General features: G+C 57.7%; 1 protein-coding gene across 1 annotated transcript; it reads left to right on the forward strand.

The window, feature by feature from the left end:
• The first annotated feature begins 7,834 nt into the window (after positions 1 to 7,834).
• GPAT3 (glycerol-3-phosphate acyltransferase 3) lies at positions 7,835 to 41,993 on the forward strand. Its single transcript, XM_054392336.1, has 12 exons — positions 7,835 to 7,978; positions 21,592 to 21,664; positions 28,777 to 29,047; positions 29,860 to 29,934; positions 31,301 to 31,390; positions 31,485 to 31,578; positions 33,288 to 33,403; positions 34,805 to 34,860; positions 35,857 to 35,942; positions 37,138 to 37,266; positions 39,236 to 39,315; positions 41,867 to 41,993. Exons 1-12 carry the CDS (start codon positions 7,835 to 7,837, stop codon positions 41,991 to 41,993), a joined length of 1,341 nt encoding a protein of 446 aa, XP_054248311.1.
• Positions 41,994 to 68,167: the final 26,174 nt, after the last annotated feature.

Raw genomic sequence — 68,167 nt, forward strand, 5'->3', positions numbered from 1 at the left:
CACTGCTGCCCTTGGGAAATGATTCCAGTCTCTGACTGTGCTCATGGGCAAACATTTTCTTCTGGAGCCCAATGGGAATGTCCCAAGCAGGACCTTGTCCCCATCCTCCCTTGTCTTCTCCATGGAACTCCTTGTCCACAGGGAGTCTCCATCCTGCTGGCAGCCACCCTCCATGTGCTGCTCCATGCTGAGAAGGTCTCCCCTCAGCCTTCTCTCCTCCACGCTGCCCAACCCCAGCTCTCTCAGCCTCTCCTCACAGGGGAGGGCTGCCAGGCCTCTGAGCATGCTCCTGCCCCATCCCTGCACACTTCCCAGCCTGTCCACATCTCTTTTTTCTGTTGGTACAGGAGGGACATTCCACAGCTGTGCAGATCAAGGCAGTGAAGCATTCTTCCTGCAGCCATCAGGATACATCACTGTGTGGTTCAGGGAACAACAATGAAAGACCTTTGGTCATTTCTCACAAAGATAAAGCACAAACCAGACCTTTTGGGGTCACAGATTCACAGATTGCATTGGGTTGGAAGGGACCCTCCAAGGGCATCTTGTCCCACCCCCTGCAGCCAGAAGGGACACCTCCAGCTAGAACAGGCTGCCCAGGGACACATCAGCTCTGACCTTCAATGTCTCCAGGGATGGAGCCCAACTACCTCCCTGGGCAACCTGTGCCACTTTCTCCCCACCCTCATTCTCAACAATTTCTTCCTCATCTCCACTCTCACTCTCCCCTCTCCCAGCTCAAAGCCATTGTCCCTCAGCCTGTCCCTCCCAGCCCTTATCCAAAGTCCCTCCCCAACTCTCCTGGAGCTCCTTCAGCTACTGGAAGCCTGCTCTGAGGTCTCCCTGGAGCCTTCTCTCCAGGCTGAACAGCCCTAACTCTCTCAGCCTGTCCCCACAGAAGAGCTTCTCCAGCCTCTGATCATCTTCATGGCCTCCCCTCTAGACCCTTTCCAGCAGCTCCAGGTCCTTCCTGTGCTGGGGGCTCCAGAGCTGCCCCAGCACTGCAGGTGAGGTCTCAGCAGAGCAGAGCAGAGGGGCAGAATCCCCTCCCTGCCCCTGCTGCCCACCCTGCTGGGGCTCAGCCCAGCACAGGGTTGCTTCCTGGGCTGCCAGAGCACATTGCTGGTTCCTGCTGAGCTGCTCCTCACCCAGCACCCCCAGGCCCTTCTCCTCAGCACTGCTCTCTGCCCATTCCCCACCCAGCCTGGATTGGTGCTTGGGATTGCCCTGCCCAAGGTGCAATGATAGCAGCTGATGAGTTGGTATCAGACAGCTACTGAACCCTGCTTTGTGAGGACATTGAACTGAACAGCCCCAACTATCCCAACCTGTCCCCACTGCAGAGCTTCTCCACCCTCTGATCATCTTTATGGCCTCCTCTGGAACCTCTCCAACAGCTCCAGGTCCTTCCTGTGCTGGGGGCTCCAGAGCTGGCCCTAGCACTGCAGGTGAGGGCTCCACAGCTCCCTTAGGAGCAGCTGCTTTACATTTCAGCTCAAGCTTCTTCCCCCCCTCCCCCCCCCCCCCCCCAACATAGACTGTGAAAGAAACTGAAGAATAGGGATGTATGAAAATGCTTCCTCCCCAGTTCATCAGCTCTGCTGATCCATGGGATGGCTCCTGCTCATGGTTAGCACTTTTAGCTGGGAAACTCTGCAGAAAAGCAGGACCAGGTGTAGCCTTTGTACATAAAATAGGCCTTCAGACTAGGGAAGCCTTGGACACAGTCAGGTAAAGCCTTTGGCACTACCTGACACATCATTCTGCTGGAGGAGCTGGGGGTTCATGGCTTAGGTTAAAAAATGGCTGGAGGGATGAGCCCAGAGAGTGCTGGGGGATGGAGCTAGGTCCAGTTGGCTGCTGGTCACCAGTGGTGTTCCCCAGGGCTGGGTCTGGTTCTCATTGAAATCTTTGTCAGTGAGCAGGATGAGAGGATCCAGACACCCTCAGGCACTTTGCAGATGACACCAAATTGGATGGAAGAGTTCAGCTGCTGGGGGGGAGGAAGGCTCTGCAGAGGGACCTGGCCAGGCTGCAGCCATGGCTGAGCTCAGCTGCAGGAGGCTCAACAAGGCCAAGGGCTGGGTCCTGAGCTTGGGACACAACAAGCCCAGGAAGGCTCCAGGCTGGGGGCAGAGTGGCTGGAAAGTGCCCAGCAGGGAAAGGCCTGGGGGGCTGGGTGGCAGCAGCTGGAGAGGAGCCAGGGGGTGGCCAGGGGGGCAAGAAGGGCAGCAGCAGCCTGGGCTGGAGCAGCAATGGTGTGGGCAGCAGGAGCAGGGCAGGGATTGTCCCCCTGGGCTCAGCACTGGGGAGGCCACAGCTTGAGTGCTGGCTTCAGTTTTGGGGCCCTGAGTGCAAGAAGGACCTTGAGGAGCTGGAGCAGGGCCAGAGAAGGGCAAGAAAGGTGGGGAAGGGTGTGGAGAAGAGGGCTGGGGAGGAGCAGCTGAGGGAGCTGGGGGTGTTTGGTGTGGAGAAGAGGAGGCTGAGCTCAGGGAGACCTCATTGCTCTCTGCAGCTCCTGAGAGGAGGCTGCAGCCAGGTGGGGCTTGGGCTCTTTTCCCTAGTCTCAGGTGAGAGAAGGAGAGGAATTGTCCTGAAATTGTGCCAGGGGAGGGTTAGTTTGGAGCTGAGGAAGAATTTCTTTGCTGCCAGAGTGGTCAGGGATTGGCAGAGGCTGCCCAGGGAGGTGGTGGAGTCCCCATGACTGGAGGTGTTCCAGAACCCTGTGGACACTCTGGGCCATGGTCTGGTGGCCATGGAGGTGCTGGGTAGGAGGTTGGCCTTAGAGACCTTTTCCAACCTCTGTGACTCCATGATCCCACCAGCTGCATGCCCTCAGCAAAGCCATGCTCTTACCCACCTGAAAGTGCAGCTGTGGTGCCTGAGAGGCAGTGAGGTGCCCAGGCTGGGTGGCAGCAGTGGGGTTAAGAGGCTGTTTGTCCTGACAGGCCAGAGAGCAAACAAACAAAAGATAATGCTGGCAGCAATCTGTTTATCAGCCTGTTTATCAGCAGGCAAGGGGGCAGAGCTCTATCTTCTGAGAAGACAAAGGCCACCTGGCACAGGCAGGGAGATGTGGGGTTCTGTAAGTCAAGAGTTTGTGCAGATAAGAGCCAGCTGGGCTCTGGGAGTGCAAGGTGCCTGCAAGGGATGAACTTCAGCACAGTCCCCAGGGGACTTTGCCAGCAGCTCTGTCACCAGCAGGAGGCTGGCAGGGCAGCAGTCACCTTTCCTCCCAGCTGGAAGCAGGCAGAGGGAGGCCTTCCAGCAACTCAAAAGCAGAGCTGAGGTTTTCTTCCATGTCAACATCAAAGGCTCTGTGCATCAGGGAGGCAGGGGTGGAGGTGAAACCTGCAGGCTCTGGTCACCTGTGAGTCTGTCCTCCTGCTGTTCAGCTCCTTCTGCCCCAAGCTGGCTCCTGCCAAAGTGCCTTCTCCACTGCTGACAGGCACAGGGCAGGGAGCCTGCAAACCACCCAGCAGGGAAAGCCCTGGGGGTGCTGGGTGACAGCAGCTGAAGGTGAGCCAGGGGGTGCCCAGGTGGGCAAGAAACAGGACCACAAAGTTGTCAGGGCTGGAAGGGACCTCAAGGATCATCTAGTTCTAGGGGTTTGGAACTGGATGGTCTTTAAGGTCCCTTCCAACCCAAAGCAGTCAATAAATGCTACAAGTCTGCGGAATTTTCTTTCCATACTCCAGGGCCACTGAATTTCAGCCCTCTGAGGTTTAGGAATTTGCCACATAGAATCACAGAACTGTCAGGGTTGGAAGTGAGCTCAAGGCTCAGCCAGTCCCAACTCCCTGCCATGGGCAGGGACACCTCACACCACAGCAGGTTGCTCACAGCCACATCCAGCCTGGCTGCAAAAACCTCCAGGGATGAGGCTTCCACCACCTCCCTGGGCAACCTCTGCCAGGCTCTCACCACCCTCCTGCCCAACAACTTCTTCCTCACATCCAATCTCAATCTCCTTACTTCTACTTTTGCTCCATCCCCCCCACTCCTATCACTCCCTGACACCCTAAATGCCACCAAACTGCACAGCACTGTGCTGAGCCAAGTCTTGTGTGTGCTCTGCTGAAGCAGAGGTGAAGCAGCCCTTGGACTACGGCAGACAACTCCACTCCCAGTTTTCCAGGGTCAGTCACCAGCTGTGCCAGGCTCTGGCTGTGCCACGCTCTGGCTGTCCCAGCACTGCCTGTGCTGCAGGTCTGGCTTCAGCTGGCAGCTTTGGAGGGCAGGGTCTAGAGGAACAACCTGAAATGCAAAGGAGAAGGAAAGCTGCACTGCCTGCTGCTGTGAGTCATGGCATCATAGAATGGCTCAGGGGCCTTAGAGGTCATCAACTCCAACCCCCCTGCTGTCTTCAGCAGCTACCCAGTGTCCACTCTTGCTGCCTGGGCCACATCCACCCTTTGGATGGAGACTTCTTCTCCTTGATGCCAGGGGAAACCAACAAACTACCCAAGCTCTGAGCCTCTGCCATTGGCACCAGAGATGCAAGCTCCTGAGGAAGCACTGAATGCCCTCTGGCACTTTCTCCTGGTGAAGCACCAGGCAGAAATCTGATCTACAGCTGCTCACAGGGGGTGGTTGTGAGGACTGCTCTGGTTGGAAAGTGAAGGTCTCCTGGTGTGTTCCTCTGCCAGATTTTGGGCACTGTTAATTGTCATAGCAGGCTGCCCAGGGGGGTGATGGAGTCCCCACCCCTGGAGGTGTTCCAGCAAGGTGTGGCTAGCACCTGGGGCCATGGTTTGGTGGCCATGGTGGGGTTGGGTTGTTGGTTGGACCTGAGCTTGGAGGTCTCATCCAAACAAAACAGTTCTGTGATTCTAAGACAGAGATCCATACACAGAGACAGAATGGTAGGGTGGGAAGGGAGCACTGGGGATCATCCAGCCCAACCCCCTGCCAGAGCAGGGCAGGTCTCACAGGAACACATCCAGGTGGGGTTTGAACATCTCCAGAGCAGGAGACTCCACAACCTCTCTGGGCAGCCTGCTCCAGGGCTCTGCACCCTCCCAGGGACAAAATTTTCCCTTCTCTTCTCCTGGCACCTCCCCTGCTCCAGCTTGGCCCCAGTGCCCCTTGTGCTGTCCTTGGCCATCCCTGAGCAGAGTCTGGCTCCAGCCCTGCACAGCTTTATCCCCAGCAATGAGGGCAGCCCTCAGGCTGCTCTGCTCCCAGCTCCAAGCCCTCAGCCTGGCCTCACAGGAGATGTTCCACTGCCTGCAGCAGCTCTGGGGCTCTGGCCTGGACTCTCTCAAGCAGTTCCCTGAGGTCCTTCTGGAGCTGAGGGGCCCAGAACTGGACACAAGATTCCAGCTGTGGCCTCAGCAGGACAGAGCAGATATGATGTTTGAAAACCACTCATGGTACAACTCCTTGGAGTGGAAATTCTTGTATCAATGTGTGTATGGCACTGCCTGCAGCCATACCTGGGCCTTTGGGCATGATCACAACTGAGCCCTGAGAGAGATGAGAACATTGAGCTGCTGGCTGCCAATCTCAGATGGAGCTGCAGTGTTATCTGAGTGGGTCCATCAGAGATCATCTTGGAGAAAGTCTGTAACCAGATGAGTCCAAGAGTGGAAGCAGAGATGAGACACTGAAAACAAAGAAGAGAGATTCAAAACAGGTGATTCTGCCACTTTGTTCTGCTCTAGGGAGACCTCACCTGCAGTGCTGGGGCCAGCTCTGGGACCCTCAACATAGGAAGGAGCTGGACCTGATGGAGAGGGTCCAGAGGAGGACACTAAAATGCTCAGGGGGTTGGAGCAGTTCTGCTATGAGGACAGGCTGAGGGAGCGGGGGGTGTTCAGCCTGGAGAAGAGAAGGCTGCAGGCAGAGCTCAGAGCAGCCTTGCAGTAGCTGAAGGGGCTCCAAGGAGGCTGCAGAGGGACTGTTGCCAAAGGCCTGCAGGGACAGCCCCAGGGGCAATGGTTTGAAATGAGAGCAGAGCAGATTGAGCTTGGATGTGAGGAACAAGTTCTGCCCCAGGAGGCTGCTGCAACACTGCAAGAGGTTGCCCAGGGAGGTGGTTGAGGCTCCATGGCTGGAGATCTTCCAGGTGAGGCTGGAGAGGGCTGTGGGCAACCTGATCTAGTGGAGGATGTCCCTGCTGAGTGCAGGGGGTTGGACTGGATGAGCTTTGGAGCTCCCTTCCAGCCCAGCCCCTTCTGTGATTCTATAAGAGGACTCAGGGCCAGAGCTGCAAGTAGGAGCCAGAATCCAATGCCCTGTTCCTGGAAATAGTTCCTGAAGCCCTGGAGTCCAATTCAGGTTTTTCCAGCTCTTGGCTCTGAGCTGCATTTCTGACCTCTCAAACAAGAGAAGAAAATCAGAAGTGCCTGTCCTAGGAGATGCCTGTGAAGGTGGTGTGCAGACCTTTTTCCTGCAGGAAAATGTTCTTTGCTTCTCCCAGGATGCTTCAGCACCTCTGCCATCCCTCCCCTGCTTCAGCCTCTTCCTCCTGGCACCCCTGTGGTGGTGTTCATTGTGCCATGCCAAGTGCCACACGACCGCCATGTGCAGGCCCAGGCAGACAAACCTCAGCTCCCTCTGCTCAAGAGGGACAGGGAACTGCTTGAGAGCATCCAACACAGAGCCACAGAGCTGCTGAATCATAGAATCACAGAACTGTCAGGGTTGGAAGGGAGCTCAAGGCTCAGCCAGTCCCAACCCCCTGCCATGGGCAGGGACACCTCACACCACAGCAGGTTGCTCACAGCCACATCCAGCCTGGCTGCAAAAATCTCCAGGGATGAGGCTTCCACCACCTCCCTGGACAACCTCTGCCAGGCTCTCACCACCCTCCTGCCCAACAACTTCTTCCTCACATCCAATCTCAATCTCCTTACTTCTACTTTTGCTCCATCCCCCCAAGTCCTATCCCTCCCTCATACCCTCCAAAGTCCCTCCCCAGCTTTCTTGGAGCCCCCTTCAGATGCTGCAAGGCCACCAGAAGGTCTCCTGGGAGCCTTCTCCTGTCCGTATCCAGTTCTGGGCTCCTCAATTCAAGAGAGATGTTGACCTACTGGAATGTGTCCAGAGAATGGCAACAAAGCTGGGGAGGGGTCAGGAACACAAACCCTGTGAGGAGAGGCTGAGGGAGCTGGGGTGTTCAGCCTGGAGAAGAGGAGGCTCAGGGCAGACCTCATTGCTCTCTACAACTACCTGCAGGGAGGTTGTAGCCAGGTGGGGGTTGGGCTCTGCTCCCAGGCACCCAGCAGCAGAACAAGAGGACACAGTCTCAAGCTGTGCCAGGGGAGGCATAGGCTGGGGGTTAGGAGAAAGTTCTTCACAGAGGGAGAGATTTGCCCTTGGGATGTGCTGCCCAGGGAGGTGGTGGAGTCCCCATCCCTGGAGGTGTTCAAGAGAAGCCAAGATGAGGCACTTGGTGCCATGGTCTGGTTGGTTGCTTAGGGGTGGGTGCTAGGTTGGACGGGATGAGCTTGGAGGTCTCTTCCAACCTGGTTGATTCTGTGATTCTAACCCTCCCCTAGCACAATTTCAACCATTCTCCAGCCCTCTCCAGACTGCACCCCTCCAGACGCTCTCAGCCTGTGCCTCTTTGTTCTATGACTCCCTGTTCTACGATTCCATGTTCCGCGTTCCCCTGTGCCCCTGGCAGGACCCCGCCTAGGTCTCCAGGTGCCCTCCCCTGTCCCTTTAACTCCGGGGAGCACCGGGGTGGTGCTGCCACCCCCGCCGCTGCCGTGGCCCGGCCCCGGGGCGGGTCGGTGGCTGCCGCGGGGTTTTAGGGCGGCGTGTGGCGGCCGCCGGCCCCTGGGTGCTGGCGGCCGCCGTGGTGTCGGTGAGGGCTGTGCCCGCCATGGAGGAGTGGGGGTGGGCGACGGTGCGGCTGGGCGCCGTGTGGCTGGCGCTGGTGTTCGCCCTCGTCGTGCTGCCCTCGGCGCTGGACATCTCGCTGGGCATCTCCGAGGCCTACATGCGGCTGCTGGTGAGGACGCTGGAGGTGAGTGCGAGCCGCCGGACCCCTCCGTGAGGGTCGCGGTCCGCGGGGGGCTCCAAAATGGCGCCCCCGGGGTGGGGGGTGGGGATTCGCCTGGGGCCGGGCCTGAGCCTTGGGGGCTGCCCCACAGGGGCTGCGCCCGGCTGCCCTACCTCGGCCCCAGCCGCTGCTCTCCGCTGGTGCCTCTCGCACAGAGGCTGCGCTGGGCCGAGCTCGGCGCCCTCCGGCCGGGGAATACGGGGTCTCTCCGCCGAGCCCGCGGGCAGGTGTGCGGGAGGGGCATCCTGCCAGGGAGGCCCTTCCCAGGGCTGGGCAGTCCAGAGAAGCCTTTGTCCCCCTCCCCAGATGGGGAGCCAGGCGGGGAGGTGGTGTCCTGCCTGCCCTCACAGAGGCACAGCGTGGTAGCGGTCATGGAATCACAGAATGTAGGTGTTGGAAGTGACCTCTGGAGATCATCCAGACCAAGCCCCCTGCCAGAGCAGCATCATCCAGGGCAGGGCACACAGGAACACAGCCAGGTGGGTCTTAGAAGCCTCTGGAGAAGGAGACTGGGCTGCAGCAAGAGAAGTGTGGCCAGCAGGGCCAGGGAGGGGATTCTCCCCGTCTGTTCTGCTCAGACCCCACCTGGAGTACTACATCCAGTTCTGGAGCCTCTGTTACAAGAGGGCTATGGACATGCTGGAGGGTGTCCAGAGAAGGACCACCAGGATGGAGCTGCTCTGCTCTGAGGACAGCCTGAGAGAGTTGGGGTTGTGCAGGCTGGAGAGGAGAAGGCTGCCAGGAGACCTTCTGGTGGCCTTGCAGCATCTGAAGGGGGCTCCAAGAAAGCTGGGGAGGGACTTTGGAGGGTGTGAGGGAGGGATAGGAGTGGGGGGAATGGAGCAAAAGTAGAAGTGGAGAGCTTGAGATTGGATGTGAGGAAGAAGTTTTTGGGCAGGAGGGTGGTGAGAGCCTGGCAGAGGTTGCCCAGGGAGGTGGTGGAAGCCTCATCCCTGGAGATTTTTGCAGCCAGGCTGGATGTGGCTGTGAGCAACCTGCTGTGGTGTGAGGTGTCCCTGCCCATGGCAGGGGTTTGGGACTGGTTGAGCCTTGTGGTTGCATTGGAGAGACTGAGAGAGTTGGGGTTGCTCAGTCTGGAGAGGAGAAGGCTCCCAGGAGACCTTCTGGTGGCCTTCCAGGATCTGAAGGGGGCTCCAAGAAAGCTGGGGAGGGACTTTTTAGGCTATCAGGTAGTGACAGGACTGGTGGGAATGGAATAAAGCTGCAAGTGGAGAGATTCAGACTGGATGTGAGGAAGAAGTTCTTCCCCATGAGAGGGGTGAGAGTCTGGAATGTGTTGCCCAGGGAGGTGGTTGAGGTCCCATCCCTGGAGGTGTTTAAGGCCAGGCTGGATGAGGCTCTGGCCAGCCTGATGTAGTGTGATGTGTCCCTGCCCATGGCAGGGGGATTGGAACTGGATGAGCCTTGTGGTCCCTTCCAACCCTGACTGATTCTATGATATCTCCCATAAAGTTGGGTTCCCAAAACAATTTCTGTTCTGTTCTTCTCTTCTTGCTTCTTCCCTGGGAAGATACTGATAGGCTTTGCTGACCTTGACTGCACTGTTTTGGCTGGTATTAACCTATCCTGCTTCTTTCTCTCTTCCCTTTATATGAGGCAGGAAAGGAGAAGCTGTTACAGTTTCTTCCCTGGTCTTTTGGCCAGGGTGGTCCTTGTGCTGGTAATTGTAAATAGCTGTAGGTATTGTAAATCCTGTATAGGTGTACACATTCACTGCATTTCACTGTAGCTTGTAGTTTTGCCTGTAAATACAACTTCCATTTGCTTCCACTGAGTCAGTCTGGCAAAAATTAATCTTGGGGGGTGGGAGGGATTTCAACTCACCACAGAGCCTCCACAACTACTCTGAGAATTCTCTCCTCACTTGGGGACATTTTTTTAGTGGCCACGGTGGTGTTGGGTTGATTTTAGAGGTCTTTTCCCACTTCAGTGATGCTGTGAATCCCAAGTTTTTTGTTAATTACTCAGAGGTCGCACCTCTTACCATGGTAGCTTTATGGAACCTGAGTGTTCCTAGACTGGTTTGGGTTGGAAAAGACATTTAAGACATTTGGAAAAGACATTAAGACCATGCTCTAACTCTGCCAAGAATGGGACTAAACCACATCCCTTAGCACCTCTCCAGGGCTGGGCAGTCCAGAGGAGCCTTTGTCCCCCTACCCACTTTGGGAGTGAGGGGGTAGGTGGTGTCCTGCCTTCCGTCAGACGGGGACCTCTGGAGATCATTGAGCCAAGCCAGGGCCACTGCTGTGCATTGGTCACTTTGGAGCTGAAGCCCTTAGGCAGCAGCCTAAATCCATGGGGATTCAGTGGTTGTGCAGACTCGAGTCTGCTCCTGGGGAACCCCCAGGAGTGAGAGGTAGAAGTTTGGCTCCCCAGGCTGTGCTGGGCACAGCTGGCTCGGTGTCAGTGCTTCCCTGCGGGCAGGAGCGGGGCTGGGACAGCTTCCTGAGGGCATCAGCGTCTGGCAGCCTGCCTGAAGCCTGTGACAGCAGTGCCAGGAGTGCTGCTGCTCCCAGATGTGGCTGAGGCTGAGCTGAACCTGTCCCACACCTCAGCTGCCCTCTTCATGGAGTCACAGAATGCTCTGGGCTGGAAGGGAGCTCCAAAGCTCATCCAGGCCAACCCCCTGCACTCAGCAGGGACATCCTCCACTAGATCAGGTTGCCCACAGCCCTCTCCAGCCTCACCTGGAAGATCTCCAGCCACGGAGCCTCAACAACCTCCCTGGGCAACCTCTTGCAGTGTTGCAGCAGCCTCCTGGGGCAGAACTTGTTCCTCACATCCAATCTCAATCTGCTCTGCTCTCATTTCAAGCCATTGCCCCTGGGGCTGTCCCTGCAGGCCTTTGGCAACAGTCCCTCTGCAGCCTTCTTGGAGCCCCTTCAGCTACTGCAAGGCTGCTCTGAGCTCTGCCTGCAGCCTTCTCTTCTCCAGGCTGAACCCCCCCAGCTCCCTCAGCCTGTCTCCATAGCAGAGCTGCTCCAACCCCCTGCTCATTTTCCTGGCCTCCTCTGGACCCTCTCCATCAGGTCCATGTCCCTCCTGTGTTGAGGGCTCCAGACCTGTACACAGTGCTCCATGTGAGGTCTCCCCAGAGCAGAGCAGAGGGGCAGGATCCTCTCTCTCCATCTCTGGCCATACTGCTCTGGATGCTCTGAGGTCTACCTGGAGCCTTCTCTTCTCCAGGCTGAACACCCCCAGCTCCCTCAGCCTGCCTCCCCCCTGCAAATGCTCTGGGAAATCAAATGCCATGCAAAGGAGCTGCTTTGTGTGTGGGACATAGGTCACTTGTGACTCAAAATGGAGCTCAGAGTGGTCATGAGGAGGAGCTGATTACAGTGGGTGGTGGAGGTGAGTTGCTGTAAATCATTGTTGTGCTTTTTTCCCAGAAGGAGGGGAGCCCAAAGCAGCAAAAGGGTTGTGGGGAGGGGGAAAAGTACATTGCTAGAAGGCTATGCCAGATCCACCAGCCTGTGGCTGGGGAAAGTTGGTTTTGGCTAATTTCACCTTGTTCTAGGAGATTTTTCATTCTAAACTTTGCTCATGTACATCACTGCCTTCAAAATCCTTGCTGCTTGCCTGTAAAACAGAACCATTGAATTAATTTGGGTTGGAAAAATCCCTTTAAGATTGAGCCCAACACCACCATGGCCACTAAACCATGGCCACAGGTTTCTTGATCACCTCCAGGCATGGGGACTCCACCACCAACCTGGGCAAGAAAAATCCCATCAACCAGCTAATAAAAATGGTATCTGTCAGATGCACCTTGAGTGCAAATGGTTTAAGGCTCTTGGTGAGGCTGAACCTGCTCTGAGTACACCCTGGCTGTGGCAAGTGTTAGGCAGAGAAGATGCTGCCACTACTGGAAAACAGCAGGAGCTGAGGAGGTGAAGGGTCAGGCTGCCCTGAAGGAGCCTTCCAGATGGCCTAGTGAGATAGTTTTGTTTGGCTGGTGTGCCTTCACCTGTGGTTAACCCCAATTTCCATGGCCCCTTTCTACACCATTAATCATTGTTGCTTAGTGTCAACAAGAGCTGACTCAGAATGCCCTGGGCAGCAGAATGGAGAAGCAGCTGGTGGCATATTGCTGGTGGTGACTGGAAAGGGCTCCTCTGATGAGCTGCTTTGAGTTATTATTATGCTGCTTCTGAGAAGGAGGTGTTCAGGACCAGCTTGGATGAGGCCTTGAGCAAGCTGGGCTGGTGGGAGGTGTCCCTGCCTGTGGCAGGGGGTTGGAACTGGATGATCTCTGAGGTCCCTTCCAACCTGACCTCTGGGATGTGGTGGCCATTTGTGCAGCCCAGCTGAATGCCAAACTGTTCTCTGGTGTTGGCAGAGTGGGAGGGCTCTGTCAGGTGCCTGGTGAGAGCTGATCTGTGGTGGGAATCAAAGTCTGGCAAGCTGAGCACCAGAGTCCAGGGACTGGATAAATGGAGTGTCTGTGGTTAGCTGTGGTCTGTCTGCTGGCCCAGTGTCATGTCAGGTGAAAAAAGGCACCTGAGAATGAGTCTGGGGGGGGTTCAGTTGTCATCTAGAATCACAGGATGGTTTTGGGTGGAGAAGCCCTTTGAGCTCAGCCACTCCAACCCTTCTCTGCCTCTGCCCAGGCTGGGGCTGAGCCATGGCCCTCAGCACCACAGCTCTGCCTCTTGCAAACACCTCCCTGGGCAGCCTGGACCAGGCTTTGAGAATCCTTTCAGGGAAGAATTTTCTTCTCCTGTCCAACCTAAACCTCGCTTGGGGCAACCTGAAGCCTTTTCTGCTCCTTCCTGTCACTTGTTCCTAGGGAGCAGAGCCCAAGCCCCACCTGGCTGCAGCCTCCTCTCAGGGAGCTGCAGAGAGCAATGAGGTCTCCCTGAGCTCAGCCTCCTCTTCTCCACACCAAACACCCCCAGCTCCCTCAGCTGCTCCTCCCCTGCCCTCTTCTCCACACCCTTCCCCACCTTTCTTGCCCTTCTCTGGCCCTGCTCCAGCTCCTCAAGGTTCTTCTTGCACTCAGGGCCCCAAAACTGAAGCCAGCACTCAAGCTGTGGCCTCCCCAGTGCTGAGCCCAGGGGGACAATCCCTGCCCTGCTCCTGCTGCCCACACCATTGCTGCTCCAGCCCAGGCTGCTGCTGCCCTTCTTGGTCACAACTCTAAGGAAGTATGGAGCAAGCTGAAGATGATGCTGGACTTGTGCCTGGGTTTTTTTCCTGCCAATAAATCGGCCTCCTTGTTTCAGCAGGGCAGAAAGTTTTTTCCCAGTGCTGCAAGTGTGGTCCAGGAAAAGGGAGGGAGAAGAACTCATTTTAGGAACAAAGTGTTTGGACTATCTGAGGATGCTGCCAAGGGACATCAGTTGATGCACAAGAGCCTTTTGTGTCTGCTGGGCTGCCTCAGGCACATGCTTCTGAGTGCAGGCAGCAGTGCTGAGGATGCTCTTTTGTTGGGTTGTGGTTGCTTCAGACCCTGAGCTGTGTGCTGGAGGTGAGCAGCAGCTGTGGAGTACTTGTTCCTATGTGGTAAGGGCAGAAAGAGCAGAGGAGCAGCAGCTGTGCTGGTGCCAGAGGAATGCAACAGAGCAGGCAGGCTTCAGGTATGGTCATTAACACTGCTGGGTCATTAAGGGTCTATAAAAAGGCCATGAAGATGATCAGAGGATGGAGCACCTCTGCTGTGGGGACAGGCTGAGGGAGCTGGGGCTACTGGAGGAGAGAAGGGATTCTGCCCCTCTGCTCTGCTGAGGCCTCACCTGCAGTGCTGGGGCAGCTCTGGAGCCCCCAGCACAAGAAGGAGCTGGAGCTGTTGGAGAGGGTCCAGAGGAGGCCACCAAGACGATTAGAGGCTGGAGAAGCTCTGCTATGGGGCCAAGGTGGGAGAGTTGGAGCTGTTCAGCCTGAAAAAGAGACCTCAGAGCAGCCTTCCAGTAGCTCAAGGGGTTCCAGGAGAGCTGGGCAGGGACTTTGGACAAGGGCTGGGAGTGCCAGGATGTGGGGTGATGGCTTTGAGCTGGAAGAAGCTGCCTGCCTCCCACCTCAGTCTTCTCTGGAGGCTCTTGGGTGCTGGTTGCAGTTAGCAAGGAAAGCATTTCTTGGGGGCTGCTTTTGCTGGGTGCAGAACAGATGCAGTCATAGGTGTTTGGAATCATGGAATCATACAACTGGTTTGGTTGGAAAAGACCTCTAGTATCATCAAGGCCCACCACCATGGCCACCAAACCATGGCCCCAACTGCCATGGCCCCAGGTTTCTGGAACACCTCCAGGGCTGGGGACTCCACCACCTCCCTGGGCAGCCTTGTGCCAACCCCTGACCACTCTGGCAGTGAAGACATTTTCCTGTGACACATCCCTCTGGGGTCAGTAGCAGTCCCTGCAGAATCCCATAGCTGTGGGGGGAGGAGGCTCTTTTGGTGTCTGTGGTCAAACTGGAGGCCGTGGCTGTGCAGGGTAGGTGGGATGAGCTCTAGTCCTGCTCCAGCCATGCCAGGCTGCAGCTTCTGCCCATGCCCCACACCAGCACTGGCTGTAGGGGTGGGGCAGAGAATGTGAAACTCAACAGATGAGTCACCGTGGAGCTTTGGCCCTGTCCTCTCCAGCTCCCTGCTCTCTGAAGCGAAACTTTGCTGACTGCTGGGAAGCACAGTGTCAGGTGAAGGGCTTGGGGTGATTGGGATCCTTCAAGGGCTGCTGAGCAGAAGAGAAATGGAGGTCTGAAGTGAAAAGAGCTCTGCAGCTTTCCCAGCTCAGATGGGAGCAAGCAGCATGTCCTGGAGATGTGCCTCACCCTTGACTGCAGGGCTGGGGCTGGCTTGTGGGGTGGCTGTGACCAGATGGGCTGGAGGGGACAGGATTGAGAAGGGGCTCCAGGAGAGCTGGGGAGGGACTTTGGAGAAGGGCTGGGAGTGCCAGGACAAGAGACAATGCTTTGAACTGGGAGAGGGGAGAGTGAGAGTGGAGATGAGGAAGAAATTGTTTCAAGTGAGGGTGGGGAGAGACTGGCACAGGTTGCCCAGGGAGGCTGTGGCTGCTTCCTGCCTGGAGGTGTTCAGGACCAGGCTGGATGAGGCCCTGAACAAGCTGTACTGGTGGGAGGTGTCCCTGCCCATGGCAGGGGGTTGGACAAGATGACCTTGGAGGGTCCCTTCCAACCCATTCTGTGGTTCCCTGAATGGTGAATTCAGTAAATCCCTGGGCTGGATGAAGCCAGACCCCAGGTTTCTGAGAGTTTAGTACTGCTCCACTTGGAGGTGTCCCTGCTCATTCCTGATGACCTTTGAGGATCTCTTCCAACCTGACCCCTCTGTGATGGTCTGAAGGAAGGCTCAGCAGAGCTGGAGGTTACCCCCTGCTGGCATTGCAGCACTAATTAGGTGCCATCTTTCTGGCCACCAATTCTGATCTGAAATTGCCTGTGAGTGCTGGGGGGGTTGTGATGCTGCTGAGCAGCAAATATCGGTTAAAAATGTGGCAGCAACACTCAGAGCTGCTCCAGGTGTGTGAAGCTGGTGTTAGGAAACAGCTCAGCTCCTTGTTGCTGCTATCCTGTGGAGCTGGCCTCTGGTGTTCTTTGAACACCTGTCCACCAGGAAGGACTTGCTCTGCAGCTCCTGAGCAGAGGAATTTGGAAAGCTGCTTGGAGGCAGGGACTCTCATGTCCCAGCAGAGTAAGGGAAGGGTGGCCTGGGAGGCCACAGAGGCCCTTTTGCCCTCATGGAGGTGTTTTCCTCTCCTCCTGACACAAACCAGCCCAGCCACTGGCATGCAGGTGTTGGCTGTGGCACTGTGTGGGAGGTGCTGTGAAGTCTTGGATGCTTGGAAAGCCTCCAAGGAGAAGTGCTCAGCCTTGAGCTCTGAGCATGATCTGGCAGTGCCTTGGAGCAGGGGAACACCAGGGATGGAGTGCTGCAGGCTCTGTAGTGTCAGTGGTTCTCTCCTCTGAGTCATCAGACAGTGAGCAGAGGTGGGGGAAAGGTGAGGAACCAGGGGAAAGGCAAAGCTGTGTCTGTCAGGGGAGCAAGGGGAGGTACAGAATCAGAATGGCTTTGGGTAGGAAAGCTCTTGAAGTCCAACCATTCTCTGCCTCTGCCCAGGCTGGGGCTGAGCCATGGCCCTCAGCACCACAGCTCTGCCTCCCTGAAACACCTCCAGGGATGGGCATTCAACCACCTCCCTGGGCAGCCTGGGCCAGGCTCTGAGAACCCTTTCAGTCAAAAAGTTTCTTCTGATGTCCACCCTAAAACTCCCCTGGGGCAGCTTGAGGTCATTTCCTCTCCTCCTGTCACTTGTTCCTAGGGAGCAGAGCCCAAGCCCCACCTGGCTGCAGCCTCCTCTCAGGAGCTGTAGAGAGCAATGAGGTCTCCCTGAGCTCAGCCTCCTCTTCTCCACACCAAACACCCCCAGCTCCCTCAGCTGCTCCTCCCCAGCCCTCTTCTCCACACCCTTCCCCACCTTTCTTGCCCTTCTCTGCACCTGCTGAAGCATGGATAAATTCTGGGAATCTGATGGATCAGGGGGGAGAAGGCTGGCAGAGGACTCAAAACTGGTTTGCCTCTGGTTTTTTGCCCCTCTTGAGTGCCCAGGGATCAGGCATGGAGCCTGGGGGGGCTGGCGCTTGCTGGGGTTTATGGAGCATGCTTAGATCCCCTGGGAGATCTGGCAGGAGAAGTAAAGCTGCTTCAGCTTTTGAGCTGTGGAACAGAAGCCAGCTGTCCCCTGGCACACTCTGTGCAACCTTTGCCTGAGCTGCCAGGCTGCTGTCAAGGTTGTGCCAGTGCTCCCTTGGCCTGGGGAGTCACGAGGAGGAGGTGAAGGGTTGGAATGCAGATGTTCAAGGTCCCTTTCAACCTAAACCATTCTGTGAGTTCTCCCCAGCCTTCCTCTTTGCCCCTGAGCCACCCCAGCCCTAGATGGGAGGTGCTGCAGTTATCTGGAGTTGGATGAAGCTGTGGGCAGAGGTCAGCCTGCTTTGGAAGCAGGAAGGTCCTCTTCTGAAGAGGGTAGAGAGGTCCATCTGAGCAGGAGAAACTTCACTGGGCTCCATGACCCAGGAAGTTCCATGGAAACAGGAGGAAGAATGATTTCCCTGTGAGGATGCCAGAGCCCTGGAGCAGGCTGCCCAGGGGGGTTGTGGAGATATTCAAGACCTGCCTGGATGAGTTCCTGTGTGCCCTGCCCTGGGTGCCCCTGCTCTGGCAGGGGGTTGGACGGGAGGATCTCTGGAGGTCCCTTCCAGCCCCTAACATTCTGTGATTCTGTGCCCCTGCAGTTGGTGCCTGCCCTGGGAAGTGCCCACAGCCTCCTCTGCATGGTGAAGGGCAGAAGGCCCTGCAGAGCAGCAGGGATGGTGCAAGCTGTTGGGCTTTACAGAGACATTGCTCAACAGCTTGCTCCTCATGGCTTCTGCTGGGGCTCAGCCTTTTTGCCTCTGCCTGCCATGAACTGCAGGAGCAGGGCACAGCAGCAGCCAGCTCCCACCCTGAGCAGCAAAGGCAGGCCCTGGAGTGAAGCATCTGTCCCCTGCTTGCTTCCCTTTTTGGTTCTGGTGCCTCCTGCCACCAGTGGTGCTCCCCAGGGCTCAGGGCTGGAGCCAGTTCTCTTGAACAGCTTCATCAATGATCTGTGCAGGGCACTGAGGCACCCTCACCAGCTCTGCAGCTGGCACCCAGCTGGGTGGCAGAGTTGATCAGCTGGAGGGGAGGAAGGCTCTGCAGAGGGACCTGGCCAGGCTGCAGCCATGGCTGAGCTCAGCTGCAGAAGGCTCAACAAGGCCAAGGGCTGGGTCCTGAACTTGGGACACAACAAGCCCAGGAAGGCTCCAGGCTGGGGGCAGAGTGGCTGGAAAGTGCCCAGCAGGGAAAGGCCTGGGGGTGCTGGGTGGCAGCAGCTGGAGAGGAGCCAGGGGGTGGCCAGGGGGGCAAGAAGGGCAGCAGCAGCCTGGGCTGGAGCAGCAATGGTGTGGGCAGCAGGAGCAGGGCAGGGATTGTCCCCCTGGGCTCAGCACTGGGGAGGCCACAGCTTGAGTGCTGGCTTCAGTTTTGGGGCCCTGAGTGCAAGAAGGACCTTGAGGAGCTGGAGCAGGGCCAGAGAAGGGCAAGAAAGGTGGGGAAGGGTGTGGAGAAGAGGGCTGGGGAGGAGCAGCTGAGGGAGCTGGGGGTGTTTGGTGTGGAGAAGAGGAGGCTGAGCTCAGGGAGACCTCATTGCTCTCTGCAGCTCCCTGAGAGGAGGCTGCAGCCAGGTGGGGCTTGGGCTCTGCTTCCCAGTCTCAGATGATAGAAGCAGAGGAAATGTCCTGAAATTGCACCAGGGGAGGGTTATGTTGGAGCTGAGGAAGAATTTCTTTGCTGCCAGAGTGGTCAGGGATTGGCAGAGGCTGCCCAGGGAGGTGGTGGAGTCCCCATGACTGGAGGTGTTCCAGGAAGCTGTGGCCATGGCACCTGGGGCCATGGTTTGGTGGCCATGGTGGGATTGGGTTGGACTGGATGATCTTGGAGGCCTTTTCCAACTCAAACAATTTAGGACTGCATAAGCTGTTGAGGTTTGACCAGGAGGTGCCCTGCTCACCTGAGAGGAGCTCTCTTATCTCTTGGAGGTGGCCACTCCATAGCATTCCTACACCCAGTGCTAGGTCTCCTGGGGTGCAATTAATGTGCATCATGGGGACCCCCAAACTCAGCCCTCTGGGTCTCAGCTTTCTGTCCCTTGACTGCCACACAGAGGAAGGAAAGGTTGAAGCCAGAAGGGCTTTAGGGGTGGCCCCTGGGGTGTAATCATTAACCCAGTGAGCATGAGGTCTGGGGCAGGAGGTAGCAGGGCTGTGTGGGACTGAGCTGAAGGTCAAGGGCGTGGGAAGAGGTTAACCTGGAAAGGAGGGGGAGTCCTGGTGCCACTCTGGAGCTGCCACTGGAGCTGTGCAGAGCTGCTGGGAAGCTTTGTGGCTGGTTGGAGAGCAGAGCTGCATTCAGCAGGTATGTGTCTCATCCTCCCAGCTCACCCAGCAGTAAAGGGCAGGGAAACCCCAGGGAGCTGCTGGTATTCCCCTTGGGCAGGGCAAGGGCATCAAAACACTGGGCACTGGAGTCAGTGGTGTGATCTGGAGCAGCTCTGCTGTGGGGCCAGGCTGGGAGAGTTGGGGCTGTTCAGGCTGGAGAAGAGAAGGCTCCAGGCAGACCTCAGAGCAGCCTGCCAGGACCTGAAGGGGCTCCAGGAGAGTTGGGGAGAGACTTTGGACAAGGGCTGGCAGGGACAGGCTGAGGGACAATGGCTTTGAGCTGGGAGAGGGGAGAGTGAGAGTGGAGATGAGGAAGAAATTGTTTCAAGTGAGGGTGGGGAGAGACTGGCACAGGTTGCCCAGGGAGGCTGTGGCTGCCTCCTGCCTGGAGGTGTTGAGGGCCAGGCTGGATGAGGCCCTGAGCAAGCTGTGCTGGTGGGAGGTGTCCCTACCCATGGCAGGGGCTTGGACAAGATGACCTTGGAGGGTCCCTTCCAACCCAAACCAATTTATGATTCTCTGCTCTCAGGAGAGCTCTAAAATGCCAGGAAAGGAGGAGCAGTTCAGAGCCAAGGAAATGTCCCTTTGGTTGAGTTTGGGAAAATCCAGGGTGCAGTCCTCTGTGGGCTGAGGCTGGGTTGAGCTGGGACTGTCCATCACTGCTGGTGCTGCTCTGGGCTTTTCCAGTAGTAGTTGTGTGCAGGTCCCAGTTTGACTTCACCCAGAGAGGACTTCTTATTGTCTTCAGGATGGTGACACAAAAGCTACACAAAAGGCCCAGCTGTGATGTCTGCTGGCTCTGAACTTGTGCTATCTGCTCAGGGCCTTTTGTGTCTCTTGCCTCCATCTGGCCATGGCTCTGTGGCTGGTGGAGAGGCCCTGCAGGCTTTTAGGGGCTGCAGCTGAAGTGTCTGTGGAGGAGAAGTGCAGAGTCCTGCAGCTGGGCAGGAAGAATAAACTGCAGCAGGACAGCTTGGGAGGGGATCTGCTGGAGAGCAGCCCCAAGGAGAAGGAGCTGGCAGTGCTGGTGGGCAGCAAGTTCTGCAGGGCACAGCAATGTGCCCTGGGGGGCAAGAAGGCCAAGGGGGTCCTGAGGGGCATTCAGCAGAGTGTGGGCAGCAGAGCCAGGGAGGTTCTCCTCCCCCTCTGCTCTGCCCTGCTCAGACCTCCCCTGGAATATTGCATCCAGTGCTGGGCTCCCCAGGTCAGGAGGGATCTGCTGGAGAGAGGCCAAGGGAGGGCTGCAAGGATGCTGAAGGGCCTGGAGCACTGCCTGGGGAGGAGAGGCTGAGAGCCCTGGGGGTGGTTAGTGTGGAGAGGAGAAGGCTGAGAGGGATCTGCTCAATGTCTCTCAAGAGCTGAGGGCTGGGGGGCAGGAAGGAAGGGACAGGGACAGCCTCTGCTCACTGTGCCCTGGGCTAGGCCAAGGGGCAAGGGATGGAAACTGCAGCACAGGAGGTTCCAGCTCAGCAGGAGGAGGAACTTCTGCACTGGGAGGGTGCCAGAGCCCTGGAGCAGGCTGCCCAGAGAGGTTGTGGAGTCTCCTCCTCTGGAGCCTTTGCAGCCCTGTCTGGATGTGTTCCTGTGTGCCCTGTGCTGCATTCTCTGGTCCTGCTCTGGCAGGGTGGGTTGGACTGGAAGATCTCCAGAGGTCCCTTCCAACCCCTAACTTCTGTGAGCCTGTGCCCAGGGTGGCTCTCCAAGGAGTGGCAGGCAGTTAGGTAGCGTTGGGTGAGGGATTTATCATTAAATGTATCTGAGGCAGTGTTCCTTCAGAGGGTCTCTATGTGCCTTTGTGGACACAGCTTGGGTGTACTGACTGATGAGAAGCTCACCCTGAGCCAGCAGTGCCCTCATGCAGCCCAGGCCAGTGGCATCCTGGGCTGCAGTCATAGGAGTGTGGGCAGCAGAGCAGGACAGGGGATTCTGCCCTCTGCTCAGACCTCACCTCCAATCCTGCCTCCAGCTCTGCTGTCCCCTGCAGAAGGAGGACACAGAGCTGCTGGAGAGAGTCCAGAGGAGGCCACAAAATGCTCCAAGGGCTGGAGCAGCTCTGCTGTGAGACCAGGCTGAGGGAGCTGGGGGTGTGCAGCCTGGAGAGGAGAAGGCTCCAGGGGGACCTCAGAGCTGCCTGCCAGGACCTGAAGGGATCCTCAGAAAGGCTGCAGAGAGAATTCTCCTGAGGGTGTCTGAGCCAGGCCAAGGGGAATGGTTTGAAGCTGAGGCAGAGCAGGATTAGAGTGGAGCTGAGGAAGAAGTTCTTCAGTAGGAGGGTGGGGAGAGACTGGCACAGGTTGCCCAGGGAGACTGTGGCTGCTTCCTGCCTGGAGGAGTTCAGGGCCAGGCTGGATGAGGCCCTGAGCAAGCTGTGCTGGTGGGAGGTGTCCCTGGGCATGGCAGGGGTTGGAGCAGATGAGCTCTGAGCTCCCTTCCTACCTCAACCATTCTGTGATTCTGTGATCCAAGGAGGGTATGTGGGGAGCCTGTGGTGCAGAGCTCTGTCCTGAGCTGCTGCTGCAGGTGAATCTCTCTAGGGGACTCCCTCCCAGGCTGTGCCATTCACCTTTCCTTTCTCTCCACAGTGGGCCACCATCAGTGCAGAGAAAGGGGGCCCAAAGCCACGACCAGAGAAGCCCAAGAGTCCTGCTGCTAATGGTGAGAGCCTGGGGGAAGGGCAGGTTGCTAAACCCTGTGGTCTAAAGCAGAGCTGAGTGCTTCTGGAATGGAGAAGCTGGAGGAGTGTGTGAGAACTGGAGAAGAGGTTGGGTGCTTGGCAGCTCACTCCACCAGACAGTGTTGCAATGCTGCTGCAGCAGAGCTCTTCCTGCAAAGTGCTCTGCCTCTGGCACTGCCTTCTGCTGGGTGAGGGGCTGAGGGGATTGCAGTAACACCAAAAAGTGGAGCTGGATGCTGAGGGAAATCATGGAACTGTCAGGGTTGGAAGGGACCTCAAGGCTCAGCCAGTCCCAACCCCTGTCGTGGGCAGGGACACCTCACACCACAGCAGGTTGCTCACAGCCACATCCAGCCTGGCTGCAAAAACCTCCAGGGATGAGGCTTCCACCACCTCCCTGGGCAACCTCTGCCAGGCTCTCACCACCCTCCTGGCCAACAACTTTTCCTCACATCCAATCTCAATCTCCCCACTTCTACTTTTGCTCCATCCCCCCCACTCCTATCCCTCCCTCACCCCCTCCAAAGTCCCTCCCCAGCTTTCTTGGAGTCCCCTTCAGGTCCTGGAAGGCTGCAAAGGTCTCGTGGGAGCCTTCTCCTCTCCAGACTGAATATTCCCACCTCTCAGTCTGTCCTGATAGGAGAGGAGCTATGCTGGAGCTGGAGCAGGAGCTTGATCTTTTGCTCTTGAAATCTTGTCTTTGGGTCACTACTCACAGGGCTGCTGCCCAACTGCCTCAGTCCTGGCAGCAGCAGATGGTCCCTGAGGGGATCTGAATGTCCAATGAGCATTGCCCCTTCTCTGCCCCCAGCTGTAGGGCTCTGGCTGCAAGTCTGTGGTGTTCTCCTCATTCCCTTTGCCCACCATTTGCCCCCTGGAGTGAGCTGGCTGCTTGCCAGATGAACTTCTTGCATTCAGTGTCTGCAGAGGACAGCTGAAGACTTGCTTCATCAGTCCTCCTTTAGCCCAGTTTGGAAATGAATTCTTTTGCTGTCCCTTAGCTTGTGCTGTGGTGGCCTCCTCTAGGTCAGCTGGCTGCCAGACCTGGGAGCTCTCAGGGCAGTGAGAGCAGCCTGAGTGTGCCCAGGAGAGGAGAGAAGGCTGAGCAGGGCTTTGCAGCCAGGCCTTGGGTTTCTCCTGGCCCAGGACTGTCTTGGTCTCAGTTGGTTGGCTGGGCCCTGACAGCAGGGTCAGCACAGCTGGAATCAGGCCCAGGTGCCAGCCAGCAGACAGCTGTGACCTGAGTGACCCTCAGAGCTCCTGGCAGTGTGAGGGGGGAGTGCGGGCTGAGCTGGTGGTGCCTCATCTCCAGAGGAGCATCCTCAGCCACATCCTGACCACTGGTGTTGTGTGAGGGAATCACAGGATGGTTTTGGGTGGAGAAGTCCTTTGAGCTCAGCCACTCCAACCCTTCTCTGCCTCTGCCCAGGCTGGGGCTGAGCCATGGCCCTCAGCACCACAGCTCTGCCTCTTGCAAACACCTCCAGGGATGGGCATTCAACCCTGGGACAGGCCTTGAGAACCCTTTCAGGGAAGAAGTTTCTTCTGATGTCCAACCTAAACCCCCTCTGGGACAGCTTGAGGCCATTTCCTCTCATCTTGCCACATCTTACTTGAGAGGAGAGCCCAAGCCCCACCTGGCTGCAGCCTCCTCTCAGGGAGCTGTAGAGAGCAATGAGGTCTCCCTGAGCTCAGCCTCCTTCTCCACTTCCCTCAGCCACTCCTCCCCAGAGCTGTTCTCCAGACCCTTCAGCACCTTCCTTGCCCTTCTCTGGATCATGCATGACAGAGGCTGTGCTGGTTTGGGGCCAGACACAGATCCTCTCTTGCCCCGAAAGGGACAAAAGAATGAGACTCACACAAACGGATTGGAGAGTGATGGAAAGTTTAAATGGAAAAGCAATTGGTGAAGCTACAGAGAACTACAAACTACAAAGCATAGTGACAAAGAGTATCCCAAAGCATACAGAGCCTGTTACATAATTCCCAAAGCTTCCCAATCCTTCCCTTCTTCCCACCTGAGGGTAAACCCAAACCCCCAGGGCTCTTTCTTCCCCCTCCCACTGCTAGGCAAGTCTCAGGCTGGCCAGGTCTGAGACTGCCCCCCCTCCATTCTCCTCCTGGCATTAGGCCTAGTCAGGCCTAAGAGTCCTTGAGGATACTCCCCGGGCATTACCCGATAAGAGAGGACATCTCCCGTGGGAGCAGAGAGGGAAGAAAGAGGAAGAGGATGACTTTGCAGATGGCCTTATAGGGTGCAGGATTTATGGGTAGAAATACGCCGTTTCCTGTGTCCACCCCTGTGGGTGGGCACCCAGGACACCAGAGGTGTATCTCATGCAGCAGTGGCAGGGGGCACCCAGCCTAAACTGCCACATCGGCTATGATGGCAGCAGATCCAGCTGCCAGCACCTGTGATACTCAACTGCAGCTCTTAGAACAGGTTGAGCTTGGCTTTTAGTTGCTGACTGAAGTGGCTGAGCAAAAGCCCTTCCTGCCTCACTCAGCAGTGTCCTGAGAGGTGTGGGGCTGTGTTTTGGGTGGGGGAAGGCAAGGTGAGGGAGTCTTGCAGATGTCAGTGCCCAGCTGTCTCTGTTTCCCAGGCTGTCAGTGATGATGCAGCAAGGTATGCTCTTGCTGCCTGTGGAGGGGATGGTGTCCCAGCAGCTCACAGGGAGAGGACAGGAATTTCAGCTGGGCTGCTGGAGCTGTGCAGTAGGAGCTCATCTTCCCATGCATCTCAGCTCCTGGGCACACTTTTTTTCCTTTTCTAGAAAAAGGTCAAGAGAGAGGACCTGGCTAGTAGCTGATGTTCAGTGAGCTTCATGTGCCTGTCCCCCCCTTGTGTGACTGAGGGCTGTAGGTTCAGGACCTGCTCTGAGTGCCCTCCACTGCCTGCAGCATCAGTGGCAGGCAGTAAACATGGCCTGAGGTCATGCAGGGAGGAGATGGAGTGGACAGGAGCACTCAGTGTGGAAGGGATTGGATGGTTGCACTCAAAGAGTAGCAGTCAATGGTTCCATGTCTAGGTGGACAGCAGTGGTGGCCTCAGGGGTGGCTACTGGGACCAGTGCTGTTCAGCATCTCCCTTGGTGAGAGGGGCAGTGGGATGGAGGCAGCCTCAGCAGATTGCCAGTGACACCAAGCTGGGTGGTGACACTCTGGAGGGAAGGATCCATCCAGAGGGTCCTGGACAGGCTGCAGAGCTGGCCCCAAGCCAACCTCATGAAGCTCCACAAGGCCAAGGGCAAGGTCCTGCAGCTGGGGCAGGGCAATGCCAAGCACCAATCCAGGCTGGGTGGGGAATGGGCAGAGAGCAGTGCTGAGGAGAAGGGCCTGGGGGTGCTGGGTGAGGAGCAGCTCAGCAGGAGCCAGCAATGTGAGCTGGCAGCCCAGGAGCCAACCCTGTGCTGGGCTGAGCCCCAGCAGGGTGGGCAGCAGGGGCAGGGAGGGGATTCTGCCCCTCTGCTCTGCTCAGACCTCACCTGCAGGGCTGGGGCAGCTCTGGAGCCTCCAGCACAAGGAAATGGAACTGTTGGAGAGGGTCCAGAGAAGGCCATGAGGATGATCAGAGGCTGGAGAAGCTCTGCTGTGGGGCCAGGCTGGGAGAGTTGGGGCTGTTTAGCCTGGAGAAGAGACGGCTGCAGGCAGACCTCAGAGCAGCCTCCCAGTAGCTGAAAGGGCTCCAAGAAAGCTGCAGAGGGACTGTTGCCAAAGGCCTGCAGCAGGGAATGGTTTGAAATGAGAGCAGAGCAGATTGAGGTTGGATGTGAGGAACAAGTTCTGCCCCAGGAAGCTGCAACAGGTTGCCCAGGGAGGCGGTTGTGGCTCCATCCTTGGAGGGGCTCCAGGAGATCTGGGGAGGGACTTTTGACAAGGGCCAGGAGTGACAGGATGAGGGACAATGGTGTCAAAAGGGAAGAAGCTGGATTGAGATGAGACCTGAGGAAGCCATTCCTGCCCAGGAGGGTGGGGAGAGGCTGGCACAGCTTGCCCAGAGAGGCTGTGGATGTCCCCTGCCTGGAGGTGTTCCAGGCCAGGCTGGATGAGGCCTTGAGCAGCCTGGGCTGGTGGGAGGTGTCCCTGCCCATGGCAGGGGGTTGGCACTGGATGGCCTTGAAGGTCCCTTCCAAGCCCAACCACTGTCTGACACTTTGCAGGCTGTGTTCCACTGCTGGCATGGGTGGGGCTGCACAACCAATGGTGGCCTGAAGGTCACTTTTTTGATCCCTGTTGTGATGCTTTAAGTCCCAATGCAATCCTTTCCCTGCTGTCCAAGTATCCTTTCCTTGAGGAGCTGCGGGGGCTGCAGTGCCAAGCTGTGCTCTCTGGCTCCTGGGAGCTGCTGGCTGCCCTGGGACCCTGCATGCAGGTGGAAGTTGTGGAGGAGCAGGTGCAGGTCTAGCAGTGCAGGATGAGTTATCATCCCCTGAGGTGACAGAGCATGGGAAGGCTGAGGCCCAGCTGTGTGGCACAAGTGTTTGCTGAGGGAGGAGAAGTTCCCTCTGATAAGGAACTGCAGAGCAGATAACTCCAGCAGGGTAAAGGTAACTGTGTGTAGGGTGGTGGAGGAATGTGAGGCACTGTGATGGTTTGAAACTGTCTTTTTAATTTTTCCTTGCAAAGTTCAGAACAGAGAAAGTGAAAGAATGTAAATAAGTCACTATTGGGTGTAAGAAAGCAAAATAACGATTGTTCTAAACACTTCCATTGGATAGATAGAAATGTTTAAGAACTATTACCCAAAACAAAGTAGGCATTCGGCATTCTGCGTTCGGCAGTGGGGGCAGTTGCTGGGCTGTCTGGCTGCTGTTTCTTCTTCTCTTCTGGCTGAAGATAACACACTGACCTTGGCAGCTAAGTTAACAACTTTTTGCTTAACTAACTCTGCTTCTCTGTCCAGGGGGGTCTGGGGGGGAAGCTCCTGGGAGAGGGAGGCCCCTTTGGGAGGGTCCCCTTGGGGGGAAGCAAAGGGAGATCGGTTGTGCTTTTCTGTTGATTGTATATATTTGTGAATGTCGTGAATTTTGTGTATTTGTACATATTCATTGCATTTCATTGTAGATTTTAGACTCTGCTTGTAAATACAGCCTTCATTTGCTTCCAGACTGGGCTAGCCTGGTTATTGTTGGTGGGGGGGAATTTCAGCTCACACCGACACAGGCACCTCTGCCTGACCAGCCAGGGGGTGGGTGAGGATGGGAGGGAGTGTGGCAGGGGCATGGCAAGGGCAAGATTCCCCTGCTCCCAGGCAGAGCAAAAACGGTCCCCAAAGAGCTTAGAGTCCTTGAGGATGGAAGATGAGAGGACATGACAGAGGGGACATCACCTTAGTGCTGCCCAGTCCAGGGTGGTCACATCTGCTGCTGCAAGGATGGGCAGGGGCAGCTGAGGGAGGTGGGGGTGCTCAGTGTGGAGAAGAGGAGGCTGAGGGTTAGGCCTGGAGCAGCAATGGTGTGGGCAGCAGGAGCAGGGCAGGGATTGTCCCCTTGGGCTCAGCACTCAGTGCTGGCTTCAGTTTTGGGGCCCTGAGTGCAAGAAGAACATTGAGGAGCTGGAGCAGGGCCAGAGAAGGGCAAGAAAGGTGGGGAAGGGTGTGGAGAAGAGGGCTGGGGAGGAGCAGCTGAGGGAGCTGGGGGTGTTTGGTGTGGAGAAGAGGAGGCTGAGCTCAGGGAGACCTCATTGCTCTCTGCAGCTCCCTGAGAGGAGGCTGCAGCCAGGTGGGGCCTGGGCTCTGCTCCCTAGGAATGAGTGATAGGAGGAGAGGAAATGGCCTCAGGTTACCCCAGGGGAGGTTTAGGTTGGAGATGAGAAGAAACTTTTTGACTGAAAGGGTTCTCAGAGCCTGGCCCAGGCTGCTCCGGGAGATGGTTGAATGCCCATCCCTGGAGGTGTTTGCAAGAGGCAGAGCTGTGGTGCTGAGGGCCATGGCTCAGCCCCAGCCTGGGCAGAGGCAGAGAATGGTTGGTCTGGATGAGCTCAAAAGGCTTTCCCAACCCAAATGATTCCATGATACTGTGAAGGGAGGCAGGTGTTTGGTTCCAGGCTGGTCCCTGCAGAACTCTGGGGCTCTGGCTGTTGGCAGCTGGCAGCAGAGCATGGCACAGCTGAAGGCCTGACAAGGGATGGGCCTCAGGGGCAGGGAAACCTCCACAGGGGAGACTGAAGGGGAGCAGAAGGGGAGGGAGCATCTGAGGGCTGATGTGGTGTGTTCAGGAAACAGAAGGTGGTCTTGGGTCAAGCAGCTGAGCTGAGGACTTGTGCAGTGTGGCACAGGGTGGCCTCCTGGCTGCACCTGCAGCAGGCACCAGAACCTCCTCTGCTGCTCCAGGAGCCCATGGGAGGAGGGGAGCTGGACCTGGCTGCTAAAGCTCAGGCTGTGTTCCACTGCCTCTCTGCCACCCTTCTCCCAGAGGAGAGGCTCTGGCAGGAGGTGTCAGGTGCACCCTTGGCTGGGTTAAAAACTGTCTGGGTGCCTGGGCACAGAGAGTGGTTGGGAATGGTGCCACAGCCAGTTGGTGCCCAGTGGTGTCCCCATGGATCAGTCCTGGGCCCAGGTCTATTAAACATCTTTATGGATGACCTGGATGGGGGCATTGTGGCTGACACCAAGTTGGGAGGGAGTTGTGGATCTCCTGGAAGGTAGGAGGATGCTGCAGGGGGACCTGGCCAGGCTGGGTCTGTGGGCTGAGGCTCGAGAAGGCCAAGGGCAAGGTCCTGCTCTTGGGCCACACTAACCCCATGCAGTGCTGCAGGCTGGGGGTGAGTGGCTGGAGAGCAGCCTGGCAGAGGGGATCCAGTCCAGTGTTGATAAATTTGTGGCTGACACCAAGCTGGGAGGCAGTGTGGATCCCTGGAGGGGAGGAGGACGCTGCAGAGGGTCCTGGCCAGGCTGGCTCAGGGGGTCCAGGAGCCCATGGGAGGAAGGGGAGCTGGACCTGACCGCTGCAGTGCAGGCTGCGTTCCACTGCCCCTCTGCCAGCCTCCTCTCAGAGGAGGGACTCTGGCAGGAGATGGTTCCCAGAGGGGTGCCTGGGAGGGTGAGCTGCTGTGCAGAAGGCCTCCCTGACCTGGTTCCCCTTCCCCCTTGCAGGCATCATCCAAAGGGTGGAGACCCCCATGGAGAAGGAGATTGCGCGGCTGCGGCAGGCGGACTTTGAGTTCTCCGACATCTTCTACTTCTGCAGAAAGGGCTTTGAGGCCATCGTGGAGGATGAGGTCACCCAGAGGTTTTCCTCTGAGGAGTTGGTCTCCTGGAACCTCCTCACCAGGACCAACGTCAACTTCCACTACGTGAACGTGCGGCTGAGCTTGCTGTGGGGGCTGGGGGTGCTGGTGCGCTACTGCCTGCTGCTGCCCCTGCGGTGAGTGTGCTGCCAGCCTCTGCCCACCCCTCAGGAGGCTGCTGGCACAGGGCCAGCTCAGCCTCAACCCCCAGAGCTGCACCAGCAGCTTGCAGGATGTTGAAACTGGTTTAGGCTCTCCTGAGAGCAGTCAAGAAGCTGTGGAGGACACTTTGGTCTTGGCAGATGTGGCTCAGTGGCAGCTTACAGGTTGGACCTCAGAGACCATCCAGTGCCCACCCCCTGCCATGTGCAGGGACACCTCCCACCAGCACAGCTTGCTCAAGGCCTCATCCAGCCTGGCCCTCAACACCTCCAGGCAGGAGGCAGCCACAGCCTCCCTGGGCAACCTGTGCCAGTCTCTCTCCACCCTCACTTGAAACAATTTCTTCCTCATCTCCACTCTCACTCTCCCCTCTCCCAGCTCAAAGCCATTGTCCCTCAGCCTGTCCCTCCCCAGCTCTCCTGGAGCCCCTTCAGGTCCTGGCAGGCTGCTCTGCGGTCTCGCTGCAGCCTTCTCCTCTCCAGGTTGAACAGCCCCAACTCTCCCAGCCTGTCCCCACAGCAGAGCTTCTCCAGCCTCTGATCATCTTGGTGGCCTCCTCTGGACCCTCTCCAGCGGGCAGAGATGTAAGCTGGGCCAAGTCCCTGGCATTATTTGTTGAATCTTTGCCTAGACCAAGACTTGGAGGAGTGTGTTGGGGAGCAGTGGACCTCAGGCATCTGAGCAGAGGCTGATTCCTGTGGTCCCTTGCCAGTCCAGAGGGCAGAGTGACATCCAAATGAGCAAAGTGACTTCTTTGGATTGAATTTTGGTCTCTTTCTGCCTGCAGCTTTACCCTTGCTTCCATTGGGATCATGTCAGTGATTGTGGGCACAACAGTGTTGGGACAGCTGCCAAACAGCAGGTGAGTACTGCCTGGGGGGTGGGGTGAGCTTGCCAAGGGGCGTCTGGGCAGGCAGCTCAAGGTTAGGACTGGGCAGATGCTCCAGGGGTGGTGATTGTCCACTCCACACAAGGCTGTGGCATTTTGAAGGTGGGCTGAGGAAGGCTTCCTGCCAGGTTGGCACCAAGGGTGCTGTTTCCTCATGGGCTCCTCTTGCTGGGACTCAAAGGGAGCATTGCAGGGGAGAGAGCAGTGCTGGGATGAAAAGGACCTGCTGAGGAGATGGCAGCCTTGGAATCACTGAACTGCTGGGGTTGGAAGAGAACTCTGAGATCCTGTCCCACCAGCAACCCAACCCCACCATGGCCACCAAACCATGGCCCCAAGTGCCATGGCCATAGGTTGCTGGAACACCTCCAGTCATGGGGACTCCACCACCTCCCTGGGCAGCCTCTGCCAATCCCTGACCACTCTGGCAGCAAAGAAATTTTTCTTCCTCTCCAACCTAATCCTCCCCTGGCACAATTTCAGGACATTGCCTCTCTGTCACCTGAGACTAAGGAGCAGGGCCCAAGTCCCACCTGGCTGCAGCCTCCTCTCAGGAGCTGCAGAGAGCAATGAGGTCTCCCTGAGCTCAGCCTCCTCTTCTCCACACCAAACACCCCCAGCTCCCTCAGCTGCTCCTCCCCAGCCCTCTTCTCCACACCCTTCCCCACCTTTCTTGCCCTTCTCTGGCCCTGCTCCAGCTCCTCAATGTTCTTCTTGCACTCAGGGCCCCAAAACTGAAGGCAGCACTCAAGCTGTGGCCTCCCCAGTGCTGAGCCCAGGGGGACAATCCCTGCCCTGCTCCTGCTGCCCACACCATTGCTGCTCCAGCCCAGGCTGCTGCTGCCCTTCTTGCCCCCCTGGCCACCCCCTGGCTCCTCTCCAGCTGCTGCCACCCAGCACCCCCAGGCCTTTCCCTGCTGGGCACTTTCCAGCCACTCTGCCCCCAGCCTGGAGCCTTCCTGGGGTTGTTGTGCCCCAAGTTCAGGACCCAGCCCTTGGCCTTGTTGAGCCTCCTGCAGCTGAGCTCAGCCATGGCTGCAGCCTGGCCAGGTCCCTCTGCAGAGCCTTCCTCCCCTCCAGCTGATCAACACTGCCACCCAATTCAGTGTCATCTTCCCTGCTCGGGCCCTGCCTAGGTGAGGCCAAGGCTGTGCCATGGCTTGGCTGAGCTGCTGCAGCAAGTGAGTGACGGAGCTGGAATGTTCCTCTGTTCCCCAGGGCAGCAGGGAAATTCGAGACTTGGGTCATGTTGATTTGGCTGGGCAGCATTGCTGGGGTGCCCAGGGGGGTGCCCAAGTGCTGCCCAGGTGCTGCCCAAGGTGCCTGTGGTTTCTTTCAGGGTGAAAAGCTACCTGAGTGAACTGATCCACCTGACCTGCTGCCGCATCCTGGTCAGAGCTCTCTCTGGTACCATCCATTTCCACAACAAGTGAGTGAGCAGCCTGCTGGAGGTGGCTCAGCTGGCTCCTGCCCCTGGTATGCTGGGGGCCCTGATGGCCTAACCAGGAGTGGTGTCCTTGCAGGGAGAACAGGCCTCAGAAAGGAGGGATCTGTGTTGCCAACCACACGTCGCCCATCGATGCCATCATCCTGACCAGCGACAACTGCTATGCCATGGTAGGAGGGGATCCATGGGGCCCGAGGGGGAGAGAGACACACACACCCCCAGACAGGGCTTGGGGGGGTGGGTTGTGGAGTTCAGTGTTGTAACTTTCACAGTAGAGATGCTGATTTCATAGAAAGGCTTCAGTTGGACCTCAGAGCAGCTCTCACTTGGCACTGCAGCCCCTGCAGCTCCTCAAGGAAAGGACACTTGGACAGCAGGGAAAGGATTGCATTGGGACTTAAAACATGACAACAGGGGTCAAAAAAGTGACCTTCAGGCCACCATTGGTTGTGTCCCCACCTATGCCAGCAGTGGAACACAGCCTGCAAAGTGTCAGAAAATGGTTGGGCTTGGGAGGGACCTTCAAGGCCATCCAGTGCCAACCCCCTGCCATGGGCAGGGACACCTCCTACCAGCCCAGGCTGCTCAAGGCCTCATCCAGCCTGGCCTGGAATAACTCCAGGGAGGGGGCAGCCACAGTCTCTCTGGGCAACTGTGCCAGTCTCTCCCCACCCTCACCCTCAAGACTTCCTTCCTCATCTGCAGTCCAAATCTGCTCCAGTTTCAGCACTCATTGCAGGGGAGCAGCAGAAGTTGTTGATCTGTAAGCTCTGTGCTGGTAAAGCTGTCCTGGCAGTGTCAATGCCAGGCTCTTCAGCTGCTGAAGTCCTTCAGCTGTGCTTCAGAATGGAAGCACTTAGAGCAAGCTGGGCTAGTGGGAGGTGTCCCTGCCCATGGCAGGGGGGGTGGAACTGGGTGGTCTTCAAGGTGCCTCCCAAGCCACCCCACTCTGAAGTGAATGGCTCTGCATTGTTTTGGTGTCACCCTGCAGTCTCCTGGGTGTGTGTGGGAAGTTTTGGTTGCTTTTTTTGGAGGGAGATGGAGAGGAAGCTCTGCTTCACAGAATCACAGAAGGTTAGGGGCTGGAAGGGACCTCCAAAGCTCACCCAGTCCAACCCCCTGCCAGAGCAGGGGCACCCAGGGCAGGGCACACAGGAACACATCCAGGTGGGGTTTGAATATCTCCAGAGAAGGAGACTCCACAACCCCCCTGGGCAGCCTGCTCCAGGGCTCTGGCACCCTCACAGGGGAAAAATTTCTCCTCCTGTTTCCATGGAGCTTCCTCTGCCTCAGCTTCCACCACTGCCCCTTGTGCTGGCATTGGGCAGCACCCAGCAGAGCCTGGCTCCAGCCTCTGGGCACTCCCCCTGCACATCTTCATCCCCAGCACTCAGCTCCCCCTCAGGCTCCTCCTCTCCAAGCTCCAGAGCCCTCAGCTCCCTCAGGCTCTCCTCCTGAGGAAGATGTTCCACTGCCTGCAGCAGCTCTGGGGCTCTGTGCTGGTCTCTCTCAAGCAGTTCCCTGAGGTCCTTCTGGAACTGGACACAAGATTCCAGCTGTGGCCTCAGCAGGGCAGAGCAGAGAGGGGCAGGAGAACCTCTCTGACCTCCTCCCCACAGCCCTTCTGATGCACCCCAGGCTGCCCTTGGCCTCCTTGGCCCCCAGAGCACATTGCTGGCTCAGGGTCAATCTCCCACCCACCAGCACCCCCAGCTCCTTGTCCCCTTCACTGCTCTCCAGCAGCTCAGTCTCCAGCCTGTCCTGCTCCACGAGATTGTTCTTCCCCAGCTGCCAGACTCTCCCCTTGCCCTTGCTGACCTCCATGCCGTCTCCCCCTGCTCCTGTGTCTCATTGCTGCTGTTCCTTCTTCCGCCGGCAGGTGGGGCAGGTGCACGGCGGCCTCTTGGGGGTGATGCAAAGGGCCGCGGTCAAGGGCTACGCGCACGTCTGGTTCGAGCGCTCCGAGATGAAAGATCGCCACCTAGTGGCCAAGCGGTGAGCTGCAGGGCTGCGGGCAGCGCGAACCGGGCGCTCCCCGGCGGGTGGGGAGCCGCTGCAGCAGGCTGCCCACTGGAGTCATGGAATCGATTCAGACGGGGTTGGAAGGGACCCCAAGGCTCAGCCAGTCCCAACCCCCTGCCATGGGCAGGGACACCTCACACCACAGCAGGTTGCTCACAGCCACATCCAGCCTGGCTGCAAAAACCTCCAGGCATGAGGCTTCCACCACCTCCCTGGGCAACCTCTGCCAGGCTCTCACCACTCTCCTGGACAACAACTTCTTCCTCACATCCAATCTCAAGCTCCCCACTTCTACTTTTGCTCCATCCCTCCCACTCCTATCCCTCCCTCACCCCCTCCAAAGTCCCTCCCCAGCTTTCTTGGAGCCCCCTTCAGATGCTGCAAGGCCACCAGAAGGTCTCCTGGCAGCCTTCTCCTCTCCAGCCTGCACAACCCCAACTCTCTCAGGCTGTCCTCAGAGCAGAGCAGCTCCAGCCCTCTGCTCATGCTCAGGGCCCTTCTCTGGACACCTTCCAGCCCCTCCAGATCCTTCCTGCGACAGAGGCTCCAGACCTGGCCCCAGAGCTGCAGGTGGGGTCTGAGCAGAGTGGAGCAGAGGGGGAGAATCCCCTCCCTGGCCCTGCTGGCCACACTTCTCTTGCTGCAGCCCAGGCTCTGCTTGGCTCTCTGGGCTGCAAGTGTTCCCTGCTGGCTCCTGCTCAGCTTCTCCTCCCTCAGCACCCCTAAGGCCTTTTCTTCAGGGCTGCCTCCAAGCCTGGGAGTGTTGAAAGCCAGGCTGGAGGGACCTCATGGATCATCTAGTTCCAACCCCCTTGACAAGGATGCTTTCCACCTGATTTAGTGGAAGGATCATCTGGTTCCAACCTCGCTGCCGTGCCACTTCCCAAGTGTCCCTGCCTATGGCAGGGGTTTTTGAACTAGATGATCCTTGAGCTCCCTTCCAATCCTGACAATTGTGTGAGGTGTCCCTGCCCATGGCAGGGGGGATGGAACTAGATGATCTATGATGTCCCTTCCAACTCAAATCATTCCATGATGATTCTGTGATTCCAAGCAGTCTACCACAACAGCTTCTTTTGTCCTGCAGGTTGGGTGGCAGGTTGAGCTGATGTAGTGGTGCACATTCCTTGGCTTCCCTGACAGCTGTTAGTGATGGTGGAGGGAGAATGTGAAGTGCTCTCACCAGGGTCCTAAGGGGTGGTTTGCACAAAGCTCCGGGTTTGTCAGGAGCAGAAAACCAACCTGGATTTTGTGTTCAGGAGAAGGCTGTGATGTGAAACCAGCCTCAGAGCAAAAGAGATGTGTAAATCCCCTGCCTGGGGACAGAGAAATGGAGAAGAGCTGTCCTGTAAGCTTTCCTCTCTGATTCCACAGGCTCAGGGATCATGTGGCTGATAAAAGCAAGCTCCCAATCTTGATTTTTCCTGAAGGTAGGAAGCTGAACCACTCCTTCTCTCCATTCAGTGGTAGAGGGCATCTCTGTTCTTCTCATGGCTTCTGGCACTCAAATACTTCCATGGCTCAGGGTTCTGTTAGGGCATTCCTGCTTTCATCTTGTTACTGGGGACAGGACACCAACCCCGCCCCTGGCTGCAGCCTCCTCTCAGGGAGCTGCAGAGAGCAATGAGGTCTCCCTGAGCTCAGCCTCCTCTTCTCCACACCAAACACCCCCAGCTCCCTCAGCTGCTCCTCCCCAGCCCTCTTCTCCACACCCTTCCCCACCTTTCTTGCCCTTCTCTGGCCCTGCTCCAGCTCCTCAAGGTCCTTCTTGCACTCAGGGCCCCAAAACTGAAGCCAGCACTCAAGCTGTGGCCTCCCCAGTGCTGAGCCCAGGGGGACAATCCCTGCCCTGCTCCTGCTGCCCACACCATTGCTGCTCCAGCCCAGGCTGCTGCTGCCCTTCTTGCCCCCCTGGCCACCCCCTGGCTCCTCTCCAGCTGCTGCCACCCAGCCCCCCCAGGCCTTTCCCTGCTGGGCACTTTCCAGCCACTCTGCCCCCAGCCTGGAGCCTTCCTGGGGTTGTTGTGTCCCAAGCTCAGGACCCAGCCCTTGGCCTTGTTGAGCCTCCTGCAGCTGAGCTCAGCCATGGCTGCAGCCTGGCCAGGTCCCTCTGCAGAGCCTTCCTCCCCTCCAGCTGATCAACTCTGCCACCCAGCTGGGTGCCAGCTGCAGAGCTGGTGAGGGTGCCTCAGTGCCCTGCACAGATCATTGATGAAGCTGTTCAAGAGAACTGGCTCCAGCCCTGAGCCCTGGGGAGCACCACTGGTGGCAGGAGGCACCAGAACCAAAAAGGGAAGCAAGCAGGGGACAGATGCTTCACTCCAGGGCCTGCCTTTGCTGCTCAGGGTGGGAGCTGGCTGCTGCTGTGGTGGTAGTGAGATGTGGTGAGTGGTGTGGATGATGACTTCAGTTTCTCCTCTGGGCAGGCACCTGCATAAACAACACCTCTGTGATGATGTTCAAGAAGGGGAGCTTTGAAATTGGAGGGACAATCTACCCTGTGGCAATGAAAGTGAGTGGACAGAGCTGGCTGCTGGCTTCCCCTCTGCTGGGCTCTGGCTTGGCTCAGGTGGTAGGGAGCTGCCTCAGCAGGGCTGCTGCTGAGGGCACCCCAGCTCTGGCAGGGGGCTGCATGCTCTGAGTGGCTCCTGAGTGTAAGTGGCTGAAAAGAGAGAGGCCTTCAGCCTGTGGAGCCAGGTAGGACCTGCTGGGGTCAGCTTCTGGAAAGCTGGAGGGAAAGGAGATCCAGGGAGTCCTTCCCAGGGCTGAAGGGAAGAGAAGCATGCAGCAGGCTGAGCTCTGGGGCTGTTTGGGCAGCTGGGTGACAGCTGCTGCTGGCCCTGTTGTGTCCACACAAGCAGCACTGATAAGCTCAGCCTCCTTTTTCTGAAGCCTCAATCTGAGCAAACCTGTGTGGCCAGGAGAAGGATGAGAGCCCTGCCAAGGGGGGGAGAGGCTGAGGGAGCTGGGGTTGGGCAGCCTGGAGAAGGGAAGGCTGAGGGGAGACCTTCTCAGCATGGAGCAGCACATGGAGGGTGGCTGCCAGCAGGATGGAGACTTCCTCTGGACAAGCTGCTCCATGGCAAAGACAAGGGGGGATGGGGACAAGGTCCTGCTGGGGACATTCCCATTGGGCTCCAGAGGAAAATGTTTGCCCATGAGCACAGCCAGAGACTGGAATCATCTCCCAAGGGCAGCAGTGGAGTCCCCTCCATGGCACAATTTGGGACTCATCTTGCCAGGGTGCAGAGCCAGCTGACTGCAGCTGCACTGGGACCTATGGGGGTTGGAGCAGAGGGTCCCTGGGGTCCCTTCCAGCCTGGGATTCTCTATTCTACAGCTCCTCACACCTTCAGCTGTCCCTTCTTGCACACCCTGCAGAACCTCTTGCCCTGCTCTGGCACACTCAGGGCACTCTGCAGGCCAAGGTCTGCCTGCACAGCTTGAGCACTGTGGAGATCTAATCTTCAGGGACTTCATTCTGCAGAAGCCCCAACTCAGCTGGCAGAGAGTCCCTGGCAGCAGCAATGAAGCACCCCAGGAGTAATTCCAGGGTGCAGCTGCTGCCTGAGCTCTGCTGGGGCACAGCTGTGGATGTTCTTCCGCTGGCAGGTGACTGAGAGCTGAGGCAGGCTGAGAAGGCCCCTGGGGCAGGTGGGTTTTTTTTGTTTCTTTGCTGATGTGGTGTGTTTGGTGCCCCCTTGCAGTATGACCCCCAGTTTGGGGATGCCTTCTGGAACAGCAGCAAGCACAGCATGGTCAGCTACCTGCTGCGCATCATGACCAGCTGGGCCATCGTCTGCAACGTCTGGTACATGCCCCCCATGGTCAGAGAGGTAACCCTGCCTCCCTGGGCACTGCTGCACAGCCTGCCCCCCTCCTGCCTCTGCTGTGCCCCCACAGCCCTGCCCTCCCCATCCCTCCATGCCACAGAGTGGCTGAGAGCAGCCAGGCAGAGAGGGACCTGGGGGTGCTGGTTGGCAGCAGCTGAACAGGAGCCAGCAGTGTGCCCAGGGGGACAAGAAGGCCAATGGCATCCTGGCCTGCATCAGGAACAGTGTGGCCAGCAGGAGCAGGGAACTCATCCTGCCCTGTGCTCAGCACTGCTCAGGCCACACCTGGAGTGCTGTGTCCAGTTCTGGGCTCCTCAGTTCAAGAGAGAGGTTGAGATGCTGGAAGGTGTCCAGAGAAGGGCAAGAAAGCTGGGGAGGGGTCTGGGGCACAAGGCTCTGGGGGGAGAGGCTGAGGGAGCTGGGGGTGTTCAGCCTGGAGAAGAGGAGGCTCAGGGCAGACCTCATTGCTCTCTACAACTACCTGCATGGAGGTTGTAGCCAGGTGGGGGTTGGGCTCTGCTCCCAGGCAAGCAGTGACAGAAGCAGAGGACACAGTCTCAAGCTGTGCCAGGGGAGGTTTGGGCTGGAGGTGAGGAGAAAGTTCTTCCCAGACAGAGTAATTGGCCATGGGATGTGCTGCCCAAGGAGGTGGTGGAGTCCCCATCCCTGGAGGTGATCAGGAGGGGATTGGATGTGGCACTTGGTGCCATGGGTTAGTGGTCATGAGGTGTTGGGTGACAGGTTGGACTTTGATGATCCCTGAGGTCTTTTCCAACTTTATTGATTCTGAGTCACAGAAACCTTCAGGTTGGAACAGCCCCTGGGGGTCACCAACCACTGTCCCTGCTCTGCCAGGCTCACCCCTAAACCACAGCCCCAAGCACCACAGCCAAACCACCTGCAAACACCTCCAGCCTTGGGCACTCCACCCCCTCCCTGGGCAGCTCATTCCAATCCCTGACCACTCTTGCTGGGAAAATTTTTTTCCTGCTTTCCAGTCTAAATCTCTACCCAGTCACAGCTTGAGGCCATTCCCTCTTCTTCTGTCATCATGACCTGTGAGAAGAGACCAGCAGCAACCTCTCCACAACCTCCTCTCAGGGAGCTGTAGACAGCCAGGAGGTCTCCCTCAGCCTCCTCCTCTCCAACCTAACCATCCCCAGCTCCTTCAGTCTCTCCTCATCACATTCATTCTCCAGGCCCTTCCCAGCTTCCTTGCCCTCTCTCTGGCATGGAGGTGCCCAAAGCTGAAGGCAGCACTCCAGGTGTGGCCTCCCCAGAGCTGAGTGCCAGGGGACAGTCCCCTCCCTGCTCCTGCTGGACACGGCATTGCTGATCCCAGCCACGATGCCTTTGGCTCTCTTGGCCACCTGGGCACTGCTGGCTCCTCTCCAGCTGCTTGGCCACCAGCACCCCCAGGTCCCTTCCTGACAGCAGCTTTCCATCCACACTGCCCCAAGCCTGCAGCACTGCTTGGGGTTGTAGTGACCCAAGGGCAGGACCTGGCACTTGGCCTGGTGGAAGCTCCTCCTGGTAACCTTGGCCATGGATCCAACCTACCCAAGTCCCTCTGCAGAGCCTCCCTGCCCTGCTGCAGATCCACTGACCCCAGCTGGGTGTCAGCTGTGAGCTTACTGCTGACACTCTCTGTATCTTCATCGGGGTCATCAGGGACAGTCCAGCTTGGCTGTGACACAATTGGTGAGGCTGGAGCAGACCTCTGAGGTCATCAAATTCTACTTTGTTTTACTGCTCCTCCTCATTGGAGCAAAACCTCCCCCCTGATTTCAACGCTGTAGGGGAAAAGGAGTCAAGTTATGACCCCACTGGCACCTCAGGCTGTGCTGGCATGGGAGGAAGCGATGGGTGGTTGGGCAGCCAGCTGAGCTGATGGGGCAGCAGAGGTCTTCTGTGGGCCTCTTTCAACTCACTCCTTTCTCCCTTGCTTCTGCTGGATTGCTGACCCTGGCAGGAAGGTGAAGATGCTGTGCAGTTTGCCAACAGAGTGAGGTCAGCCATTGCTCACCAAGGAGGCCTGACTGAGCTGCCCTGGTGAGTGCTGCCCTACCTGCTACATCTCCAGCTTTAGCTGCTGCTGCCTGGAGCTGCTGCTCGCTGGAGTTGTTTCCTCCCTCAGCTTCATGCCATCTACCTGTCTTGGTTTAGAGTGAGGCAGATTTGCTCCTTGACCTCTTCCAAGAAGCCCAAAAGAAAAAACACTCACACACGGGCCTGGGAAGTGGAAGTGGAAAGGCCATTCCCAGCTCCATCCAGCAGCACCCAGCAGAGAAAACACACAGAATGCACAGCCTGGGCTTAACACAGAGCCACAGCAAGCCAAAGCCTTCACAAACCTGCCTTTAAACCAGGCCAGCAAACCTAAGCCTTCATGCCCAATCCCCCCAAAACCTTTCTGCCCCCCATACCAAACCATTGGGACACAGCTAAAATTCATCTGGGCAGCTCCAGCTCCCCCTAATGGGGCAGCTGCAGTCTCCCCTCAGTGGGGGCAGCTCCAGGCCCCCCCACCCCAATGGGGCAGCTCCAGACCCCCCCAATGAGGCAGCTCCAGGCCCCATTGGCAGCATTGCCAAGGCCAACACCAGGCCTCCCTGCCAAGAGATAACAGCCTGGGAGTCCTCTCAGGAGGAGAGAGGGAGGGAAAAGGGAGGAAAAGTGGCTCTGCAGCCAGATTCATAGTGGTGGAGATGAAATCCAGTTCCCAGTCCCCCTCCTGGGCACTCTCTGGACCTCCTAGAGGTCTGCACTTTGTGGTTCTTAAAGGCACCTGGCCTCAGACTACCACAGCATCTGAACTTCATTCCACTCAGGGGGGAGAGATGGAGAAGCTTCACATAGCCCTGTGAAAGTAAAGCTCAGGCTGCATGGAGCCCTTGGAGCATGCAGCTCTTGGACTTTGAGTTCCACCTGAGGGCTTGATGCTTGTGGAGCTTCACAGCTGCTGCTCCTCTTGAGTTTCTTGCTGTGATGAAGGAGCAGAAATGAAGCTCCTTGGCAAAAGTGACAAAACCAAACACAGAGCTTGAGGATTTCTGCTCTTTCTCATGTCCTACCTCAAACAGCAGCAGCACAAGGCCCACATTTGAGAGCAAGAGGAGCAGCTCAGCAGGAGCCAGCAATGTGAGCTGGCAGCCCAGGAGCCAACCCTGTGCTGGGCTGAGCCCCAGCAGGGTGGGCAGCAGGGGCAGGGAGGGGATTCTGCTCCTCTGCTCTGCTCAGACCTCACCTGCAGTGCTGGGGCAGCTCTGGAGCCCCAGCACAAGGAAATGGAACTGTTGGAGAGGGTCCAGAGGAGACCACGAGGATGATCAGAGGTTGGAGAAGCTCTGCTGTGGGGCCAGGCTGGGAGAGTTGGGGCTGTGCAGCCTGGAGAAGAGAAGGCTCCAGGCAGACCTTCTGGTGGCCTTCCAGTAGCTGAAAGAGCTCCAAGAAAGCTGCAGAGGGACTGTTCCCAAAGGCTTGCAGCAGGGAATGGTTTGAAATGAGAGCAGAGCAGATTGAGGTTGGATGTGAGGAATAAGTTCTGCCCCAGGAGGCTGCAACAGGTTGCCCAGGGAGGTGGTTGTGGCTCCATCCTTGGAGGGGCTCCAGGAGATCTGGGGAGGGACTTTTGACAGGGGCTGGGAGTGACAGGATGAGGGACAATGGTGTCAAAAGGGAAGAAGCTGGATTGAGATGAGACCTGAGGAAGCCATTCCTGCCCAGGAGGGTGGGGAGACACTGGCACAGCTTGCCCCCAGCACAGGAAGGACCTGGAGCTGTTGGAGAGGGTCAAGAGGAGTCCATGAAGATGATCAGAGGCTGGAGAAGCTCTGCTGTGGGGACAGGCTGGGAGAGTTGTGGCTGTTCAGCCTGGAGAAGAGAAGGCTCCAGGGAGACCTCAGAGCAGCCTCCCAGTAGCTGAAGGGGCTCCAGGAGAGCTGGGGAGGGACTTTGGACAAGGGCTGGGAGGGACAGGGCAGGGTCTGATGGCTTCAGACTGGGAGAAGCTGGACTGGGATGAGACCTGAGGAGGAAATTCTTCCCTGTGAGGGTGGTGAGGCACTGGCACAGCTTGCCCAGAGAAGCTGTGGAGGATCCAAGCCTGGAAGTGTTGGAAGCCAGGCTGGATGAGGCCTTGAGCATCCTGGGCTGGTGGGAGGTGGCAAGAGGGGCTTGGAACTGGATGATCCTTAAGGTCCCTTCCAACCCAACCCACTCCATGGTGCTGATGAAGAGAACAGGCAAAAAGATTGAGGTGTGAGGCCCTGCTGGTCCTTTGTAAAGCATTAGCCAAGTGTGGTGCTGCAGGCAGTGGCCTCTGCAGTGCAGGGGACACCATCCCAGGCTGGCAAAGCTCTCTGAGAGCTGTAGGAGTTGCCACCAGAAGGCTGCTTTAATGAGCTGAACACAACATGAGGCTTAAGGTGAGCTCTGGAATGCAGAAGCTTGAGCTGGGATGTTCTAGAAGGTCTGAAGAGAAGCCTTAATATTCTTCTAGGTCAGGAGCCTGGCCTTGACTGAGATGTTTGCTGCCATCCATGGTGAGATCACCACAGTGGGGACAGCCCTGAAGGGTTACATTTCTCTTGCTCTGTTGCAGGGATGGAGGGCTGAAAAGAGCCAAAGTCAAGGACACCTTCAAAGAAGAGCAGCAGAAGAACTACAGCAAGATGCTGGTGAGGAATGGCTCAGTAGGAGGTCCCTCTGCAGAAGCAGAGTCAGACTGAGTGGCTGCACCTTGAAACCTGCCTGTGCCCAGCCAGCCTTAGTAGGAACTTTGCCTTTTAATTTAAAAGAGTAAAAAAGAAAAAAACCACACAAAACTTGCAAAAAAAAAAAAAAAAATTGAGATCTTGTGGAGCATCCTTGAAGGTTGTGTGGCTGCTGCAGAGCCTGCCCAGGGCAGTGGCTCTCCCCTCTCTTCACTCCTCTCACTCCCCTGCCCTCCCTGTCTTCAGGAGGTGGTGCTCTTCAGCTCCTGGTCTTGGGGAGCTGAAGGAGTGGAGAGGCAGAAGGAAGGCAGCAGCACTGCTGGAGTGGTGAGGCTGAAGGGAAGGACACTGAGCAGGTGCTTGTGGAGGTGAATCTCCTGCCTGGAAGCTTTAATTGTGACGAACCTTTGTCTCTCTCCCCCCTGCTGCCCACAGGCTTCAGCTGGAGGTGGTTCAACCTGTCCCAAGGTGGGGGCAGGACTGAGCCTGCACAGCTGCAAGGTGGGAAGGGAATTAAGGGCTGCAGGCCCTGAAAGGATGGGGAGGGAGCTGTCCTGCCCAAAGCACAGCTGCTGGACCCTGAGGGGTTGGGTGGCCTTACAACATGGTGGTGCCTTAACCTGGGGGGCAGGGAAGGGGAAAATCCTGCAGCTCCCTGCCCACTGCTGCTCCCAGAGTTCCCTTTCTTGCAGTGGAGCTGTAGAGGTGTAAGGGGCAGGCAGCACCTGGATCACACAGGCTGTGACAGGTGAGGTTTTATCAAGGGGGGCTTCTAGGGCTGCCCTGCTGGCTGCTGAGGCTCTGAGGAGAGCCACTCCAGAGCCACATTGTCCTGAGCTGAGCTGGCAGCAGCTCCCCAAGCCAGCAGCACAGCATCGAGGGCTCCCTGAGGACATCTCCCAGCCTGCAATGCAAGAGAAATAAATTCTATATTTCTAATGGGGCTGCTGTGGCTTCTGTACTGCCTGAGAACAAGAGCTGTGCTTCCTGAGGGCCTCAGAAGGGTGGTAGAGCCTGCCCTGGGGACACAGGATCAATTTTACTTGAGCTCTCCCCTGATTTCTAACCTGCCTTTTTTTCCCTGTCTTTCCCTTTCTTTCCCCTCCTCAGTCTGAGTAACATCTCTGGAGCCTTGTGCTTATCCTTTCTAGGGCAGGAGTGGCTCAGTCTGTCTTGTTCTGGGCTCCCCACTTCAAGAGGGACAGGGATAGGCTGGAGAGAGGCCAACTGAGGCTAGGAGGATGATGAAGGGCCTGGAACATGTCTGGTGAGGAAGGGCTGAGAGCCCTGGGGGTGGTGAGCCTGGAGAGGAGAAGGCTGAGGGGGATCTGATCAATGTCTATCAATAGCTGAAGGGTGGGGGGCAAGCAGCAGGGGCCAGGCTCTGCTCAGTGCTGTCCTGGGACAGGACAACGGGCAAGGGACACAAACTGGAACCCAGGAGCTTCCACCTGAACAGGAGGAGAAATTTCTTTGTTGTGAGGCTGCTGGAGGCCTGGAGCAGGCTGCCCAGAGAGGTTGTGGAGTCTCCTGCTCTGGAGAGCTTCCAGCCCCACCTGGAGGTGTTCCTGTGCCCTGCCCTGGGTGCCCTGCTCTGGCAGGGGGCTCAAACTCTCTCTTCTCCAGAGGTCCCTTCCAACCCCTACCATTCTGTGATGCTCTGAAAGGCCTTTAAGGGATGGTTCAGCCTGAAGGTAAGGAGGCTGAGGGGAGACCTCCTCATTCCCTGCAGCTCCCTGCAAGGAGGCTGAGGGGAGACCTCCTCATTCCCTGCAGCTCCCTGCCAGGAGGCTGGAGCCAGCTCTGCCTGCACCACTCCTTGCAGCTGCCCTTGGCTCTGCTCTCTGAGCCGCACCGAGTGGGCTGGAAGCTGCTGAGGGACAACTCCTGGGACAACTCCATGGTCTCTGCAGCTCCTGCAGCCCCTCCACACCGGCAGGCAGCCTGCGTTGAGCAGCACAGGCAGCTAGGGGCCAGCAGCAGTTCACGTTTGTGTCCGGGTCCGAGCAGGGAAGTCCTCTGCAGAGCCCCCAGGCAGCACCAAGCAGCAGCAAGTCCTCTCCCCGCAGCACTCTGCATGCCCTAACGAGCCTGGGCTTTAATTGGCCTGCATTGATTTTGTTTTCATTGAGCTAAGATAGAGTCAGAGCTTCTCAGGCAAAAAAAAAAAACAAAAAAAACAAAACCCGGGGTGATTGATCTGTGGTAGGCTTCAGGCCTCTGCAGCTGAAGAAATAATTAATTATCTTCTTGTTGAGCTCTTGTCAGGCTGTGAGTTGACTCTTCCCTTCCAGCAGGGTTTGCTCCCTGGGCTCTGTTCCTCTGGAAGCTGCCAGCCTGCAGCAGGCACTTCCCAGGCAAGGCTCCACTTGGTTTTCCTTCTCCATCCCTTCATTGCCCCTGTACTTCCTCTTTCCTTATCCATATTCATGTCCTTCTTTTCCCTGCCCTGGATCAATCAGCTCCATGCTCTGGCAGTTTGCTTCTAAGCAGTTCCAAGAAGCTCCTTTTGAACCAAGAAGTGGAGAAGAAAAGGAAGAATCATTGCTTAAGGAAACTTGGATGGTGCTGTGCAGCACTGGGGAGGCCACAGCTTGAGTGCTGGCTTCAGTTTTGGGGCCCTGAGTGCAAGAAGGACCTTGAGGAGCTGGAGCAGGGCCAGAGAAGGGCAAGAAAGGTTGGGAAGGGTGTGGAGAAGAGGGCTGGGGAGGAGCAGCTGAGGGAGCTGGGGGTGTTTGGTGTGGAGAAGAGGAGGCTGAGCTCAGGGAGACCTCATTGCTCTCTGAAGCTCCTGAGAGGAGGCTGCAGCCAGGGGGGGCTTGGGCTCTGCTCCCTAGGAACAAGTGACAGGAGGAGAGGAAATGGCCTCAGGTTGCCCCAGGGCAGATTTAGGTTGGAGATGAGAAGAAACTTCATCCCTGTAAGGGTTCTCCAAGCCTGTCCCAGGCTGCCCAGGGAGGTGGCTGAATGCCCATCCCTGGAGGTGTTTGCAAGAGGCAGAGCTGTGGTGCTGAGGGTCATGGTGGTTGGAACCAGGTGGGGTTGGGCTGTTCAACCAAGTGATAGGATAAGAGAAAATGGCCTCAAGGTGCACCAAGGGAGGTTCAGGTTGGACATTAGGATGAATTTCTTCCCTGAGAGGCTTCTCAGTCACTGGCCCAGGCTGCCCAGGGAGGAGGTGGAGTCCCCAGCCCTGGAGATGTTTCAAAGACATTAGGGTGAGGAGCTGAGCTGTGACAGCTGTGTGCAGGGAGGGCTTGGGGTGTGGTTGTGCTCTGATCCTAGAGCCTTCCCCAACCAGGCCATCCTCTTCAGGTTTCTTTCCTCCCCAGCCAAGCTCTTGCCCAGAGGTAACCTGCACTGTGTTGTGTCTCCTCCTGCTGCTCTGGGTGCAGAGCAGATCCTTCTGCACAGGAGCTGGGCTGGAGCTGTTTGTGTGTGGGTGAGTGGTGGCCTTGCTGCACCTGGAAGGTTGCTGCTCCTTCCAGGAGCTTCTCTGATGAATCACAGAATTGTTTGGGTTGCAGAAGCCCTTCAGGATCTTCCACTCCACCCCTCAACCCCGCCATGGCCACCAAACCATGGCCCCAGGTGCCATGGCCACGGGTTTCTGGGACACCTCCAGGGATGGGGATTCCGCCACCTCCCTGGGCAGCCTGTGACCACTCTGGCAGTGAAGAATTTTACCTCATCTCCAATCTAAGCCTCACACCAGAAACCTGAAGGCAGTTCCTGCCTGTGTGTGGCCCTACTCAAGACAGGTTTTCACTGCATCTGCACCTCTTGGGCTGGATTCTCCTGCAGCTCTGCCTTGGCACAGCACTCAGGGCACAGCAGAGTGCCTGTGAAATGCAGCTGAACTCCAGGTGCTTTCTAGGAGCTTTCCCATTTCTTTCCTACAGGGTCAGAGGATGTTAGGGGTTGGAAGGGACCTCTGGAGATCTTCCAGTCCAAGTCCCTGCCAGAGCAGGACCAGGGAATGCAGCACAGGGCACACAGGAACACATCCAGACAGGGCTGCAAAGGTTCCAGAGAAGGAGACTCCACAACCTCTCTGGGCAGCCTGCTCCAGGGCTCTGGCACCCTCCCAGTGCAGAAGTTCCTCCTCCTGCTGAGCTGGAACCTCCTGTGCTGCAGTTTCCATCCCTTGCCCCTTGGCCTAGCCCAGGGCACAGTGAGCAGAGGCTGTCCCTGTCCCTTCCTTCCTGCCCCCCAGTCCTCAGCTCTTGAGAGACATTGAGCAGATCCCTCTCAGCCTTCTCCTCTCCACACTAACCACCCCCAGGGCTCTCAGCCTCTCCTCCCCAGGCAGTGCTCCAGGCCCTTCAGCATCCTTGCAGCCCTCCCTTGGCCTCTCTCCAGCAGATCCCTGTAGATCCCTCCTGAGCTGGGGAGCCCAGCACTGGATGCAATATTCCAGGGGAGGTCTCAGCAGGGCAGAGCAGAGGGGGAGGAGAACCTCCCTGGCTCTGCTGGCCACACTCTGCTGAATGCCCCCCAGGACCTTCTTGGCCTTCTTGCCCCCCAGGGCACATTGCTGTGCCCTGCAGAACTTGCTGCCCACCAGCACTGCCAGCTCCTTCTCCTTGGGGCTGCTCTCCAGCAGATCCCCTCCCAAGCTGTCCTGCTGCAGTTCATTCTTCCTGCCCAGCTGCAGGACTCTGCACTCATCCTTGCTGACCCTCAGGAGGTTCCTCTCTGCCCAGCTCTCAGTCTGTCCATTCTGCTTTCCCTGGAGGCAGGCTGAGACCTTCAAGCTGTTTCAGATGAGACCTCTGCTAGCAGCTCCCTTGCTCCTTGATGTGCTGAAGCTGGGCCTGAACTGCCAAGCCCTGGCACTTCTCCTGGGCTGCTCCCCCTGCAAATGAAGGCTTTTGTTGTGCTGCTGTGCTCTGGGTGATGGATGCCCAGCTCAGGAGGAGATGAGCACCTTGGGGGCTGTCAGGATTATTGCCCTGCCTGTGCTGCAGCTTCAGCCATTGCAGTGTGAAGATAACGAATGATTAATTGATCTTGTACTTTGTGTTTCACTTAATTGGTAGCAGTGTTTTGGCCATGCTGGCTGCTGGAGCAAGGTAGCCTTAGAGGATAAACTCAGTCTGAGCCCAAGGACTAAAACCAAAAGAGGGAAGGGGACAAGGAACAGAAAATGTCACCCCTCTGGCCAGCTCAGATGCTGGCTTCAGTTTTGGGGCCCTGAGTGCAAGAAGGCCATTGAGGAGCTGGAGCAGGGCCAGAGAAGGGCAAGAAAGGTGGGGAAGGGTGTGGAGAAGAGGGCTGGGGAGGAGCAGCTGAGGGAGCTGGGGGTGTTTGGTGTGGAGAAGAGGAGGCTGAGCTCAGGGAGACCTCATTGCTCTCTGCAGCTCCCTGAGAGGAGGCTGCAGCCAGGTGGGGCTTGGGCTCTGCTTCCCTAGGAACAAGTGACAGGAGGAGAGGGAATGGCCTCAGGTTGCCCCAAGGGAGGTTTAGGTTGGACATGAGAAGAAACTTCTTCCCTGAAAGGGTTCTCAGAGCCTGGCCCAGGCTGTCCAGGGAGGTGGTTGAATGCCCATCCCTGGAGGTGTTTCCAAAGAGGCAGAGCTGTGGTGCTGAGGGCCATGGAGGTTGGAACCAGGTGGGGTTGGGCTGTTCAACCAATTACTAAGTGATAGGATAAGAGAAAATGGCCTTAAGGTGCACCAAGGGAGGTTCAGGTTGGACATTAGGATGAATTTCTTCCCTGAGAGGCTTCTCAGGCACTGGCCCAGGCTGCCCAGGGAGGAGGTGGAGTCCCCAGCCCTGGAGGTGCTCCAGAGTTGTGTAGCTGTGATGCTGAGGGATGTGGCTTAGGCAAGGACCTGTCAGTGTTAGGCCAAGGATTGGGCTCAGCCTTAGAGGTCTTTTCCAGTCTGAGCACCTCTGTGGCTCTGATTGCTGTGGGTGAAATGGGAATAAGGGAAAAGAGGCCTGCAGCAGGAGTGGTGCTGGCTGGGAAGATGTGGAAGGTCTGGAGAGAAGAAGTTGTTCCCCATGAGAGTGGTGAGAGCCTGGAATGTGTTGCTGAGGGAGGTGGTTGAGGTCCCATCCCTGGAGGTGTTTAAGGCCAGGCTGGATGAGGCTCTGGCCAGCCTGCTCTGGTGTGAGGTGTCCCTGCCCATGGCAGGGGGCTTGGAACTGGCTTAGCCTTGTGGTCCCTTCCAACCCTGACTGATTCTATGATTCTAAGAGCTGATGCACCTCCCTTAGCAGCTGAGCCTTCAGCCTTGCTCTTAAGTTTCTCAGTACTGTTCAGTGCCTGAGGGTCTCTCTGAGCCCTAGAGAGAGGCTGAGCCAGGAGCCTCTCCTGCTCCTTTGCTCTTGGATTTACTGCAGCCAGCTCCAGCTCCAGGGATTTGTCACCACTGCTGTGCTGTTTCCTCTTCCTGGCACTGCTGCTCAGCTGCTCTGTGCCCTTGGTGGATTGTTCATCCCAGGGCCAACAGGACACAGTGAGTCCCTGATGGACATGAATCATAGAGTCACAGAACTGTCAGGGCTGGAAGGGAGCTCAAGGCTCAGCCAGTCCCAACCCCCTGCCATGGGCAGGGACACCTCACACCACAGCAGGTTGCTCACAGCCACATCCAGCCTGGCTGCAAAAACCTCCAGGGATGAGGCTTCCACCACCTCCCTGGGCAACCTCTGCCAGGCTCTCACCACCCTCCTGCCCAACAACTTCTTCCTCACATCCAATCTCAAGCTCCCCACTTCTACTTTTGCTCCATCCCCCCCACTCCTATCCCTCCCTCACCCCCTCCAAAGTCCCTCCCCAGCTTTCTTGGAGCCCCCTTCAGATGCTGCAAGGCCACCAGAAGGTCTCCTGGCAGCCTTCTCCTCTCCAGCCTGCACAACCCCAACTCTCTCAGGCTGTCCTCAGAGCAGAGCAGCTCCAGCCCTCTGCTCATGCTCAGGACCCTTCTCTGGACACCTTCCAGCACCTCCAGATCCTTCTTGTAATTGAAGGCAGCTCCTGTTGCTGCAGCCTCTGTGTCTGTGCCCCACAAAGCCCAGCTGGCCACACCTGGCTGCCTGGCTTGTAAAACGAGCTGCAGGCTCTGAAGGCAGCTGTGTGCTGCTCACCTGTGTGCAGTCACAGTCACTGCTGCTGCAGTGCCCTGTCAGGCACCAGCACAGAATCCCAGAATTATCCAGCTTGGAAAGGACCTCTGAGATCACCCAGTCCAACCTCTCACCCAACACCATCTAACCAACCAACCCATGGCACTGAGTGTCTCATCCAGGCTCTTTATAAACACCTCCAGGGATGGGGACTCCACCACCTCCCCAGGCAGCACATCCCAAGGGCCAATCTCTCTGTCTGGGAAGAATTTCCTCCTCACCTCCAGCCCAAACCTCCCCTGCACAGCTTGAGACTGTGTCCTCTTGCTCTGGTGCTGCTTGCCTGGGAGCAGAGCCCAAGCCCCACCTGGCTACAACCTCCCTGCAGGTAGTTGTAGAGAGCAATGAGGTCTGCCCTGAGCCTCCTCTTCTCCAGGCTGAACACCCCCAGCTCCCTCAGCCTCTCCTCACAGGGCTGTGCCCCAGACCCCTCCCCAGCCTTGTGCCCCAGACCCCTCCCCAGCCTTGCTGCCCTTCTCTGGACACCTTCCAGCATCTCAACATCTTTCTTGAACTGAGGAGGCCAGAACTGGACACAGCACTCCAGGTGTGGCTTGAGCAGTGCTGAGCACAGGGCAGGATGAGTTCCCTGCTCCTGCTGGCCACACTGTTCCTGATGCAGGCCAGGATGCCATTGGCCTTCTTGTCCCCCTGGGCACACTGCTGGCTCCTGTTCAGCTGCTGCCAACCTGCACCCCCAGGACACCTATCACAGTCTCCTCTCACACAGGGGGGACACAAAGCTCTGTGCTGCTCAGTGTGGAGCAGGGATGGAGGTGCACAGCCACCATGTTGCCTATCCCCCTGCCTGATGGAAGGAGGAAGGTTCCTGCAGTGGCTCACATCACGGTAGGATGCTGGGAGAGCTGCTGCCTGGGTGGCTCACCCCTCACCCTGCCAGCTGAACCCTCCTCTGGATGGGGGTGGAGGAAGCAGCATGGAACACACACAATCACAGAAGGGTTTTGGTTGGCAAGGAGCTTTAAGGTCCTGCAGTCCAGGCACTAATCCTGCACTGCCAACTTCCCTGCTAGCAGAAGGGAGCAGAGCCCAAGCCCCACCTGGCTCCAGCCTCTCTCAGGAAGCTGCAGAGAGCAATGAGGTCTCTACTCAGCCTCCTCTTCTCCAACCAAGCTGGGAGGGAAGCACCTGAGAGGTGAGGAGATCACAGAAATGGTAGGGACTGGAAGGGGCCTCTGGAAGTGATTGAGGCCAACCCCCTGCCAGAGCAGAGTCACCCAGGGCAGGTCTCACAGGAACATATCCAGATGGGGTTGGAAAGTCTCCAGAGCAGGAGACTGCACAACCTCTCTGGGCAGCCTGCTCCAGGGCTCCAGCAGCCTCACCACCCCTGGAGGTGTTCCAGAGAGCTGTGGCCATGGCACATAGGGCCATGGTTTGGTGGCCATGGTGGGGTTGGGTTGCTGGTTGGACTGGAGGATCTCAGAGGGCTTCTCTCTACCCCAAACAATTCTGTGATTCTGTGTCCAAAAGGAATTTTGATCCCCACAGGATTTTCCACCCTGCTTCTCCAACATGTTTGATGCAGAGCAAGAGGAAGGAATTTTTGTCTGGACCAAAGAGTGGTGGGGGACTCATAAAGCCTTCCAGTGACCAAAGCTGAGCTGTCCTGAGAAGAGCTGAGATTTCCTTGCCTAGTCTGAAGCATGAAGATGTTCACTACCATTGTAGGAAGTGAATCCCTTCTGCCTTCATAGAAGAGATGAAGTTGGAAGGAAACTTAAAGCTCCTCCAGTCCCAACCCCCTGCCATGATCAGGGACACCTCCCACCAGCCCAGGTGGCTCAAGACCTCATCCAGACTGGCCCTGACCACCTCCAGGGTTCTCCACCCCCTTCCCCACCTTTCTTGCCCTTCTCTGGCCCTGCTCCAGCTCCTCAAGGTCCTTCTTGCACTCAGGGCCCCAAAACTGAAGCCAGCACTCAAGCTGTGGCCTCCCCAGTGCTGAGCCCAGGGGGACAATCCCTGCCCTGCTCCTGCTGCCCACACCATTGCTGCTCCAGCCCAGGCTGCTGCTGCCCTTCTTGCCCCCCTGGCCACCCCCTGGCTCCTCTCCAGCTGCTGCCACCCAGCACCCCCAGGCCTTTTAGCAGGTCAGAGGTGCCCACAGCCTCCCTGGGCAAGCTGCTCCAGTGCCTCCCTGCCCTCAGAGTGCAGAACTCCTCAGAGTTCTGGAGAGCTCCTGGAGAGCTGCAAGGAAGCTTTTAGCAGCTCTCTGCACTGCTTGTGGTGCTGAGGAACAGCTCTGCCCTGGGAAATGCCCTCCAGCAGGTCTCCAGGGCTGTTCCTCAGCAGGGAGGGGTGGAGCTGCTGCTCTAATTAGTTTTTCCTGCAATTAGCTCTGCCTTGAGCTCCTTGCCTTGCCTGCCTGGATGATGAATGCTCTCCAACTCTGCTTCTGTAACACAACCATCAGCAGCATCAGCCCCAGCAAGGAGTGGCAGAGAGAGAGTGCTGGGCCTTGGGCTGCGTTTGCAAACCACTTTGTAGATTTTTATCTGCAGGAGTTATTCAAACCGTGTAGCTCCCCCTCCCCGAGGCTCTGAAGCCTCCCTCCCTCCTTGCATGCCTCACTGGGGGCAAATTCCCTCACAATTAGGAGTCATGAGATGAAACTCCTGCAAGGGTGGGGTTTGCTCACATCAAGAGGGTGTTTGGGGAGGGGAGGAAGATGATGGATGAGGAAGGGGGGGGTGATGAATGGAGGGAGCAGCTGAACTAAATTGGATGTGTAGCCAGCCGTTTGCACCACTGAGCCCGGGGGGGATGGAGCCTGGCAGGGCCCCCAGCACGGGCACAGCTCTGCCAGCCTGCTGCAGGGCACCTGAGCCTGGCCTGGGAGGAGCCTCCACACTTCACAGGGGCACAGGATGGGAGGGGTTGGGAGGGATCTGCAGAGATCACCCAGTCCAACCCCCTGCCAGAGCAGGGCACCCAGGGGAGTCCTCACAGGAACACATCCAGGTGGGGTTGGAAAGGCTCCAGAGCAGGAGACTCCACAACCTCTCTGGCAGCCTGCTCCAGGCCTCCAGCAGCCTCACACCAAAGAAGTTTCTCCTCCTGTTGAGCTGAAACCTTCTCTGCTCCAGTTGGTGTCCATTGGTGCTTGGCTTATTGCTGAGCACCACCCAGCAGAGCCTGGCCCCCTCCCCTTGCCCCCCAGCCCTCAGCTCTTGAGAGACATTGAGCAGATCCCTCTCAGCCTTCTCCTCTCCACACTAACCACCCCCAGGGCTCTCAGGCTCTCTTCCCAGGGGAGATGCTCAAGTCCCCAACTCCTCCTCCTGCCTCTCCCTTGGCCTCTCTCCAGCAGGTCTCTGTCTCTCTGGAGCTGGGGAGCCCAGAGCTGGACACAGGATTGCAGCTGTGCTCTCAGCAGGGCAGAGCAGAGGGGGAGCAGAACCTCCCCAGCCCTGCTGCCCACACTCTTCCTGCTGCCCCCCAGGACCCCCTTGGCTCTCTTGGCCACCAGGGCACTTGGCTGGCCCATGCAGAACTTGCTGCCCACCAGCACTCCAAGGGCTTTCTCCATGGAGCTGCTCTCCAGCAGGGCAGCCTCTAACCTGTCCTGCTGCCTGCTGTGATCCCTCCCCAGCTGCAGGACCCTGACCCTGTCCTGATTGACCTTCCTGAGCTTTGCCTTCCCCCAGCTCTCAGCCTGTCCAGCTCTGGTTGGGTGGCAGCACAGCCTGAGGGGTGTCAGCCACCTCCCACCAGGTTGGTACCATCAGAACTTGCTGATCAGTGCCCTCAGGCTAGTGGTTAATGAAGACATGGAACAGAACTGGGCCTTGAGTTCATCATCTCTTTGTCCCTGCAGCTACAACCACAAGGGAAGGCTCTTGCTGTCTCTGGGCAGAAGTCTCCATTAGGAGAGAGGTTTCTGGGCAGCAGGATCTGCCTCTGCAGGGTGAATCTGACTGGGAAGGTAAAGTGCTGGACTGGGAATGGTGCTGCTGGGGATAACTGCAGGCTGCAGCTTCTGGGGGCCAGAGCTGAGCTCACAGCCAACTTCCAGTGATGCCAAATGTCTGTGGTGGGCACCAACTCTCAGGGAGGTTGTGTGGGCAGTGCCTGTGTGCCCTGGGGTGCTGCCATGGCATCAGAGAGGCACAGAATGGGTTTGGGTGGAGAAGCCCTTTGAGCTCAGCCACTCCAACCATTCTCTGCCTTTGCCAAGGCTGGGGCTGAGCCATGGCCCTCAGCACCACAGCTCTGCCTCTTTGGAAACACCTCCAGGGATGGGCATTCAACCACCTCCCTGGGCAGCCTGGACCAGGCTCTGAGAACCCTTTGAAGGATGAAATTTCTTCTGATGTCCAACCTAAACTTCCCCTGGGGCAGCTTGAGGCCACTTCCTCTTCTCCTGTCACTTGTTCCTAGGGAGCAGAGCCCAAGCCCCACCTGGCTGCAGCCTCCTCTCAGGAGCTGCAGAGAGCAATGAGGTCTCCCTGAGCTCAGCCTCCTCTTCTCCACACCAAACACCCCCAGCTCCCTCAGCTGCTCCTCCCCAGCCCTCTTCTCCACACCCTTCCCCACCTTTCTTGCCCTTCTCTGGCCCTGCTCCAGCTCCTCAATGTTCTTCTTGCACTCAGGGCTCCCTGGTTGGATCATGGAAGTCCACCCAGCTCTGCTAGGGCTGGGGCTAAGCCATGTCCCTCAACACCACAGCTCTGCCTCCCTGAAACACCTCCAGGGATGGGGGTTCCAGACTCCTGCCACTCAGCATGACAGGAGGACAGGAGTTGGTGTGTGCCAAAGCTAAGGAGCCTCTGAAGAGCCCCCAAGCAAAGGAAGCAAGCTGTGATGGTCAACTTTCCCAGCCAGGGTTGGAAATGCCATCCTCTGCCCCCAGGCTCACTGCAGGGTCTGAAGTGGTGCCCCAGGTGCCCTTGGTGGGCAGGAGCCAGGCTGGGTATGCTGCATGGCAGGAAGCTGCCCCTGGCTCTGCTTTTGCTTTGTCTCTTTCTCAGGAGTGCTGTGAAATGTTCCAGGTCGTTAGAGAGCAGCAGAGCTTTGCTTGGTGTGTGAAAGAGAAGGCAGCCCTGAGGAGAGGGACTTGGGGGTGCTGGGGGAGGAGAAGCTGAGCAGGAGCCAGCAGGGAGCACTTGCAGCCCAGAGAGCCAAGCAGAGCCTGGGCTGCAGCAAGAGAAGTGTGGCCAGCAGGGCCAGGGAAGGGGATTCTCCCCCTCTGTTCCACTCTGCTCAGACCCCACCTGCAGCTCTGGGGCCAGGTCTGGAGCCTCTGTTGCAGGAAGGATGTGCAGGGGCTGGAAGGTGTCCAGAGAAGGGCCCTGAGGATGAGCAGAGGGCTGGAGCTGCTCTGCTCTGAGGACAGCCTGAGAGAGTTGGGGTTGTGCAGGCTGGAGAGGAGAAGGCTGCCAGGAGACCTTCTGGTGGCCTTGCAGCATCTGAAGGGGGCTCCAAGAAAGCTGGGGAGGGACTTTGGAGGGGGTGAGGGAGGGATAGGAGTGGGGGGGATGGAGCAAAAGTAGAAGTGGGGAGCTTGAGATTGGATGTGAGGAAGAAGTTGTTGGGCAGGAGGGTGGTGAGAGCCTGGCAGAGGTTGCCCAGGGAGGTGGTGGAAGCCTCATCCCTGGAGGTTTTTGCAGCCAGGCTGGATGTGGCTGTGAGCAACCTGCTGTGGTGTGAGGTGTCCCTGCCCATGGCAGGGGGTTGGGACTGGCTGAGTCTTGGCCTGTAATCACCACCCAGAACAGCAGGACCTGACTGCATCAAACCCAAGCTGTCCCTTGGGAAGGTTGTGATGACTCAAGTCAAGGGTCAGGGCTGGGCTGGTCACTGAAGGAGTGCCAGAGGCTGCCCAGGAACCTCTCTGCTTCCCAGAGGGAAGAGAAAGGGCAGAAGGGAGAGAGGCTGCTGGGGTGGGAAAGAAACTACGGCAGCTGGGATGGAAAGAACAAAGCCATGGGACAGAGACAGAGAGAAACAAAGCAATGTGGGACCCCTGATGGCAAGGAGTCACCACTGGCACCACTGATGCTGGGCACAAGTCCCAGGCTGGGCTCAGCAGCAGATGGGAACTGGGCTGAGGAGCTGCATTCTGGACCTGGATTCAGGAACTCCTGGATAGAGATCATAGGTGGAGGGGACACAGTGCTCCTGGGACACCGGCCAGGGAAGAAGAGGCTTGGCCCTGGTGATCCCTCAGCTTGGTCCTGAAGATGCCATCCATGGGCTGCAATCCCTTGTTGGGCAGTTTGGGGTCACCTGAGCTGTCTGCTGCTCCCCACAGCTGCCACCTCTGCCTGCCTGCAGCCCCAGCTGGCACCTGAGGTGGAGCAGTGCCCTTGGTCTGCAGCCCAGCCCTTGGCAGGAGCTCTGCCACCAGGTTCTGAGTGCCAGCAGCAGCCCCTGGCTGTGCCACCTGTCGTGAGCTGCAGAAAGTGCCTCAGGGAGCAGAGCCTGAGCTGGGCAGGCAAAGGCTTCTCCAGGAGGAGTTTCTGGTTGCCTCTGAGATCTTTCTGGCTGTGGGGGTAGATTGTTTGGGAAGTGTTTCATGCTGTGAGGATATTCAAGAGCTGGGAGGTGGAGGGAAGTGTCCTGGTGGAGGTGGAGTGTCCTGGTCACCTGCAGCCTCAGGCTCTCAGTCAGTGCTTGCTGCAGTGGGGCTGGCTGTGGGGCAGACAGGAGGGTGTCAGGTGCTGGGCTGCTTGTTGGGAGGTTCCCACGGGCTCACTGTGCTGCCTGTCCAAGGGGCACTGCACTTACAGCCCTGCAAGCCCCTTCCTGCTGAGCTCTGCTGCTGCAGCCTGCTGTAGACAATGGGGAGAGGAGGGAGCAGGGTGAGAAGGTGTCCCTGGGCAGCCTGCTCCAGCTGGAGCTGTCCCTGCTGCCTGCAGGGGGTGGGGGATTTTACAAGGCGACCTCGGAGGGTCCCTTCCAACCCTCTGTGACTGTTGAGGGAATGCTCCAGGCTGCCCAGCCCCCTCCAGGAGGTGACTCCTTCAGTGTGCCACCACCATGGGTGGCCCAGGAGGAGACCCCTTGGAAGGAGATGGCGCTGAGTGCCTGCATAGAATCCTGGAATCAGAACACATCAGGTTGGAAGGGAACCTCCAAGGGGATCCTGTCCAACCCCCTGCAGGCAGCAGGGACAGCTCCAGCTGGAGCAGGCTGCCCAGGGACACCTCCAGGCTGCCCTTGAATGTCTGCAGGGATGGAGCCTCCAGCACCTCCCTGGGCAGCCTGTTCCAGTCTCTCCCCAGCCTCCCTGTGCACAACTTCCTCCTGATGTCCAACCTACCCCTGCCCTGCTCCACTTCCAAACCCTTGCCCCTGCTCCTATCCCCACAGCCCCTCCTGAACAGTCCCTCCCCAGCCTGCCTGCAGCTGCCCTGCAGATATTGAACTGCAGCTCTGAGCTCTGCCTGGAGCCTTCTATTCTCCAGGCTCAACAGCCACAACTCTCCCAGCCTGGCCCTACAGCAGAGCTTCTGAGCATCTTTGTGTCCTCCTCTGGAGCCTCTCCATCAGGTCCAGGTCCCTCCTGTGCTGAGGGCTCCAGCTCTGGCCCCAGCCCTGCAGGTGAGGTCTCCCCAGAGCAGAGCAGAGGGGCAGGATCCTCTCTCTCCAGCTCTGGCCACACTGCTTTGGATGCAGCCCAGGCTGCCCTTGGCCTTCTGTGCTGCCAGTGCCCATTGCTGGCTCCTCTCCAGCTTCTCCCCCCCAGCAGCCCCAAGTCCTTCTCTGCAGGGCTGCTCTCAGTCTCATCACCCCCAGCCTGCATTGATATCTGGCATTGCCCTGTCTCAGCTGCAGGACCTTGCCCTGTGCCTTGTTGAGCCTCAGGAGATTCTCCTCTGCAGCCTGCCCAGGTCCCTCTGGCTGGCTCCCATTCCATCCTTCAGACTCCTCACCCACAGCACTCAGCTTGGTGCCATCTGCACCCTGCTGGGGGTGCCTCAATGTCATTGTTTGTATCATTGATGAAGATATTGATCAGCTCTGGTCCCAGCACTGACCCCTGAGGGTCTCCACTTGTCAGCCCTCTCCGTCTGGGCATGGAGCCATTGACCACTGCCCTTTGGATGCCATCCTCCTCCCTGCAGCCTGCCCAGGGGTGGACTTCTCCAAGGCTTTGGAGTTTGAGCTCTTATGAAAGAGAGCTATTGGAAGGGCCTCCCCAGAGGTATGCAGGGCACCCCTCCCCCCTGGCTGTGCAGAGGGGAGGCAGGGCTGCAGGGCTGGTTCAGGGGAGCTGTGAGTCATGGTCGTTACAGGGGAGGCAGGGCTGAGCTCAGTGGCTGCATAATGATGAGAGCTTCCTGTAATAATGATGATGGTGACTCCAACTCTATGAATTGAACATTCATTTGAGTCAATTCACAGCCTTTTAACTAATCAGGGGGTTAAGTGAAGAGGGGGGAAAGAAAAAAGCAAAGAAAAAGGAAGAAGAACAAAAAAAAAAAGCAAAGCAGCAGCACTTTTTAGCTGCTCATTGGAAGGGAGAGGTAAGGAGAGCTCTGCCTCTGTGCTGGGGAGAGGCCAAGATCTCCCTGGTCTGCAGGAGGGGACTGAGGCACCTGCAGGAACAGGACAGCAGGCTGGGCAGCAGTGAGGATCTGTGGGAGGGGAGGAAGGCTGCTGGCTGTCCTCTTTGTCTTGTGCTGTCTCTGACTGTGCTCATGGGGAAACATTTTCCTCTGGAGCCCAATGGGAATGTCCCCAGCAGGACCTTGTCCCCATCCCCCCTTGTCTTTGCCATGGAGCAGCTTGTCCAGAGGAAGTCTCCATCCTGCTGGCAGCCACCCTCCATGTGCTGCTCCATGCTGAGAAGGTCTCCCCTCAGCCTTCCCTTCTCCAGGCTGCCCAACCCCAGCTCCCTCAGCCTCTCCCCCCTTGGCAGGGCTCTCATCCTTCTCCTGGCCACACAGGTTTGCTCAGATTGAGGCTTCAGAAAAAGGAGGCTGAGCTTATCAGTGCTGCTTGTGTGGACACAACAGGGCCAGCAGCAGCTGTCACCCAGCTGCCCAAACAGCCCCAGAGCTCAGCCTGCTGCATGCTTCTCTTCCCTTCAGCCCTGGGAAGGACTCCCTGGATCTCCTTTCCCTCCAGCTTTCCAGAAGCTGACCCCAGCAGGTCCTACCTGGCTCCACAGGCTGAAGGCCTCTCTCTTTTCAGCCACTTACACTCAGGAGCCACTCAGAGCATGCAGCCCCCTGCCAGAGCTGGGGTGCCCTCAGCAGCAGCCCTGCTGAGGCAGCTCCCTACCACCTGAGCCAAGCCAGAGCCCAGCAGAGGGGAAGCCAGCAGCCAGCTCTGTCCACTCACTTTCATTGCCACAGGGTAGATTGTCCCTCCAATTTCAAAGCTCCCCTTCTTGAACATCATCACAGAGGTGTTGTTTATGCAGGTGCCTGCCCAGAGGAGAAACTGAAGTCATCATCCACACCACTCACCACATCTCACTACCACCACAGCAGCAGCCAGCTCCCACCCTGAGCAGCAAAGGCAGGCCCTGGAGTGAAGCATCTGTCCCCTGCTTGCTTCCCTTTTTGGTTCTGGTGCCTCCTGCCACCAGTGGTGCTCCCCAGGGCTCAGGGCTGGAGCCAGTTCTCTTGAACAGCTTCATCAATGATCTGTGCAGGGCACTGAGGCACCCTCACCAGCTCTGCAGCTGGCACCCAGCTGGGTGGCAGAGTTGATCAGCTGGAGGGGAGGAAGGCTCTGCAGAGGGACCTGGCCAGGCTGCAGCCATGGCTGAGCTCAGCTGCAGGAGGCTCAACAAGGCCAAGGGCTGGGTCCTGAGCTTGGGACACAACAAGCCCAGGAAGGCTCCAGGCTGGGGGCAGAGTGGCTGGAAAGTGCCCAGCAGGGAAAGGCCTGGGGGTGCTGGGTGGCAGCAGCTGGAGAGGAGCCAGGGGGTGGCCAGGGGGGCAAGAAGGGCAGCAGCAGCCTGGGCTGGAGCAGCAATGGTGTGGGCAGCAGGAGCAGGGCAGGGATTGTCCCCCTGGGCTCAGCACTGGGGAGGCCACAGCTTGAGTGCTGGCTTCAGTTTTGGGGCCCTGAGTGCAAGAAGGACCTTGAGGAGCTGGAGCAGGGCCAGAGAAGGGCAAGAAAGGTGGGGAAGGGTGTGGAGAACCCTGGAGGTGGTCAGGGCCAGGCTGGATGAGGTCTTGAGCCACCTGGGCTATTGGGAGGTGTCCCTGATCATGGCAGGGGGCTGGAACTGGATGAGCTTTAAGATCCCTTCCAACCCAACCCATTCTAGGATTCTGTGACTCTCTTGAATTATTTTCACACCAAAATGAATCTCTTCAATCCTCATCTTCAGCCGGGACACAGGCCCAGGGCACACACATCTCATCTCCAGTGGGAGGAAGCTCTTGTGTTTAGCAGAGGTGCCAGGAAGGGTGGATGGATAAACACAGCTCTGCCTTCAGGACAGCATCTACAAGCTGTGAGGGCTTCAGAGAAAGGTAGAGCCACAGAACTGGTTGGGTTGGAAAAGGCATCTGAGATCCTCCAGTCCAACCCTCAACCCAACCCCACCATGGCCACCAAACCCTGGCCCCAGGTGCCATGGCCACAGCTTGCTGGAACACCTCCAGCCATGGGGACTCCACCACCTCCCTGGACAGCCTCTGCCAATCCCTGACCACTCTGGCAGCAAAGAAATTTTTTCTTCTCTCCAACCTAACCCTCCCCTGGCACAATTCCAGGACATTTCCTCTCCTCTCACCTGATCCTAGGGAGCAGAGCCCAAGCCCCACCTGGCTGCAGCCTCCTCTCAGGAGCTGCAGAGAGCAATGAGGTCTCCCTGAGCTCAGCCTCCTCTTCTCCACACCAAACACCCCCAGCTCCCTCAGCTGCTCCTCCCCAGCCCTCTTCTCCACACCCTTCCCCACCTTTCTTGCCCTTCTCTGGCCCTGCTCCAGCTCCTCAAGGTGAGGGTCCCTCAGCAGCTCCTCCCCAGCCTTATTCTCCAGCCCCTTCCTCACCTTTCTCACTCTGGCCCTGCTCCATCCCTTCAACATGAGGGTCCCTCAGCTGCTCCTCCTCAGCCTTCTTCTCCAGACCCTTCCTCACCTTTCTTGCCTTTCTCTGGCCCTGCTCCATCCCGTCAAGGTGAGGCTCCCTCAGCTGCTCCTCCTCAACCCTCTTCTCTCTTTCCTCCTTTCCTTGCCCTTTCCCCTGGCTCCCTCAGCTCTGCCTCCCTGCCCATGTTCTGCTTCCCAGCAAAGAGGTTTGTAATGTAGGAGCTGTAGTGCAGCCTCAGCTCTGGGGGGGGGTCACATCCTGAGCAGCATTTCATGGCCTTGATTAAACCTTAGCACCATAACTTTTGACTTTCTGGGCCAGGGGAAGAGGCACTGAGTGTTGAGCCTGGGGCTAATTTGTGCTGCACCATTCCCTTCCAGGCAGATAGAAATTGACTTTGATGTGTGGGAGCAAGCAGCCCTCCCTCTCTTTTAGTTTTTTTCCCTCCCACCTCTGCCCAGTGCCTCCTGGCTTAAAAGAGCCTCAGTGTTCAATGTGAAGTAATGGCTCTGACACTCATGAAGTAAAGTGAGAGTCAATAACCAGAAGAGAGCTCAGAGGCAAGAGCTGCTTGGCTGGGGGGGAAGGGAAAGGGAAAAGGTTTCATCTCCTGGCTGCTTGGCTCCTAAAGTCAACACCTCCTGTTTGCTGGTGGTGCTGGGCTGGGTGCTGGTGGTGCTGGGCTGTTGCTGTGCTGGAGGCTGATGTTGCAGGAACACCTCCTGTTTGCTGGTGGTGCTGGACTAGTGCTGTGCTGGAGGCTGGTGTTGCAGGAACACCTCCTGTTTGCTGGTGGTGCTGGGCTGGGTGCTGCTGGTGCTGTGCTGGAGGCAGGTGCTGCAGGAACACCTCCTGTTTGCTGGTGGTGCTGGGGTGTTGCTGGGCTGATGCTCTGCTGCTGGTGCTGGGATGGGTGCTGCTGGTGCTGGGCTGGTGCTGTGCTGTTGACTGGAATCTGATGTTGCAGAAACAGCTCCTGTTTGCTATTGGTGCTGGGCTGGTGCTGTTGGTGCTCAGGAAGTGATGCCTATGGGGTGAGTGAGGCTGCAGAGCTCAGAGAGCTTCCCAGTGTGGCTGCAGAGCTCAGAGAGCTTCCCAGTGTGAGTGCAGAGCTCAGAGAGCTTCCCAGTGTGGCTGCAGCATCACAGGACTTGAAGGAGATCATCTGGGGAAGAACAACCTCATGGAGAAGGACAGGCTGGGGGCTGAGTTGTTGGAGAGCAGTGAAGGGGACAAGGAGCTGGGGGTGCTGGTGGGTGGGAGGTTGACCCTGAGCCAGCAATGTGCTCTGGGGGCCAAGAAGGCCAAGGGCAGCCTGGGGTGCATCAGAAGGGCTGTGGGGAGGAGGTCAGAGAGGTTCTCCTGCCCCTCTCCTCTGCTCTGCCCTGCTGAGGCCACAGCTGGAATCTTGTGTCCAGTTCAGGGCCCCTCAGCTCCAGAAGGACCTCAGGGAAGTGCTTGAGAGAGTCCAGCCCAGAGCCCCAGAGCTGCTGCAGGCAGAGGAACATCTCCTGTGAGGCCAGGCTGAGGGAGCTGGAGCTGGGAGCAGAGCAGCCTGAGGGCTGCCCTCATTGCTGGGGATAAAGATGTGCAGGGCTGGAGCCAGGCTCTGCTCAGGGATGGCCAAGGACAGCACAAGGGGCACTGGGGCCAAGCTGGAGCAGGGGAGGTGCCAGGGGAAGAGAAGGGAAAAGTTTGTCCCTGGGAGGGTGCAGAGCCCTGGAGCAGGCTGCCAGAGAGGTTGTGGAGTCTCCTGCTCTGGAGACTTTCCAAGCCCACCTGGATGTGTTCCTGTGGGACCTGCCTTTGGGTGACTCTGCCCTGGCAGGGGCTTGGCTTCAATCACTCCCAGAAGTCCCTCCAGCCCCTACCACTTCTGATCTGTGATCTCCTCACCTCTCAGGTGCCTAACAAAGTGCTTACCTCCCAGGGCTTCCCTCTGATTTTTGGCCTGTGGGCAGCTGCTCTGGCTGGAGCTGGCAGCCTGCTCAGGAGGGACTCTGCTGTGCCCAGACAAGGTAAGTGCAGCTGTGGAGCCTGGGGAGGAAAATCCAACCTATAGCTGAGCTGGGATGGGAGCACACAGGAGGTCAGTTTCATCCTGGCTGAGCACTTCAGAAGCCCAGAACTGTCTGGGCTGGAGAAGCCTTCTGAGAGCATCCAGTCCAGCCCCAACCAGCACCACCATGGCCCCAAGTGCCATGGCCACAGCTTGCTGCAACACCTCCAGCCATGGGGACTCCACCACCTCCCTGGGCAGCCTCTGCCAATCCCTGACCACTCTGGCAGCAAAGAAATTCTTCCTTCTCTCCAACCTAAACCTCCCCTGGCACAATTTCAGGTCATTGCCTCTCCTTCTCTCACCTGAGACTAAGGAGCAGAGCCCAAGCCCCACCTGGCTGCAGCCTCCTCTCAGGGAGCTGCAGAGAGCAATGAGGTCTCCCTGAGCTCAGCCTCCTCTTCTCCACACCAAACACCCCCAGCTCCCTCAGCTGCTCCTCCCCAGCCCTCTTCTCCACACCCTTCCCCACCTTTCTTGCCCTTCTCTGGCCCTGCTCCAGCTCCTCAAGGTCCTTCTTGCACTCAGGGCCCCAAAACTGAAGCCAGCACTCAAGCTGTGGCCTCCCCAGTGCTGAGCCCAGGGGGACAATCCCTGCCCTGCTCCTGCTGCCCACACCATTGCTGCTCCAGCCCAGGCTGCTGCTGCCCTTCTTGCCCCCCTGGCCACCCCCTGGCTCCTCTCCAGCTGCTGCCACCTAGCACCCCCAGGCCTTTCCCTGCTGGGCACTTTCCAGCCACTCTGCCCCCAGCCTGGAGCCTTCCTGGGCTTGTTGTGTCCCAAGCTCAGGACCCAGCCCTTGGCCTTGTTGAGCCTCCTGCAGCTGAGCTCAGCCATAGCTGCAGCCTGGCCAGGTCCCTCTGCAGAGCCTTCCTCCCCTCCAGCTGATCAACACTGCCACCTAATTCAGTGTCATCTGCCAAGCTGACACAGGTTCCCTGGAGACCCTGGGGACACTGTAAGGCTGCTGGGCTGTGATGCAGCTGCTGGGCTGTGATGGATGCAGCTGCTGGGCTGTGATAGATGCAGTTGCTGGGCTGTGATGCAGTTGCTGGGCTGTGATGCAACTGCTGGGCTGTGATACAACTGCTTGGCTGTGATGCAGCTGCTGGGCTGTGATGGATGCAGCTGCTGGGCTGTGATGCATCTGCTGGGCTGTGATGGATGCAGCTGCTGGGCTGTGATGCAGCTGCTGGGCTGTGATGCAGCTGCTGGGCTGTGATGGATGCAACTGTTGGGCTGTGATGGATACAGCTGCTTGGCTGTGATGCAGCTGCTGAGAGTGGCACTGCCCTGCCCTGCCCTGCTGGAGGAACCCATCCTGGGGCCACCGGATGGTGCTGCGCCTTGTGAGCCTCAGCTTTCACTGCAGGGGTTTCTGGGCCTGCCATCCTAAATGGCTGTGAAGAGCTCCTTGTGGATCCCTGGAAGCATCCAGCCTGTGCCATGGGGAAAGACAGGCAGCCTCAAGGTGAGAGAGACCTTCCCAGTTGCAGAAGGAGGCTTGGGGTGGCCAAGGAGTGCAGTTATGGCCCCAGCATCAGCAGATTTCCTGATGAAGTCACCCTGGGATTGCTCTCTCAGTCAATCAATAACCTGGTTAATTGTCTGCTGCTAATGCTCCCTGGAAGGGTAATTTGTGCAGCTTCAGAAAGAGCCAAACTGTAAAAGCCTGGTGGCTCCCCACCTGACTTCAAGCAGGGTGAAACTTGAAAGCCAAGTCCTGTGCTTGTGCTGCTGGCTTCCAGGGAATCCTTCACCTGCAGAGACTCCTCAGCCAGTTCTTGAGACTCTAAGAGGTGGTGTGGAGGAGTTCTGGCTCCTCTCTGAAGGCTCAACAGACCTAGGGAGGCAAAATCCCCTGGAGCCTGGGAGGGCTGGAGGGCTCCAGGTGGTTTGCTGCCAAGAAAGGCTCTCTGGGATCCCTTCACAGGAGGCTCTTCTGCCTGGGCCACTGGCAGCAGCACTGCCCAACCCCTGCCTTCATGGAATCACAGAGGGGTGAGGTGGAAGGGAGCTCTGGAGATCATCCTGAGGATGCTTAGTGTGGAGAGGAGAAGGCTGAGAGGGATCTGCTCAATGTCTCTCAAGAGCTGAGGGCTGGGGGGCAGGAAGGAAGGGACAGGGACAGCCTCTGCTCACTGTGCCCTGGGCTAGGCCAAGGGGCAAGGGATGGAAACTGCAGCACAGGAGGTTCCAGCTCAGCAGGAGGAGGAACTTCTGCACTGGGAGGGTGCCAGAGCCCTGGAGCAGGCTGCCCAGAGAGGTTGTGGAGTCTCCTTCTCTGGAGCCTTTGCAGCCCTGTCTGGATGTGTTCCTGTGTGCCCTGTGCTGCATTCTCTGGTCCTGCTCTGGCAGGGGCTTGGACTGGAAGATCTCCAGAGGTTCCTTCCAACCCCTAACATCCTCTGATCCTGTGATCATCCAATTCCAACCCCCCTGTCAGAGCAGGGTCACCCAAGAACACATCCAGGGGGCTCTGGAAGCTCTCCAGAGCAGGAGACTCCACAACCTCTCTGGCAGCCTGCTCCAGGGCTCCAGCAGCCTCACACCAAAGAAGTTTCTCTTCATGTTGAGGTGGAAGTGGCCTTAATGGCCTTCTCCAGAGCTGGGTGGTAGAGTGAAGGGGTAGAGATGGCAGTGAGTTCAGGACAGCTCTCTAAGAGGCATCAAAAGAACTATTCCACTGTTGAGAACTGGATAGTACAAAGGGATGTGGGAGAGGCAGCCTCAGGACACCCCTGAAAGGCTGCTGCCAACTGGGAGTGGCACCCAGGGCCTCAAAGGCTCCATCTGCATCTTGGGCATTTTCCTGGGCACCTCCTAATGGGAGCTGGCAGAGACAGGTCCAGAGCTGAATGGGTCCTGAGGCCCTCCCTAGGAGAAAGAAAGCCTTTAGAAGGACATCAAGCAAATGGGCAGCACAGATGCAGGCTGGGTGAGGATTGGCTGAGAGCAGCCTGCAGGAGAAGGCCTTGGGGGTGTCAGGTGGTGACAAAGTGCCCAGGAGCCAGCAATGGTCCCTGGCAGCCCAGAGCCAGCTGTGTGCTGAGCTGCATCCAGAGCAGGGAGAGAGCAGCACAGGGAGGGGATTCTGCCCTCTGCTCTGCTCTGCTCAGACCCCACCTGCAGCACTGCCTCCAGCTCTGGGGCCCCAGCACAAGGACATGGAGCTGCTGGAGAGGCTCCAGAGGAGGCCACCAAGATGATCAGAGGGCTGCAGAAGCTCTGCTGTGGGGCCAGGCTGGGAGAGTTGGGGCTGTTCAGCCTGGAGAAGAGAAGGCTGCAGGGAGACCTCAGAGCAGCCTTCCAGGACCTGAAGGGATCCTGCAGGAAGGCTGCAGAGAGACTTTTCCTGAGGGTATCTGAAGACAGGCCAAGGGGGAGTGCTTTGAAGCTGAGGCAGAGCAGGGTCAGACTGGAGCTGAGGAAGAAGTTCTGCAGCAGGAGGGTGCTGAGATTCTGGCACAGGCTGCCCAGGGAGGCTGTGGCTGCCTCCTGCCTGGGGGTGTTCAAGGCGAGGCTGGGTGAGGTTTAGAGCAGCTGAGCCTAGCTGAGAGGTGTCCCTGGGCATGGCAGGGGCTTGGAGGAGATGAGCTCTGAGCTCCCTTCCAACCTGAGCCATTCTGGGATTCTTTTGGCTCCTTAAACTTCTCCTTCCTCACTCCCCCAGGCACAGCCCAGCTGTCTGCCTGCCCGCATAGCTGAGCCTCTCTGTCTCTGCTCCTGCAGCCACATTCCTTTCCTGGCTAATTCCTCCCTGCCTCTGCTTCCTCCTCTCTCTGAAGCCCACTCAGGATTTGTTACTTGCAATTCCCCTTCAGTATTTCCTTTGCTCTTGAGCCTGGTGTCCTTCACTGTGCCACTTAAGCTGATGGCTGACAGCTCAAGAGGGGCTGGCAGGCACTGCTGCTGTTTCCTGCTCTTGCCAGCAGCAATATTTCTTCCAGGCAAGGCCTCTCATAATTCAAGTGAGGTCAGGCAGGACCCCAGAGCTGAACCTGTCCTCTCCAATGAATCAGCAGCAGGGTTGAAAGACTTTATACAAACCATCAACATGATCCCAGGTGGTGCACGGTGGGGATAGGTTCTCACAGCCTCAGGAGGGTTTGGATTTCTTTGCCAGAGGAGTTGAAAGTGTGGGATCCAGCAGGGAGCAGCTCAAGGCTCCTGCACGCTCCATGTGGGTCCTGAATCAGTGCTCCAGGGCACAGCAGAGGGAAGAGTGAAGCTAAAGGCAAACATTTGGGGTGAGAATTTATCACAGAGTTGGTTGTCACTCATTGCCATTCAGCTTCTGAGCCCCCTGGCTCTCACTTAGCCATGGAATCACAGAACTCCTTGGGCTGGGGAAGCTCTCTAAGCTCACCCAGTCCCACCAGCAACCCAACCCCACCATGGCCACCAAACCATGGCCCCAGGTGCCATGGCCACAGGTCTCTGGAACACCTCTAGCCATGGGGACTCCACCACCTCCCTGGGCAGCCTCTGCGAAGCCCTGACCAATCTTGCAGCAAAGGAATTTTTCCTCCTCTCCAACCTAACCCTCCCCTGGCACAATTTCAGGACATTTCCTCTCCTTCTGTCACCTGAAACTAGGGAGCAGAGCCCAAGCCCCACCTGGCTCCAGCTTGATCTAGTTGGAGATCATAGAATCACAGAACTGTCAGGGCTGGAAGGGAGCTCAAGGCTCAGCCAGTCCCAACCCCCTGCCATGGGCAGGGACACCTCACACCACAGCAGGTTGCTCACAGCCACATCCAGCCTGGCTGCAAAAACCTCCAGGGATGAGGCTTCCACCACCTCCCTGGGCAACCTCTGCCAGGCTCTCACCACCCTCCTGCCCAACAACTTCTTGCTCACATCCAATCTCAGTCTCCCCACTTCTACTTTTGCTCCATCCCCCCACTCCTATCCCTCCCTCACCCCCTCCAAAGTCCCTCCTCAGCTTTCTTGGAGCCCCCTTCAGATGCTGCAAGGCCACCAGAAGGTCTCCTGGGAGCCTTCTCCTCTCCAGCCTGCACAACCCCAACTCTCTCAGGCTGTCTGCAGATGTCCCTGCTGGCTGCAGGGGGGTTGGACAAGGTGCCCTTGGAGTGTCCATTCCAGCCCAGTGCAGTCTGTGAATCCCTCTGTGGATTGATGAGGACATTTCTCCTGTCTCACCTAAGGGTGGGATGGAGCTTGAGTGATGCCTGAGAGCTGGTGGCTGCTGGGAGAACCTGAACCACAGGGTCCCCCCCAAGCCAGTGCATTATTCCCTGACTCTATGAACTCAGCTGCAAGCAGCAGCTGAACAAGAACTATTTTTAGCTGGCAAAAGGATTCCTCTGCTTCTGGCACCTCAGCTCCTGGGCAGACCTTGGCTTGCCAGCTCTCACCAAAGCCAGCTGCTACCTGAGCATTCTGCCCATGAGCAGCACAGAGCAGTTCCAGGTCACACAGGAACTTTTTGCACACTCCTCACTCTGGAGCAGGCTGCCAGGGCAGGCATTGATCAGCTTTGCTCCAGGAGGCAGAAGAGAAACTCACCTGGAAATTACCACCCTTATGGTTCTGGCTTCAATTGCTCTGCTCCTTGGTGGCTGGAGCTCCTCTGCTATGAGGACAGGCTGAGAGAGTTGGGATTGTCCACTCTGCTGAGACCACACCTGGAGCTCTGGGGCCAGTTCTGGAGCCTCTGTTGCAGGAAAGATCTGGAGGGGCTGGAAGGTGTCCAGGGAAGGGCCCTGAGCATGAGCAGAGGGCTGGAGCTGCTCTGCTCTAAGGACAGACTGAGAGAGTTGGGGTTGTGCAGGCTGGAGAGGAGAAGGCTGCCAGGAGACCTTCTGGTGGCCTTGCAGCATCTGAAGGGGGCTCCAAGAAAGCTGGGGAGGGACTTTGGAGGGGGTGAGGGAGGGATAGGAGTGGGGGGGATGGAGCAAAAGTAGAAGTGGGGAGACTGAGATTGGATGTGAGGAAGAAGTTG

Source organism: Indicator indicator, chromosome 25 (genome assembly GCF_027791375.1).
Source record: "Indicator indicator isolate 239-I01 chromosome 25, UM_Iind_1.1, whole genome shotgun sequence".
NCBI lineage: Eukaryota > Metazoa > Chordata > Aves > Piciformes > Indicatoridae > Indicator > Indicator indicator.

What these genes read in the sequence shown, in the direction of transcription:
- GPAT3 (XM_054392336.1), top strand. Translation starts at nt 7,835, where the DNA reads ATGGAGGAGTGGGGGTGGGCGACGGTGCGGCTGGGCGCCGTGTGGCTG. An exon ending in ACCATCCATTTCCACAACAA is followed by an intron (nt 31,391 to 31,484) that starts GTGAGTGAGCAG and finishes GTGTCCTTGCAG; the next exon opens with GGAGAACAGGCCTCAGAAAG. An exon ending in CGCCACCTAGTGGCCAAGCG is followed by an intron (nt 33,404 to 34,804) that starts GTGAGCTGCAGG and finishes CTGATTCCACAG; the next exon opens with GCTCAGGGATCATGTGGCTG.